The sequence below is a fragment of the Lycium ferocissimum genome, chromosome 11 (assembly GCF_029784015.1).
Source record: "Lycium ferocissimum isolate CSIRO_LF1 chromosome 11, AGI_CSIRO_Lferr_CH_V1, whole genome shotgun sequence".
Lineage (NCBI taxonomy): Eukaryota > Viridiplantae > Streptophyta > Magnoliopsida > Solanales > Solanaceae > Lycium > Lycium ferocissimum.
The window spans coordinates 54623202-54694251 of NC_081352.1; the positions used below are offsets into that span (position 1 = coordinate 54623202).

The following is a 71050-nucleotide window of genomic DNA, read 5'->3' on the forward strand; positions in this document are numbered from 1 at the left end:
CCAAGTGATCCTCGAAGAGATGTATGGCAAGGATGTGGATGTTTCACCTTTGAGGAAATTAATAAACTCCTTCTTTGACTTTGCAGCTTCATATGACCAGGCATGATCAACTCTACATGATAAGGATGTGGAAGGTGCAGGAAAAGAGTCATTTATAGCAGCTAGAGAGCATCTTTCGAATGCCATGCTCGAAGAATACGAAAAGGTTGCAGAAGTATCCTGTCTCCATCAATCCCTAGATAAGGTGAAGGAGAAGGTAGAAAAGCTGCCAAAAAAAAGACAAAGATTTAGAAGCCCTCTTAGAAGCTACCGAGAAAGAAGTTGAATTAGGAGCCTCGACTGCTAGCAACGATCTTGATGCATGCTTTGACATAGACTTGTCGAATGCTGACGACTTGATTGACTTGGAGCAGAAGACGGAGCGTCTAGAGGCTACGCGCCAAGACTTAAGCAATTATAAATTGTGTTTATATTAGTCTATAGGAACATTTTTTTTCACTTACTCTCCTTTGATTTTCTTGTCTTTGATTAGTTGATGTTCTTTATAGTAATAAAAGCTTCTTGCGTTTCGTTTTATACCCCAATTCTCGTTGATATTTCTTTTGCGCTTCAACATCAAGAATGATTTACTTGTTTCGTTACATATTGCTCGCGTTAGGCATCGATTTCTCTTAAACGTAGTTGCTCATGTCTCAAAGTTCTTGCAGGCAACTCTAAATGCTGACACGCTGATAGTTTCAGATTCGCAAAGTTTCGCCAAAAAATTCATATCTTGATGTAGGAACGTTGAAATCACGAGCCACTAAATTCTCAGGAAACTAGACTTCAAAATCTAACATGTACTTAAAAATCAAAGTCAACAAACATCTAAATCATCCCAGATAAATTCTGGAAGTCGGCTTTACATGCTGAAACACCGATAGTTTCAGATTCGTGCAGTTTCGCCAAAAAATTCATATCTCGATGTAGGAACTTTGAAATCATGAGCCGCCAAATTGTAAAGAAACTAAACTTATAAATATATCAAGTGTACAAAAATCAAAGTAAACAACCATATGAATCATCCCATATAAATTCGGGAAGTTGACTTTATATGCTGAAACGCCGATAGTTTTAGATTCGCGCAGTTTCACCAAAAAAATTCATATCTCGATGTAGGAACTTTGAAACCATGAGCCACCAAATTCTCAGAAAACTAGACTTCGAAATCTAACATGTTTCTAAAAATCAAAGTCAACAAATATTTGAATCATCCCAGATAAATTCGAGAAATCGACTTTACATGCTGAAACGTCGATAGTTTCAGATTAGTGCAGTTTCGCCAAAAAATTCATATCTCGATGTAGGAATGTTGTAATCACGAGCCGCTAAATTCTTAGGAAACTAGACTTAGAAATCTAACATGTTTCCAAAAATCAATGTCAACAACTATCTGAATAATCCCAAATAAATTTGGGAATTCGGCTTTACATGCTAAAATGTCAATAGTTTTAGATTCGCGCAGTTTCGCCGAAAAAAATTCATATCTCGATGTAGGAACATCAAAATCATGAGCCCTAACTTCTCAAGAAACTAGACTTAGAAATCTAGCATGTATCCAAAACTCAAAGTCGGCAACCCTCTAGATCGTCTCAGAAAAATTCGGGAAGTCCACCTTAGATTATTTTTTTTCACTTCAGCTTGAAGACTGGCAGATTTGAAGATTTCACCTTACAGGTGCGATGGCTTTGCACTTCAACTAGAATAGTTGCCGGATTTGAGGCCTTCAATTTGGAACCAATGGATTTGCAGACTTTAACTTCTTGATTTGACCACTTGCTAAGAGATTACAATCATTCCATTGGAGAAACCCATTTGCCATGGAGATTTGCCCTCATTGGACCATTGGTATTTAGCGAAGGTCCAAATTGCAACAAAAGGATGCTTGTATGTACGATCTGCAGGTGCCTTGTCAGGTAGATTTCATTCCATCATACTTTACTCAGACAACGCATAGAATGATGTATTTTTTTTTTTTTAACTCACGAGACTGATCTTAGATGAAACTCTAAGCAGCCTACGTACCTCGGTGAAGAGGATCAAGTCATTCCGTAGTTCGAAAAAATGAGTTTTTTTTTTTTGTGTCTAACTTTTGCGTAGGCTGCCTTTTGCAAGGGTTTCAACCTAGCAGACATTTTTTTTGTGTCCTAACTTTTTCCTAGGCCGCACCTTGCAAGGTTTTCAAACTAGCCGAGATTTTTTTTGTGTCCTAACTTTTGCTTAGGCCACCTCTTGTGAAATTTTCAACCTAGCGGATACTTTTTTGGGTCGTGCACAGTTTATACTCTGGCGGGCTAGGAGTTACATGTAGTTTATGCTCGTGCCTTAAGAAGCGTCATCTTGCCTCAAGGATAGTACTTCTTCAAGAGCTTTGCGTTAATAGGACCGATCCTCATGCCATCTGCATCAACAAGCTTGTAAGTGCCACTTGAATATGCTTCTTGTACGTCATATGGTCCATCCCATTTTGAAGTGAATTTGCCCCCAGATTTATGGAAAACAATGATGGGTCTTCTTACTACAAGGACTTGATCTCCAACTTAGGAAGACCTCAAGCGCACCTTTTTGTTGAAGGCACGAGATAGACGGGCTTGATAACATTCAAAATTTTGCTAAGCCTCCAGCCTTTTCTCATCAAATGCTTCTAACTCTGCAAAACGCAATCGAGTATTTTCCTCTTTGGTGAGCCCTTCTTGAATAGCAAGTCGTAAGGAAGGTATTTGGCACTCAAGTGGTAGGACTGCTTCAACTCCATAAGCAAGCGAGTATGGGGTTGCTTGCGTAGGTGTGCGGTAAGTCGTCCTATATGCCTACAAAGCTTCTTCCATTCGTTCATGCCAATCTATTTTGGACTTGGAGACTACATTCTTTGATAAGTTACACATAGTCCTATTGAACACTTTAGCTAGACCGTTTGGCGGCAGCATGATACATAGAAGATTTATGCTTCTTGAAACCGAAGAGATCACAAATCTTATTTATCAATTTATTATCAAATGGCTTGCCATTGTCTGGTATTATGTAACAAGGAATGCTAAAGCGGTAAATGATATTTACTTGGATAAAGTTTGTAACATTCTCCTTCTTCACTTCTTTAAGAGCGACAGCTTCGGCCCATTTTAAAAAGTAGTCAGTTGCAGCCAAGATGTACAAGTGTCCACCAGAAGATTTCGACAATGGACAAACGACATCCAACCCCCAAGCGTCAAATGGCCAAGATGCGATGGTCGAGTGTAATGCTTCGAGCGGCTAATGTATAAAATTCACATGAAACTGACAAAGCCTTGCATCGTTGAGCATAGTTCAAGCAATTTTTCACCATCGTTGGCCAATAATATCCCATCTTTTTATATGGAAGTGGAGCTTTGATCCAGATTAATGTGATCCATATACTCCTGACTGTGTTTCTTACAAAGCTTGGACTGCTTCATCCTCGCCCAAATATCGCAAGAGTACCCCCTCAAAAGATATTCTATATAAAGTATCCTTGTAGTAAAGGAATCGAGGTGCATGATGATGAATTTCAGTTCTTCTTCTTGAGTCTTCTAGCAGTATCCCATAACTTAAGTAGTCAATGATGAATTGTCACCAGTCTTCTTTTGCATCTTCAGAAATAACTACGAGATGCTCAAGCTCATTTTCCGCACCTTCATCCTTATTTGGTGGAGGTACTACCCATTTTTGGAAGATAGTCACTTGTGTTTAATCTGGCAGAGTTAGCGTTGAAGCTAGAGCAGCTAAAGCATAGGTTTTCTTATTTTCCTTCCTTGGAATGTCTTTGAAGAGTCACATCAACAAGCCATCCTATCAACTTCTGAGCATAACCATGATAGGGGAGTAGTTCGAGCTTCTTGACTTCATAGCTTCCCAGGAGTTAATTGATCACCAACTGAGAGTCACCAAAGACATGTAACTGCAGCTGCTTCATGTCGACAGCCATTTCAAGTCCAAGTATTAGTGCCTGATATTTAGCGACATTGTTGGAGCAACATTGTGTCAAAGTAAAGGAGTATGGTAGGACTTCTCCCTGCAGAGTAACAAACACCACACCAGCACCAGCTCTATCACATTGAGCAGCACCATAAAAGTATATTTCCATAGGGGTTGAATTTCAATAGCCATTGCATCTTCGTTAGGAAGTTCATTGGTTAGCTCCCAATCATCAGGTACCGGGTGATCCGCTAAGAAGTCCGCCAATGTCTGTCGTTTTATACCCTTTTGAGGGATACACGTAATCTCAAATTGTTGAAACTAGAGGTACCCCCTTGCTAGTCGATCACTGAGGATTGGTTTAGACATTACAAAGTTGATGGGATTTGCTCTGGAAATAAGGTGAACACTATGAGCTTGAAAGTAGTGCTTCAACTTTTGAATCAAGACGACTAGCGCCAAACACAACTTTTCAATTGACGTGTAATTCAGCTCATTTGGTGTCATCATTCTGCTCAAGTAGTAAAGATAATTTTCTTTCCCTTCACTATTCTCTTGGGCCAACAACACTCCAACCGACCTTTTTTGTACTGAAATGTATAGTATCAATGGTTTTCTAGGTACAAGGGCTCCTAGAACTGGAGGCTTCATTAAATATGACTTGATATTCTCGAAGGCATTAGTACATGCTTCGTCCCACTTGAAAGGGGTGCCCTTCTTCATGAAACGACTAAATGGTTGGGACTTTCCAGCTAAATTTGAAATGAATCTCCTAATGTATGCTAGCTTCCCTTGCAGAATTTTTAACTCATGAATATTTTGAGGCTCGGGCACTTTTAAAATTGCATCAACTTTAGCTTGATCAATTTCAATTCCTCGATGTCGAACTATGAAACCAAGGAATTTTTCAGAAGTAACTCCAAAGGATATTTCAATGGATTCATTCAAAGTTGATATCTCCGAAGTCACTCAAAAACCAATGGTTTTCCACGTACAGTGGCAAATAGAACTGGAGGCTTCATTAAATATGACTTCATATTCTCAAAGGCATTAGTACATGCTTCATCCCACTTAAAAGGGGCGCCCTTCTTCATGAGTTGACTGAAGATATTTAACTTCATGAATAAAGCCAGCTTCAATGAGTTTATTAACTTCATTCTCAATCGAAGGAACCAAGTTTAGCCTGAAGTGCCTCTGGGTCTGCTTAACAAGACGAGCACCATTCTTAACTGCCAGATGATAGACTGCTACTTTGGGATCCAATCCAGGCATCTCGTTATAACTCCAAGCAAAAACATCTCTATGTTCTTTGAGGATCACCATGTAAGTGTCTTCTTCATCAACTATCAGAAAAGCACTTAGGTAGGTTGGTCTTGGGTCTTCATCAGTACCAAGATTAACTTATTTTAAGGAGCCTACTATGTTCTCACCTCTTCTTCAATTCTGGAGGAGCATCTCTAGCATCTTCATCCTTTTAAGGATCGCCATCATTGAAAGATATGTGGTAACACGAGGAGATGTCCTCCAGTTTCTTGGCAACCTCCATTTGAAATGAGGTATCTTGATCACTTTGTGCAGTAATATGATATGAAGAGCCTACACTTTCCTCATCTTCGTCACGCTCCTTCGTATACACCACAGAGAGAGACTTTGCTTTTAGTACCTTCCCACATGAAACCACAAGGTTTGTTTATGGCCTCATTCTAGAAGGAATCAAACTTTTGTATATACTTCTAGGTACTATCTAGGCAAAGCAAGCATTTTCACGCTTTGAGATTTTATGTGGAACTTGTTGTTCTTCTTCTTCATCTTCAACGGCCCCAATCTCTCAAACACAGAAGCTTTTGCGGCTGACTTTCCAAGACGTTCAAACACTGAAAGCCTTTTGTTGGAAGCAACAGACTTATCTTCCACAGTGATGTAGTTGGTACTTTTCCTTCTTACGGATATGCGAACTGGCGGAGGTTGTTTGTAACCCAAACCTTCACGTGATTGTATCATGGTAGCTCCTGATGGAAGTTTTCTTAACTTTGAAGGCTTGTTGGGGTTATACCCAGCCTTGACAAATAACTTGTAAGCATTTGGATCATAGCCTTCAATGGTATCTTTTGTAGGGAGTGCCATATTTTGCGGCGGATCCTGAGCCACGAAGTCTCCAAGTAGCTTTGAGGACAAATTTATCGCGTCAATTCGTCTGATAGGAAGAGTTAGCCCCCCAGCACATTTTCTTGAGCTTCAGATGGTTGAACTTCCTCTTTCTTCAACTTTGGAACATAGCACAGCACGAGAGTTGTCTTCTTCTTCAAAGACATGATGTTCCCTTTATTCGGACTGGAGTGCGACACTCAGCACCAACTTCAGCTTTTCCAATAGTCTCATCAGCTCTTTTAGTTGTGATCTTATCACTCTTGGTCGTTGCGATGTCATCGACTTTTACTTCTCTCACAATGTAGTTCTTCAAGTATAACTTCGCATCGACGAATTCTGACTCAGCTTCAGTAAATGTCTTATCATCAACAACTATCTTCTTTTTTACTGTTATGTCCCGTATCTTTACATAGGGACATTATAAAGCTAAGTGCGACAAGTTAAAGACAAAGCGGTTTTAGGGTTCCCAGTAAGGGTTTTCATCTCCCGATTTCGTTCCGATGCGTCAAATAGCCTATGAATTTCGTTTGGTATAAGAACATTATTGGAAAATAAGGATTAATTGACCAAGATTGGATGACTAAGTGAGGTTAAGGACTTAATTACATCTTTAGTGAGCCTAAGTGGCCGTGTGGGTCCCACTTGGGATTTGGCCAACTCTTATTGGCTAAGAACTTGGGTGGGACACATGTCCACTTTGTGAACTACATATATAAAGGGAGTTGCTGATTCACAACCCAACTAGAAATTCATTTCATCAATTCAAAGTTTGAAAAAGTATAGAGATAGAGAGAGAGGCTGGCCACAAGTGGCCGAGAACACCCTCCTCCATTTTGATCCAAAAATCAATTGTTCCAAGTAGATAAATTCCTCATCAAGTGTATAAGGACGTGTGGTAGTTGTTGGGTAGAGACAAGGAGGTGTAGCATTCCATAGAGTTGAAGATCCGGCCAAGTTTGAAGGACAAGTTACAAGGTAAGAATGATCATTGTTCTTGTGTTGTATGAAGATTTGAATGTATAATTCATGCATGTTGTTGTTGGGTTGTTGTTGTGGTTGAAATTGAGGTTGAGCCGTGAGCTTGGTGAAGCCATGGTTGGTTCCATTTTGCATGCATTGTTGGTAAATAAATGTATGCCACCATATGTAATGGAACTAAGATTGTAGAATTGGTTTATGATGTGCATGTTAGAATTGGGCTGTTTTCTTAAAGTTTAAATGAGCCATGTGTTGTAGACTTGAATGGAACTATGTTTGGTCTTCTTGTGTATATATATTGGATGTGGATTGAAGGTGTTGTAATGTAGATAAATGAGTGAAAATCGAGAAGTTGTAAGAATGGCATTGAAGCCGTAAAGGGGACTGTTTTAGGGAAGATTATGGTACATTTTGTGCCAAATTTTGATTGTTGTTGTTGTGCACATTGTGATATATTGTATGTATGTTGAATATGTGAATTAAGGTGTTAGTGAAACAAATCAAGTTGAGATGTATAAGCAGTCCAAACCGTGGACGTTTTGAGGTTAGAGGTGAAGTAATGTTGTTGGATGATTGAATGTCATTATGAACATGTAGTAAAAGTGAAATGGTATTGTTGTATGGGCTGTTTGGCCGTGAGTTGGGACTGAATTGAATGAGATACAAGCTGTCCAAAGTTCCCTAAGTCATGTTAAACAAGTTTGGAATGATATAGGGAAGGAATGACTAGCAATGTTAGCTTGTAGCACTAGTTGGTTTGAATGCGAACGAAACGTCGTCTAACTGTTTGAAAGGGATTGTGAGCGTTAGAATGCGTATTAAAATCCTTTGTAGACTAACTGTAGCTCCTGATATCTTGGTATAGGTTAAGTGTTGTTGGGCAGCAAGTACAAGTTATTATACGACTAAACGCTAAAGGTACGCAAAGCCTATTCCTTCCTTCTTTTGGCATGTCCTAGACGTAAGTAAGATATAATCTGAGCCTCGGGGTGACTCCACTCTCTAATTGCTAGTATGACATGTGATTGTTATTCGTCCGTAATGTCGAAAATGTTAATATAATGGAACTATGATCTCGTTATTTATTACATGATGGACTAGTATGTGATGCATAGGAGTTCTTATTCTTAAAAGGAATTGCATAAGTATGCTTAATTTTCATAAAAATGTAATATGCTAATGTCCGAGAACTGATTTGGTTTACTATTCATTGAGTCTCAAAAATGTTTTATATATTTATGTGGTTGCTTATGACTCTGCTCGTGCTACCGCTATATCCTTCACTGAGTCCCGGGCCAGGGTATGTTCTCGTGCGCACAACTATTGTACTATTCACCGAGTCCCTCACTAGAGGGCCGGGACACGTTATATATATATATATATGATGATGATGATATGATATATGATGATTTGGAGATGGAGGCCAGGAGGGCATACATTCCTTATTACCGAGTCCCTTACTGAAGGGCCGGGACACGTATATGCTTATGTTTATGATGTTATGATTAAAATTACCGAGTCCCTCACTAGAGGGCCGGGACACGTTATATATGTGATATACAGAATGATTATGCAACTTTGATTATGAAATACTATAATGATATTGATATGAGAGCGATACAGATGAAATATGTTCAAAGGCAAGTTTTATGAAATTCTATTCGTTGTTGCATTGAATCTGTTCACCTTGTCTCGGATATGATTCCATTTACTATGTTTCATGCTTTACATACTCAAGACATACCCCGTCGACCCCCTTTCTTCGAAGTGCGTTTAAATGCCGCCAGTGCGACGCTCGTTTTGTCCGCCAGTCTAGGAGATCCATCCAGCTAGTTCAGAGTGCTCCTTTGTTCCGGAGCATAGTTTCGCGGTATAACCTTTTGATATGTACATATGTTGTCGTTCAGGGTACGACGGGGCCCTGTCCCGTCATATGATGTCACTGTCACTCTTAGAGGTCTGTGGTCACAAGTGTGGGTCTATGTGTGGTTGTTGTTTTGTTATATGGTTATGACTTGTGTTTGAGGCGTACCCATTTGTGGTGGCACCTTGTCGGCTTGCGTAGCCAAATATGTTATCATGGCAATTGTGTATGAAGGTAGCCTCCTCGGCGTGTGTTTTGGATTGGGACGTTCCCTACATATATATATGACGGCACTTGCCCTTTTGCGCGATATTAGCGTTTATAGTCGTAACTCTTCGGGAGATAGGTAGCTTCGACTTGCATATGTTTTGCCCTTATACTTATATCAGCTCGTTCATGCTAGTAGTGTATGACTATAGATAACAAGTGTATACGAGTGTCCAGCTCGGGCACTAGTCATGGCCTACGGGGTTGGGTCGTGACATTTACACTGCCTTCGAGATACTTCAAACATTGATAGTACGAGGATGGTACAACTTTGTTCTCATGTATCCATAGCCTGCCAAGCAACATATTGTACGAAGTCTTTGTGCAGATGACATGTATCCATGCACTTGATCGCAAATCTTCGATGGTGATATCTAATTTGATCGTACCTATGGCTCGTTGCCCCCCTAATTGAATCCTTGTATCATCAAGTGGCTTTCAGAAAGTTCTTCAGTTGTGATACTAAGTTCCTTCATTTTGCGAATAGGAAGAATGTTAACTCTAGATCCATCATCTATCAATATTCTGTTTATCCTCTTGTCGATGGCATAAGCCACCATGTACAAAAGACGATTGTGCAGTATTCCACCAAGTAGAAGATAGTCATCCGTAAATGTGATTTATGTATCACATGCGTATATCTCTTGGAAAGAAGATTCAACAGGCTTTTCAGATGACGATGGAGACAACGTTGATAGGCTTTCATCCCCTTTGCTTCTTCTTTATCAGTATTGAAGCATGATACCTCAATGTTGTCTCAAGTAGTCTTATTGTGGAACCAACTTGGTAGGAATTTCTTCAAAGTCATGGGACGTCATGGTTCTTGGTGGTAGTACACCTCCACTTTTTCTTTCTTCGGATGCTCAACCGATTTTTGCTTCATTGGTCTTCGAACCATCCTCGTCCTCGTTAGTTGTTTAGATGATTCTTTTTGTGGACTTATTTTACAGCGTCTCCGCCTAGTCACCAGAATCCAACCTTCATCTTCTGCTTCATCAACCTGGGTTCTATCTTCCTCCAATGGTCCTTCCTCATATTCTTCAAAGCTGCGTATCTGGACCGGATCGAAAGAAATGAAGGTGATAGAGACTTGATTCGAACTTGCTTTCTCATCATCAAGCAGAATCTTATTTTCATTAGCCAGCTGCATAACTCTTTCCTTAAAGACAAAGCACTTCTTAAGAGGGTGACCCATAAGTCGATGATACTTGCAATAGTTCGGGTCATTTGTTCTTCCAGATCCATTGGGCCGCTTCATCTCTGGTAACTCAATGAGTTTCAGCTCAAGTAGTTCATCAAAAATTTCAGGGACATCAGAATCGAGGAAGGGATATTCTGTTTCTTGAATCTCCTTCAAGGTCGACTTTCGGCTTGTGTTGTCTTGGAAGGAAGTTGCTTTCATACTCTGCTTCTCGCTCACCTTCATAGTAAAATTTACAGGTGAGACATTAACGCTCATGGACTCTTTATTGTCACTCTTGGGAATGAACTTGCTCTATTTCTTGGGTTCCTGCTTGTCCTTTCGTTTGCGAGAGTCGTAGATAAACATTACTTCATTTCCAGTGGAAGACATGCTCAACTCCATGTCATGAGCACGAGTAGTTAATTCTTCAAAAGACTTTGGCTTAATTCCTAGTAAGATGTAGTGAAGCTCCCAATGTATCCTTGGATACACATCTCTATCGCAGAAGCTTCGCTGAGCCTATCTTTGCAATTTAGACTTGCATTTCTCCATCGATTGATGAAATTGATAACTGATTTACCCTTCCTCTGGCGAGTGCTTGTAAGTTCGACCATGCTCATGGTATGCCTTGTGCTATAAAAGCGATTGAGGAGCTACTACTCTAGTTGCTCCCAACTATCGATAGAATTAGGCTCAAGATCAGTGTACCAGTCAAAGGCATTTCCCTTGAGGGAGCGGACGAACTGCTTGACAAGATAGTTTTCATAGGTCCCAGCGTTGTTACATGTTTCAACAAAATATGCAACATGTTGCTTTGGACTTCCCTTACCTTCAAATTGTTGAAATTTAGGAGGTTGATAACCGGGGGGCATGTTGAAGCCATCAATTTTTGTAGTGTACGGCTTTCCGTAAGTAAAAGAAGACTTGGCAGAAAGTTTGTACTTATCCTTGATAGTCTCTTCGATGAACTCCTTTAGTCGTTCAAGCGGAATTATCCCTTCAGAAGAAACTGGAATTTTCTTGGTAGGCGGTGCTTGTTTTGCACGAGGTTCAGTCTCTTGTGTTTCTGGACCCTTCCCAGGTGTGTGGCTGGATTCTCCTTTCATTAATCCATCCATCTTGTCCATCAACTTCTCAATCCGAGCATCTTGAGTTTGCACATGCTTAGCCAAGCCATCGATCACCTTTGTCAAGTTTGCTAGTGTCTCCTCCATAGATAAAGCGTTAGTTACCATCGCTTGCATAATCGTTGGGGATGTTGGAGAATAGCATGGATTGTCGCATAAGTTGATCTTTGATTGGCTTACTTCATGTGGTGTGAGTGGAGAGGATATGTCGTTTGAAGTATCGTCATCTTCCTTCATGACAGAGTTCTTGGATCCACAGAGATCAAGTAGAGCTAGAGTCTTCTTAATATTTTCAGTGTCGCTTCCTTCCTCCGATGCATTGGTAGAGGATCGTACTCCTTTTAGGGATGAAGATCTACAAACATGAGTTGATGAGGACAACACTTGGAGTGCTTGTTGTCCTAACATGCTTGCTTTGTTCCTCGTAACTGGTCCAGTGCTACCGAAGATAATGTCGAGGATGCTTTCCACATCAGCAGAGAACTTAGAGTCAGCAACCTTGGAGGAAATTGATTTGGAGTTGATCTTCTTTGAGGCCATTTCGATGTTGTAAAACTTTAATGATCGAAAAGTTGAGATGAGAGGTACGCGTGCCAGAATTTGTAGACAATAAAATTAGCATCGAGAAAATAATAATCAAGACAGGAAAATATCACAACAATCATTGTATTTGATTTTAGAATATAAGTGTTACAATCTCTATGATTCCTCTTATTCGTCTTTTCAATAATAAATTCAAGGTCTTTTGAACTTAATGGATTTGATCTTGACTTATATCTGAATTCAAGAGCTTTTGAGCTTCATCTTGAATCTGGTGGTCTTGATCTTGAATCTGGTGGTCTTGATCTTGAACTTGTACTTGGATTCGAGACTTGAAGCTTGATCTTGAATCTTCGTCTGGATCTCTAGAACTTCCAGAGGAATACCTGAATGCTTTTAGTTTGTAGAGAAATCTGCGGCGTTTGATCCACGAGCTCTGTCTAGCTTCTTGTTATAATTTCTGTCCTTTTGCTGAATTATGAGGCCCCTATTTATAGTTGTATGATGGAGGAGTTATGATAAGGACGAACTTCTTTTGGCCAATCAGATTCAGTTGACATGGCGATATTTGATTGGTCGGAACATGTCACTTGTACACGTGGCACACTTTCATTGGCCTTTGATTTGACTAGGTATGCTGCATCATTCTGACACGTGGCATGACCCTATTGGCTCTTTCATTTGACTTGTCACGCCACGTCATTTGACATGTGGCACCCATTTGGGCCTCTAGGAAGATGACATCTTGGGCTTAGCAAAGTGAGCTCATTCTTTATAGCCCTAATTAATGGACTAGCCCAATAAAATTGGATCATTAATCAAATTCATATTTTATTGGACTTAAATAATTAATTCAATTATGTTAGCCCATAATATTTATTTGAACTAATATATCTTGAATTTAATACAATCCAAATTTGTTGTGGATTTTAAATTTAATAAACTATAATTGTCCACAATCTTTTCTTACATACTATTTAATTTTTTTTTTCTTCTATATTATTAATAATAATGCATTAATTTTACTAACTCTAAGAATGAATCAAATTCAATTATTACTTGAGACGTTATATTACTTATGGGGACTTTAAGTCATCACATGTTTCAATTGTGGGCATAATAGTTCTGAAAGGAAGTAGTAGAATAGATGTTTAATTAAAAAAAATTAATGTTGGTAATTAAACTTTATCTTTGTATTACAAAGTTTTGGCATTATACAAAAATTATCATTTAAAATAAATAAATGTGTAATCTCATAATCTCCCATATAAAACTTTGCTCAATTTTTTTTTATTGAGGAAAAAATTGTCCTATTTCAAATTGTTCAAGGGCAGTATGGCCCATTTTTTCTTGTTTTGGAGCAACCATTAGTAAAAATGGTATTTTTGAGCTATTTGACTAGTTGGAGGACATTTTTGAGCTAATCTAAGTCTTTGATATTTTTGAAAAGAAAAAAAAGTAACGGAAAGTAAAATTAACCTATTTCAAATAATTTAGGATACTTCAGACCTTTTTCCCTTAAATTTTCAAAATTAGGATTAACAAGTTAAAATTAAAGTGTGAGAAATTAAATTCTATGAAAATCTGAATCTTTCTTCAATTTAAATTACAGTACGTTTGAAAGTGAACAAAACCGGTTAGAGAGAGGGTTCCACCCAGGTTTACTAAGAAGACTTGTTTGGAACATCACAAAAAAAATTGTTAACACCCAACCTGTTTTTGTAGACTTTGTCACTCTCGTTGTGAGGGTTTTGGGCACAGAAAAAATGCAAGGGGTTATGAAGGCTCATCAACTTGCTAGGGTTTTCAGACATTCTTCTCTCTACTCAGTTTCAAGACTTCAATCTCATTGTATTCTTGGAGCTAATGAATCATCTTGTACCTACAAGTCTTCTTTATACCGTGGTTACTTTACCTCTGGTAATAAATTCCCATCTTTGCTTTGGGTTTTTTCGTTTAATCCCATATCTAATAATATTGGAGAAACAAAGGGTGTTTTTCTTCTGCATTTTACTTGGTAAAAAATGGTGAAATATGAGCAATTTAACTGGTTCTTGATTATGTGTTCTTTTCATTTACCATTTTTCCTCTGGTAATATTCCGTATTCCATTTGGGTTTTCCTTTAATCCCATATATCTAATAATATTGGAGAAAAAAAAATGGTGAAAAATGAGCAATTTGATCTGTTGTGGAAGAGAAAACGGAAAAAGAAAACAAGAAGACATTTTTACTTGTTCTTGATTATGTTTTCTTTTCATTTTCCTTTCTTTCTGCGCCATTCTCTAGTTTTGGGAAATCTAGACATTGGTATAATAATTATGAATGCTATTTAAATATTTTTCCAATTAACCAGATTTTGAACTTAGACAAGTGTATACTTGAATGCTCCTCCAAGAAAATACTAACTCCTAAGCAAAAATAGGTAATTTGACTAAACTACCCTAATTAAATAGGTATTGGGATTTGATCACTTAACACTTAATAAGGGCAATTTTGGAAGAATAAGATTAATTGTTTCTTGATTTGTTAAGTGGACACTCTTTTTGATCCGGAGGGAGTAGTAACTTTGCTATGTTTTCCAGCTAACCGACATATTTGACATACTAGTAACCTAAGATCAGTATTCTGAATAAACAGGTACAGCAAATTATATGCAAACAGAACGCAAACTTCAGAGAAATTTATGTCAGTGTCAAAAATGCTCTATGATGCTCAAGGCATCATTTTCTACTGAAGCAGCGGCAGTTGAAAGTAGTGCGACAGGTGATACTTGTTTTCTGTTTGGTTTTGAGTGGTTTGAATTTTATATCTGAATCATAGTTTTAAAGCAGAGTCTGTGACGGAGTTGTATGACAAGATGCTGAAGTCCATCGTGGATCAAAGAAGTGCTCCGCCGAATGCCTGGTTGTGGTCCCTAATACAAAGTTGTGCAAACCGTGAAGATGTTAATCTTTTATTCAACATGTTGCAGAGTCTTCGGATGTTTGTAAGTCTTTTTTTCTTCTTGACTTATGAATACGAGGTCCTTGATAATTTGCTCATCTAACGGTAAGTAGCACATGGTGCATGTTTGACTGCAGAGACTTTCAAATCTCCGTATCCATGAAAACTTCAACTGTGCCCTCTGCCAGGAAATTACTAAGGCATGTATACGTGTTGGGGCCATTGACTTTGGTATGATATCTGATGTGTCTTTATTACTCGAATCTTTTGTTACTTACACAAGAATTACAAACCTTTTTGAGAGTTCTCTTTGCTATTTCTTCAGTATTTAAGCTTAGTTGCAAACTTGTTAATATCTATAAAGCAGGTAGACTTTTGGAGTGAAAGCAGAAGTGCATCTCATCTTGTTGCTTTGATTCTATGCTACATGTGCTCATCCAAGCTAATCTAAAGATTAATATTTGTCAACTTCTGGTTAAAATGCCTATCTTTTTCCTCTGAATTTTTTAAAGTAGGAGTACACTAAAAAGTTCAGTTTTTAAGTTCATTATACACTAAAAAATTCAGTTTTTAAGTTCATTTTGTGGTTGCAAACTTTAAAATAGAAAGACTAATCTTCTTAGGATTGTAATTCTTGCTAGGATGACATGTAAGATATCATTCTGGTAATCTATATGGATTTGCTGGTGCAAAAGTTAAAGCTTTCAAAAGATGAACAACTTAGTAGGGCCATAAATGGAATAAAAGAATATCAGAATTATTACATGTAATTGGTTTTTCTTTATTGGTATTTGAATGGACTGATGGATAGTTAAACTGAATTGTCAAGTATTTGTGCTTACAAAGAGGTTATTGAGAATGTTAAAGCTTCACATGCTAAAGCTTCACCTCGTATACAGGTAAGAAAGTGTTGTGGAAGCATAGTGTATACGGACTAACTCCTAATATTGGATCTGCACACCATTTACTGGTAATTTGGGTTCAATTTTGGCTTCAAGATGTATGATGTGTGCATAATGATTACGCCATATAAAACTTGGTGTTGTATGGCTGCAGTTATTTGCTAAAAAGCATAATGATGTTAAACTCTTGGTAGACATTATGAATCTGGTGAAGAAGAATGACTTGATCCTGCAGCCTGGAACTGCAGATATAGTCTTCAGGTACAAATCTAGTACAAACTATTTCCCTTTGCCTTTTACTTTTGTTCTCTCGTGTGTAATTCTCCTATTGTTCTTTACCAGGATCTTTTCTATATTTCTGTAACCTGAGAAATTGTCAATGCCCATTTTAACTGTCTATATACATAATTAATCTTGCTTTGAAGGCCAAGGGATTAGCTCAATTGGCAAAGATTGATGGACTTGTGTCTTAGGTCACAAGTTCGAACCCTGCGCAAACTAAGTTCAGTATTTAAGTGGAGAAGGGCAGAGGGGCGGCCCATCATCCCCAAGTTACAATAGCTGCATTGGCCGAAATGGTTGGCTTCAGACGGATTTCTTGGTCATTAAAAAAATTAATCATGCCTTGAGCACATTGGTGTGAAGTAGGAACCTTTAGGCCTATAGGGGTTTGTATACTACTTTGGAAAAGAAGATTGATTTCTATTTGAAGGGGGTGCGCTATTTAAGCTTGTTTTCTAAATTCTGATGGTCTATTTGTTAAAATTATCTGCGCTGTGAATTTCATAGTTCTGCATTTTTTTTTTTTTGGGTTAAAGCATAGTTTTGTACTTTTATATTGAGGTCAAGACCAAATTCTGGAATTGCATATTATATTGCATTTGGTTACAGTAGGATTGTACCCATTGTCACATTATGGAGTGATAGAGACAAAAGAACATGCTCTAGTTCAACAAAAAATATGAGAGCCCAATAAAATTGTGCTTCGATATCCAGTTGGATAGTACTTAATTTTTGGATACTTCAGAATAGGGCCCTAACTTCCTTCTTAGAGGTTTGTGCAATAGGATGATAGAAACTTGGTAAACCAATTCCAACCATATTGTTCGACCACATTGATGCCAAACCGAGGTGTCTCATCGAAGTATTCCTCGAGCTCTGCGTCATGCCTGACTGGTTCCTCTACAGGAGCAGCCCTTTTCCCTGCAGCCCAGCTGCTTGAGGCAGCTGTGGATTTGCCGGTGTTCATACGTCGCGATGTTTGAGACATTGTACTTGCACAAGACGAACACCATTAGAATAAGGTATGCAAACTGAAAATAAGTGCTATAAGTAGAGACGCCACCCCACACGTATGCTCTTGGAAAGTTCACAGGTAAACAAGTTAAGGGGATTCAGATTTCCCCACAAAACAACACAACAAACCATCGGTATGTAGATTCTACTAACCGGCATAACCATTCATTAATCAAAACAGCAAGGTGCTAACTTTGTGCGGATGGTATGGCTTGAAATTGCATTGCCTTATTCTTGGTTATATGGATTGAATTGGTTTACCAAGTTTCTAGCAACAGTAATCCCACTCCGGAAGATCCTATTGACTACCAGAAACTGAGGAGAAAATATTATGACATTCATCTTAGCATTGTTTCGATGGGGCTGTACTCATTGACTTATTAGGCCCGCGCAACCTCGACATAGTTCGCGAATTCTATGCAAACTGGATACCAGGATTGGACGTGGAGCGAGAGTATGTTGTCCCAGTATGGGGCAAGAGGGTCAAATTCTCCTACAAGGTGATCAACCAATTAATGCGTTTTCCTGAAGTGCCAGCTGTCGGATTTGAGGCTTTTATGCGAAGGCCATTCATCACGGACGTTATGGGGCAAATTCCACGTCACCTGGGTTCGTGATACTGATGATTGCCACAAGCACCTGAGGCGGGTGGATTTCAACCTTGAAGCGAAGATCATGCTATGTTTTGTGATTTTAAGGATTATGCCAACTAAACATGATTCAGAGGTGGCGAAAAACATGGTTTGTCTAATCTATGCCTTTTGACCTGTGTGTCATTAAATATGGGCAAAATTATGTTATCTGAGATGGCACGGTCTGGAATGAGGAAAAGGACGATTGCTGTACCCTAACTGATTTGGAACTTTCTTGTCCAATTAAGGAGTATGATGTCACAAATATGTTGGAGTCTAAAGGTGAGTCGAGTGGAGGGGCTTACCGGCGAGGAGCGGTACACCCGAATTGACCGGTCAATTAGATTCTTGATGGAGTATTTGCGGATTCGTGCCTCGTGAGAGGAGGAGGATCTTGAGGAGCTACAGCAGCATGTCCGACTTGATCCCATGAACGCCCATTTCCTTGGTCTTGGGGACATTCCTGCTCTGCTTGATGATAAGGATGTGAACGGAGACGACCCACTGCCCGATGCTACTGATGGTGCCGATTACAGGCACTTTGATTCTTTCCTCAGCTTGCTTTGATAATAGCAACATATATGTAGGGCAATTAAAGGGTAATTGCCTTTTTTGTGACGTCGTGGTATAACCTGTTATTCTACTGAAAATTTCTAGATATTTTTAAGTTCATTTATGAGTTTGTTTAATTTGAGGAAGATTACATGAGTTTTTTTTTTTTGAATTGAAAAGATTACATGAGTTTATTAGCTTACATATAGATAGAGTACTTATTTTGAGGGCATGCCGACAAAATGTCACTTAGCTATGCTATAATAGCACCCAAGGGTAAAAAGAAAGGAAAAAGTATACGAGTTTATAGAAAGTAAAGTTTGTAAAATGCTCCCAGGCACGACTTTCGAGGTCTCTGAGTCAGTAGTCTAATTTCAGTTTTAGTTTCCATTTCAGGGGTCCTTTCAGGGTACTATGGCCGGATCCTTTTCTCTAGAGGAAAATAGTATATTCTACAATGCCGGTTTTAAGTCCTATGATATTACTAAATGCAAATATGGTGCAGAATCTTGGTACGAATGGGTCGAACGCAGCAGGAATTTAATGAGACGAGTCAAAGTTAGCATTAAAGTTTTAAAGTGGATAGTAGCAGTATTTATTGAAGCATCCAAAGTACAGGGGAAGGTGGTTAGAAGATGGAATTTGAAGGATCACTTCTCAGAAAAATTCTGCACTCTAAGACATAATGAGAGTGGCCGATACATCAGTTTCATAGCATTACAAAGACCGAGCAAATCTGTTATTATTAAACCGGAGACTACATTCAATGGAGGATGGGGGAATATAGCTCACAAAATTGCAAAGTTTACATATGAACCAGAACAAACACAGAAGCCGCAGGAACCTACAACTAAACAGCTGGATAAAACCTTCAAAGAGGCCTGCAGCAGCAATAGATGGGTGACGGAGGCCACGAAAAAGGCACAAGTTCAGAGCACGAAAGACAATATAAAAATCTCAGGGGGGACTTCAATCTCTGAGATAGACTTGCTGAGCAGATGTGTAGTTGGGAAGTTTCAGAGTCCAACACAAGAGATAGCCACTCTAAATGATGTAAGAAGATGGGCATGCAACACTTGGAAGACTGCTTTTGGTATAAATGTCCATGCCATGAATGATGGCTATTTTCTCTTTGAGCTCCCATCAAGGAAAGAAGCAGAGCACATCATGACCGGAGAATGGACCTGGAAGAAGATGCAGTTGGCACTCGAATGGTGGAAACCAACTACGGGTTGCTGGCCTGCAGAAATTAAAAGGGATTGGGTGTGGATCAGACTTCTAGGGTTTCCATTATGCCTATGGTCACAAGAAATCTTCAAACAAATTGGAGATCAATGCGGAGGGTTTTTAGAAATAGAGGAGGAGACTTCACTCAAGAACCATCTACACTGGGCTCGAATCAAAGTGGCAGGAGATGGGAAGCGGATTCCGAGAGAGGTGGAGGTGTCCAATGAAGAATATACCTACACTATTCCGATATGGTGTGAAGTTCCGGTGGAAGTCAGAGCAAAGGAAAAGAGGAGAGAGGAAGAAACCTTTTGTCCGATGGTTAATAAAGGACTAGGGTCTTATCAGAAGTCAGCAGAAATAAGGGGAACCCATGTGGGGACCTCGGGAGAAGGGGAAAATTTGAATTGGACAAGTGGGCTGGAAACAAGAGGGAAAGGGCCAATGGAGGCAGTTGCGGGCTCAATTAAAAGAATAGAGCATTTGGGCCCAGTTAATAGAATAGAGCAATTGGGCCGAATTATTGACCCTTTTGCTGTAGTAATTCATAACTCAATTCCTGAAGCCCCATGTAGAGGACATGGTTAGTATAGAAATACAGGCTAACCTGTCAAGACTAATAACCCAGAATATGTTCGAAACACTGGGGAACAGTGATGGAGAAAAGGAGACTCAACATAATCAAATTGAACAGTTCATGGGAAATTCATCTGAAGAAGAGGAACCAGCAGTAACAAAAAAAGCAGACAAGGGCCTACTTCTACAAATACAGATGCAAGAACTAGATACAGAAGAGATAAATGAAGATGTTACCCCTCTGAAAATTCAATTACCAGAAGAAGCAACCATTCCAACATCAATAACTCCAAAATGGATTCAATAGCATATAATCAGACTTAGCACAGAGTTTGGTGCTAGCTTTAAAGGGTGTGAAGAGAAAGCCAAAGAGTTATTCATGAAGATAGATAGCAACAAGCAAGAGAATAAGGGGGAACAGTCAATCACCAAAAGGAAGGGGATGAATGAATTGAAGAGGCTAGAATTAGATACTAAATTCATGAGTAATGGTACTAGAAGTTGGGGGGGATATCTAGCAATAAAAGATCAATGAAGTTGAGTATAGTGTCCTGGAATGTTAGGGGTCTGAACTGTAGTAAAAAAAGGAGTATGATAAAAAATATTTTACTTACCTGGAAAGCAGATGTGGTGTGTTTCCAGGAAACAAAAGTGGAAGGGGATATTACTGATATAGTGAGAGAAGTTTGGGGGAGCAGGTGGGTCAATTATGTTCAATTAGAAGCTAGTGGGACAAGAGGGGGATAGTAATTATGTGGGACAAAAGGGATTGGGAAGGGGTGATCAGTAGTGAGGGCATGTACTCTGTTTCTTGTAGTTTCACTGGAAGGAGTCAAGATTTCAGTTGGAACATGACTGGAGTTTATGCTCCAAATGATAGAATGGAAAGGGAGGAAACTTGGGGGGAAATAGGTGCAGCAAGGAGTCTTATTCCAGGGCCCTGGGTCCTTTGTGGTGACTTTACCACAGTTAGATATCCATCTGAAAAGAAGAACTGCAGAAGAATCAACAAGGTAATGACTGATTTTTCTGATTTCATTGAAGACATGGAAATGGTGGACTTGTCCCTGACAGGAGGGAAGTTTACTTGGAAGAAAGGAGACAGACACAATATTGCAGCAAGAATTGATAGATTCCTGATATCAGAAGAATGGGATGCCTAGCTTTAGGAACATCAGGCAGTCCATATTACATAGGGTGACATCTGACCATTCACCTTTGTTACTTCAAAGTGGAGAATGGGAGAAAACCAATTCTTATTTTAAATTTGAGAACTGGTGGCTAAAGACAGAGGGTTTTAATGAGAGAGTGAAGACATGGTGGGAATCCTTCAATTACAGTGGAAAGCTAGATTTTATACTGGTAGCAAAGTTGAAAGCTTTAAAAGGAAAATTGAAAGAGTGGAGTAAAACAGCACAAGGGAATTTGGGAATGCAGAAACAAGTGGTATTGGCTCAGCTTGTTGAACTGGAAGAGATACAAGATCATAGAATCCTGAAAGAGGAGGAGATAACTTCTAGACTGGCCCTAACCATGGAATTTGAAGACATTGCTAGGCATGAAGAGACTGCTTGGAGACAGAGATCAAGGGCAACTTGGTTGAAAGAGGGAGACAGAAACACAAGTTTCTTTCACAGAACAGCAAATGCACACAGAAGGGCAAACACTATAGACAAGTTAAGAGTAAATGGAGCAATTCTGGAGGATCTTGGAGAAGTGAAGGAAGAAATTGTGTCATATTATGAGAAGCTGTATTCAGAGACAGAAAACTGGGGACCACAATTTAATATGAGGAATTGTCCTAGGTTGGATGCTGAAGATAATGCAACTCTTATGGCCCCTTTTGAACCTCAAGAGATACTGGACTCCATCAGGGCATGTGCAGGGGACAAAGCTCCAGGTCCTGATGGATACTCTATGGCTTTTTTCAATCAGTGTTGGGATATCATAGGGATAGATCTTGTAGCTGCTATACAAAACTTTTACTTTGAAGGTTATTTTGAAAAAAGTTTGAATGCCACTTTTGTGGCTTTGATTCCAAAGAAAGCTGGAGCTATAGAGCTCAATGATTTCAGGCCTATTAGCTTGATTGGGGGAGTCTATAAGATCATTGCTAAACTACTGGCAGAGAGGTTGAAAAAGGTAATACATAAACTGGTGGACAGGCAACAAATGGCTTTTATTAAAGGAAGACAGATCATGGATGCAGTTCTTATAGCTAATGAGTGTGTGGAGTCTAGACAGAGGAGTAAGAAACCTGGTATTCTATGCAAGCTAGACATTTAAAAAGCATATGATCATCTGAACTGGAGCTTTCTAATCAATATGTTGGAGAGAATGGGGTTTGGAACTAGATGGATCAAATGGATAAAACATTGCATTAGCTCTGTTAAGTTCTCAGTGTTGGTCAACAGAACTCCTTGTGGTTTTTTTCCTTCTCAAAGGGGATTGAGACAGGGTGATCCTTTGTCCCCTTTCTTATTTATCCTGGCAATGGAGGGCATGAGCAATATGTTTCAGACAGCTAAGGTGAATGGGTGAATGGCTGGATAAGGGGATTTCAGGTGGGTGCAGGAAACTTGGAGATTACTCATCTGCAATATGCAGATGATAATCTTGTCTTTTGTGAAGCGGTGGAAGAGAACATTTTAATCCTAAGAACTATCTTCATCATCTTTGAAGCAGTTTCAGGATCACACATTAATTGGGGTAAAAGCTTCATTTATCCAATTAATGAGGTTGCAGAGTCGGAAAGCTTGGCAGAGAAATTAGGAGGTAAAGTAGGGGAGCTTCCAACTACATACTTGGGCATGCCTTTGGGAGCCAAGAGCAAGTCAAAAGGAATATGGAATGGAGTACTAGAAAAATGTGAGAAGAAGCTGACAAACTGGAAAAGCCAATATCTTTCTCTTGGGGGAAGATTGACAATGGTCAATAGTGTGCTAGATGCCTTACCATCTTATATGATGTCCATATTCCCAATACCTGTCAATGTAATCAAGAGAATTGATACCCTTAGAAGGAACTTTCTGTGGCAGGGCAATGAAGATAAGAAGAAATTTCACTTAGTCAAGTGGGAGGAACTGACTGTGAGCAAGAAGACGGGGATTGGGTATCAAAGATTTGAAATTGCAAAACCAAAGTTTGATGATGAAATGGCTATGGAAATTTGCTACAGAGAAAAACATGCTATGGAAGGAAGTCATTACTGCTAAATATGGTTTGGAGGACAAGTGGATGACAAACATGGTGAATACTCCATATGGATGCACTGTGTGGAGGGCAATCAGGAATCACTGGCCAAAAATGCTTGCAAGAATTAGATGTAAAGTTGGTAATGGTTTAAAGGTATCTTTTGGAATGATATATGGTTGGGTGACACAGCTCTAAAGGTGAAATTCCCTGACTTGTTCATTCTTAGCCAAAAGCAACATGCTACTGTTGCTGAGATGTGGACTGGACAAGGGTGGGATCTGGATCTGAGAAGACACTTGAATGATTGGGAAATGGAGATGGTAGCAGAATTCCACAGTACAATGGCAGCATTCATCAACTTAACAGGGAAAGGGATACTCTGGAATGGAAGAAGGATAGCAAAGGAATTTTTACTGTAAACTCAGCATACAAAGACCTGAATGTATCAAGTTTTCAAGAAGAAGGATGGCCATGGAAGAAGTGAACTGTTTCAACTGGCTGTTGGCAAAAGAGGCAGTGTTGACTCATGAAAACCTGAACAAAAGAGGTTTTCACTTATGTTCGAGATGTTTTTTGTGTGGGGATCATAATGAGACAATCAGTCATCTTTTCTTGCACTGCAAATGGACAGACCAGCTGTGGAGGATGTTTATCAACCTGAGGAAGATCAGATGGGTGAAGCCTGGGAGCATAGAAGGAGTGTTAAAATGCTGGAACAGGGATGGGAATGTAACAAGAAAAGAGGAGAGATGGAAGATTGTCCCATCATGTATCTGGTGGACTGTTTGGAAAGAGAGGAACCAGAGATGTTTTGAGAACAAGCAGAACAATTTACAGAAGTTAAAGATGAACTGCCTAGCTCTTTTTTATTTTTGGTGTAAGCAGGAAATTTTAGATCAGACAGAAGATATTTTTGATGTGTTAGATCTCTTGTAAGAATAGAAAACTGTAGAGATCAATGCTGTAAATGTAACCTTTTGGAGGGGGACTACATATTTTGATGTAGTACACCTATGGATATATAGATTAACTGTTACAAGTCTCAAAAAAAAAAAAAAAAAATAGCACCCAAGGGTGTGGCCTAGTGGTCAATGAAGTTGGTTGAGAACCATGAGGTATCATGTGCAAATCCCAGCGGAGGCAATAACACTAGGTGATTTATTGCTATCTTTCCAAGGCTTGGTGGATAGAGTTTTGCGATATCTGTGCTGGTGGGAGGTAATAGGTACCCTGTGAAATTAGTCGAGGTATGTGCAAGTTGGCTAGGACACCATAGTTATTAAAAAATATCTTAATACAAGTAGCAACAGTTTTATTATTGCTATGTCATGTCTGAACCAATCTGCTGCGTAAGTGTTCCTTACACACTTCAGTCCTTTTAATAAGATCTTTTTACTTGTTGGATTGGTTTACTGCAGCATTTGCTTCCAAACTGATAACTGGGACTTGATATGTAAGTATGGTAAAAGGTTTGTCAAGGCAGGAGTGAAGCTACGAAAGACTTCCTTGGATACTTGGATGGAATTTGCCTCAAAAATAGGTACTTGTTCATCTTTTCTCCTATTTAAAGCTTTTCAAAAGATAAAAAAGGGCAGCCCAGTGCACTAAGCTCCCGCTATGCGCGGGGTCCAGGGAAGGGCCAGACTATAAGCTTTTCATATTAAAAAAATTAAAATAAAAAATAAATTCAAAAGATATAGAGCTTTATATTGCAAATTTCTTTTTATTGAATGAGTGCCATAGTGGTTGGTGGTAAGTTTTATAATAGAAGTATAGAACCAAGCAATAAGGCCAATATCTTAGTGGCTTCAGTAATAGTTTCCAAACGAGCTCTAAAACTTATTGGCCAATTTCTTAGTGGCTTCAGTAATAGTTTCCAAACGAGCTCTAAAACTTACTGCGGTGGCTTTGACATACTGCTGTTGACTGCATCTTTGCTTCTCCGAAGGAGATGTGGATGCTTTGTGGAAAATTGAGAAGATACGATCAGAAACAATGAAGGAACATACTCTCGCAACTGGACTTTCATGTGCTAAGGTAATTCCTTTTGTTTAGTTCTGATTTATTTTACATTCTTTACCTGCTTCCCGTTCTAACTTCAGCACAAAACTGAATTACCAAAGGGGATAAAAATTTGTAGCATATAACCTACTGGATAAGCGGTTAAAAAATATTTGAGGTCTCGGTAGTAGACCAATAGACACATCTTTTTGCGCTTTCTTGCATTTAACACCATTGTCACTTACCTGCCGAAAGAAACGTGTGTCTGGTTCGCTCTGGATAGTAACACCTTCTCTTTCCCATCTTTTTAAATACAACTGAAGTAGGCAGCCATAGTTATGTAACAAACCTCACTGATATAAGGGCTGACTATTGAGATTAATACACGGTTGATCTATAGTGCTAGACAAGTATTTCCGCACAGAGCCCTTGTAGTTTTTCATAGCCTCAGAGCAGGCTGGATAATGGTAAAATGCAGCATCAATGTAGAAGATGATTGGAGAACTCCTTTAACATTGATTACTTAATCAAAAAAGAACTCCTTTAACATTGATTAGAAAATTGACTAGTTGATTGGTTTCTATTTCTTGATGATGATTATGGAACTCCTGTCTGCTCATCTTTCTAAATTGCTTACAAGTTGCAACTGCAACATGATGAACCTGCACCTACTATTTAACATCTTTTGCTTTCGGGCAAATGTAATCCAAGCACTGGAGAGGGACAGATGTGCTCTCGAACTCGACATTAACAAATTTTGGTTTTGTTTGTAGGGTTTCCTAATTGACCAAAAACCTGAAGATGCTGCTGCCGTCATTCAATTACTCAATCAGGTTGCTGCTAGTTTTTGCTTGTTCTAACTTCTTGGAGTCTCTGATTTTATTGTTTTATAGAGAGGTGCTATCAAGCATGGGCATAACTTGTGTAATAGTAAAGAATTTATAATACGAATTGGAGCTTCGTAAATAGTCAGCTCTTAGACAACTAGAATGCACTAATGCTTAAGTGCTCAAAAGATTGTCCATTGTATTGACCAATGGATAACGTGCGCTACTGACTTCAGCAATTTGATAAATTACTGGAAATTCATGGTAACACCCCCTCCCCCCACCCCACCCCACATCATCATGTATATCTCTATTCTCTTTTTTTTTTTTTTTTGGTTCCTCTTTTGGATGATTGATCTTGTATCTCCCATTTGAATAGACTTTTTAATATGTCGACCTTCTCAATTATCGGCAGCATTCAAATGTTTATTTCATTTTTGTTTTCCAACTCAAGCATTGATTTCTTAAATGTTCATAAATTGACCGACTGATACTTTAATCATCTAGCATGCACGTGATGTCAGAGAGTGGGCAAATATATCAATTCTATGATTTGCCAGATATTAATTTTGTCAAAGTTCATCCAATCTTCCCTTACCATTGTGATTTTCCAAAGATTGGGGGGATTCTTATGATATGTGATTAAAGGCTATTGTTTTTACAATGTTTGGTTCAATGAAAGAGAGGGAAAGTGGCCACGAGGGGGTTGGTTCAATTGGCAAAGGGCGAGGGACTTGCCAGGGGGTTGGCTCAATTGGCAAAGGGCGAGGGACTTGTGTCTAAGGTCACAAGTTCGAGCCCTACGCCCAGCAAAATTAAGTCCATCATTTAGGTTGAGAAGGGTAGAAGGGCGGGTCCATCATTCCCAGTTTCGAAGGCTGTGGTTGGCCCAAGGGTTGGCTCTAGATGGTTTTCTCAAGAAAAAAAGGGTGGAGGGGAGGCAAAGGGAAGAAAAGAGAGTTTTCGATGCTTTAGTTCTCCTTGTTGAAGGTTTACACGTCCCTATTTTTGTGCCTTCCATCCAATTACATGGCCTTCCATCCAATTACATTTTGTTGAAAAACTAATGAAGACAGTTGGTAGACATGCATTGCATATTTGCTTATTCTCTTTTGCTTCATAACTGAAAAAGATAAATGAACTTACTCCATCCCTTCAGCTGGTCGTTGCAATTAGACTTGGATGTAAGAGTAATCAATGAATGACAAAGATTATTATTGAAGTTTACCTATTATTCTCATGTTCTCGTAGTTATCATCGTGTGCTGCAATATTTGGTCCTCATTGCATTTGATGTATATGTTTCCTTTGAGCTGTACACTTAAAGTGCTGATTTTCATTGCAGACGGTACCCAATTCGAGAAGGCAAAATTTCATGGTTGAACTTCAAAAGCTAGTTGCAGACTGGCCTTTGGAGGTGATAAAGCGACAAAAGGATGAGAGGAGGAAGGTAAGCTGTTTATGCTTTTTATTTTGAACATACTAGTATACTATTTTGAGGATTATTATCCCTTTTTTGAAGTTGGTCTGTAATTATTTAGTACTGACGTAGGACATTAGGAGTTTTTTTCATTTGTTTGTTCGTATTTATGGGTTATCCTTTGGATCATAGTTTCATCTATATAGTTTTCCTTTTTATTCTGATCCCAGTTGACTGATGCTGATTTCTGAAAAACATGACATGGGTGTAATTTTCTGCTGCTAAGTGCGGATTGAGTTGTTTCATGTTTGTATTTATTACGTCCTTTCCTCAAACCCGTGTTCTTTACACTACACCAGACATTAGATTATAAGAGAAGTGCTTGTATCTTTTTAGGTCTTTGTTAGTAGAGCAATGGGAAGTTACTGGTTGGAATATTATAAATTGCCTTTGCAAATTTCAGATGTAAAATAGGTAGAAGATAGCTAACCTACACTAGAAGAAGTTTATACAAATACAATCTCCCTATTCATAGATAGATTAGAGCCCACGACTACAACTTCGCCATCTTGACAACATAGATTGAGGCTAGGAGTTATCCTAACAATGACATTATTCAAGAAGCCGTGGATAACATGGGTAGTCAATAGTTTTTTTTTTGAAACTGGTAACATTGGTATTGATAGCACTAGGGCAGTGCAAAAGCCATATTTACAGAGGAGATCCCTACAACCAACAAAATCTGAAAATCACTTACAATTGCCCTATCAAACCTATTAAAGAAACCTCCTCTACAGAACACACTTTACACCAGAAATGAAACAAAAGAAACACTTCAGCTTCATGTGCTGCACATGGGTAGTCATATTATGTGTCATGCTATCCAATTTTTGGTCCGTATTAAATATGGGTGGTTAGACTTTTTATCCGTTAGTTGTAACCAGTTTTCAACACGCATACCCGATCCGACTCGCCAACTTGCCAGCACTACCTTTTATTTCTCCCTGATCAATCTTTAATTGCCTAGAGTGCTTCAACGCTTCAATTTTACAACTAACAGTCAGACTAATAGATTGATTTTCCAATCAGTTGAACATTCCTCTCCACCAAAAACCAACCCGACATCGAAGTAACAACAACATACCCAATGTAATCCCACAAGTGGGGTCTGGGGTTTAGGTCTTCTAACTTTTTAGTTTTGGGGTTCCCACTTTTATAATAATATTAAAATATAGATAGATGTGGGGCCACTGTATAATTGTTCTTATGCATATCGTCTTTGATGGTTACATTTGCAGGAGTTGGCTGCAACACTACAGCATGATATTCCTACCATGCTCGGTGCCTTGTCAAATATGGGCTTGAAGTTGGATGTAAATGTGGAAGATCTGACAGGAAAAGAAGCCGTCTTATCTTGAATTTTGGTGAATAAACATCAAGCATCATGTTATCCCTTTACTGCGTAATTTTTGCATTACGGAGAAGCAGCCATCTCGGTTTACTGCCTTCAGGAATATATACACATGTTTCAGTCTTCGCAGCTGTGATGCAACCTTTAGTGGCTTGAACGTAGCCTCAGAATACTCACCATTACTAGTTAGCTAGAGTGAGGATTCATATGAATCCGACACTTAGAATTACCATTCTCATTAATTGGCTTTTGTTCTGAATCATGTTGATGGGGCTTATAGGTTAGTTCAAAGTTCCTTTTTCCATTGTAGGTTCTCTTTGATATAGATGGTTCTGACACTGCAGAAAGAGATGGTAACCTCAACGCAATCAGAAGTTTTTGTTTGAAATATCAGATTTTGATCAATTTTGATCCGGAAAACATGAATATCCCTGCAATAAATAGAAGCTACTTTCCATGATATGTTTGTTTTTACTCGACAGGGAGTCGTCAAGTCAATTGTTTAGCTCTATTTAAAGGTGTAGATTGTATGTTAGGCATCTTCTCTATGCTTTCCTATTTCTTATTGTGGAAATTGGATTAGCAAACTAAACATCTAATAAGTATCGAACTGGTTTTGCAGGTATGTAGCATATTTGAAATTTATTATAGTACTTCTTAAGTTAACATCACGTTCGTGCTCTGTTGACCTCAATGTTTCCCCATGGTTCAAGTTTGATTCTTTCAAATTCTGAAAATGGTATTTGCCAAACTAGCTGCCATCTCTAGCTATTAAACATGTCACTTGACTGCTAACTCTAAGTCTTTCCTTACCTCCTTTCCTATTTTTCTTCTCATTTTTTGTATCATAAAATCATTTCAAATAAACTTCCTACTAATATGTGCTAAATGGTACTATTTTTCGTTTGGAGGTTAAAGTATTGTAAATCTATGTACTGTTTGCTCCAAAACAAATAAATGGATAAAAAGAAAGAAAAAGATTCAGGTTTGTGTCATATGTACCATGAGTTGATTTTTTATGAACTGCTGTTAACGTTAATATTTCATACTTTCTTTTACTTCCATCATATTTTCACTATTTATTGCACTTCTAAAATCCGTGCCAATTATCAACTTACTCCTGTAAAACTATAGTACTTCAAAGTGGCAAAAATAGTGGACTATCCTGAGAAGGTATTTCACGAAGATATCAGTAAAATTGACTTACCCCTCAAATTAGAATACTAGTTGCGATTTTTGGATAGCTAAATATTAGCCGTACTTGCATGCACACGAGAACCTGCTTCTGGTATATGCTCTATTTTTAGACGTATTTGAATTCACGTCACGCCTTTTGCATGTCAAAACAAAGTACTATAGTTGAATAATTATTTATTGTAAATGATGATAACAAGTCAGTGTCTCGTTTGATTTGTGCATAGAGTGAAAAGCTATTTCATGGGTTTCTATGGAATATACGTGCATTAATTATTTTACTATAAAATCCGGGTTTATTGCCTTAGTAGCTGCAAAAGAAGAGGCAAAATAGTTGAGAAATTTCTTGCTAAACATAGAGTTGTGCCCAACAAATGCCAGTTGTCGTCGGGCACTGTGATAGTGAAGAAATTATGTCTAAAACATTTAGCAAGATATACAACGATAAATCTAGACATATTACTTTTAGATATGAGTACATAAGAGACACCTGATTTCTGATAGTGTTATTACAGTTGTTTATGTCAGGTCTATTGATTTAATGACAATCTTGTTGACTCGTTAACTAAATATATAGTGACCACTAAATGTACTTTTGTTGGTCTAATGTGATTTTGATTTGTCTCTAGTAACAAAAATCTTATTTTAATTATTGGTTAGAAATACTGAAGGTGTAAAGTTAAAAATACATTTTAGCTAATTTGTGAATACCGAATATTATTATACTTAAGAAAAGGAGGGCAAGTACTGAGTACAAGTTACCCTTAATGAAAAACCAAAATTCAAACTAAGAATTAAAAATGTCGTATTAAAAGCTGGTTTAAATCTTCACCTATAAAAACGTAAGATGCGTCGTCAATCAAAGTTTGAGATAGTATAATGAATTCATGAGGTAGCACAAGAGCATAATATAGTGCTAAAGTTAGCACGTTGTAAAGTTGAAACGATTTGTGTGTAAAAAAAATTATTTTGTTAATAAAGGAATTATGGTTTAACAGAAAAATAACTAATCATTAATTTTGACAAGTTCTTAAAAAGTATATATATAAGTAATGCGTTGAAGTACTCGAAATACACCTACTATATGCAAGAAATCTTAATTACGTTAGTGTAATTAGTAATTAGAAAGAGAATAGAAAATATGTCTCTCATTAGTTGAAGACAAAAGAAAAGAAGTGATTTTTATACACTTCTTGTACTACTTGAAATAAAAGTATTACTTATTAGATTTTTTTTTTTTTTTTTGGGAGGAACGCCGGTTTGATTTCATGATGTAGGGATAATTTTAGAAACCTTCTCTCGGATTTTGTTTCGCGACAGGTAGCTCAAAATTTAATGATTGTTTTCAGCCATTTTATTGAATATATATTTAGCTATACATTTTTGCTGTGTTTTTTTTTTTCGTTTATAACAATTGTCAAATTTAAAATAAAATAGTTGCTGATAATCAATGTTCTTAAAGGGTGTGGATATTTTTAACAGACATGACTTAACAACCCTTTAAAATATTATAAATACTTGTTTATACCTTACAAGTATGTATAGATTATCGGATCTTCCTAAACTCCCGTCTTGTTTCTTCAATACTCTTAAAAAAAAATCCAAAATTGTGTTCTTGAGAAAATTCGGGCTTTATTGAACTTGAATTTCGTCTGATTTGGTAAATCTTAAAGAAATTTGCCACAAACAACAAAAAGTGGGGTTTATATGATTTAGGGACAGATTCTATTGAAGTCACTGGTATATATGACATTTTTGCAAGATCATCTAATTACCAACAAATAGTATCAAAGTTAGATCTGACTTTCAGAAGGATCAATAACTAAAGAATTGAGTATCAAAGTTAGATCTGACTTTCAGAAGGATCAATAACTAACACCTTGGAATCATTTCCAGTGCACCCAAAAAAAAAAAAAAAACACATTTAAACCTGATATTTACTGTCAGTTGAAAATTCCAACTTACAAGATAATCATCTAGACACCTCAACTTGTTCCACTATGTATGTTGCACACTCTTAACTTTACAAAATGATCATTTATATAGACACCTTCAAAATTATGTGCCACGTTAGCGTTGGGTGTCAGGAGACATAGTGACGGCTAGATAAAGTGTCTAGATGTGCATTTTCAAAGTTGTGTGTTTCGTTGATAGCTAGTTGAAGCCAAGTTAAGGTAGATATATCTATGTATTATACCAAAAAAGTTAAAAGTTAACCAACACCTTGTCTCATTCTTCTAGAAATTAAGTATGTAAAAGGGACCTTCATCATTTGTTACTTCACTCTCGATCGAGCTCGTATGATTGGTGCTAAGTGGGAAAATAATATCTTTCCAAAAGTGGCCCATGTTTTTCTACGTGTACTAGTGCACCACCAAGAGAAAATGCCATATTCTTTACGTATTGGAAAATGGCTCTTTGATAATGTTCTATATTGCGTGAAGAAACAAAGTACTGTTTTTTCAATCTGTCACTTTGATTAATTAAGTAATCAATATATCCCACTAAGTCTCTTTCATTGTTGTAGCTTAAAAGTTAATAATAAGAATCGTAAAGTCGGTTTCTTCGTAAGCAAACATGCAAGCAGCTTTCTTGATTATTTTTGATACTCCAAGGCCATGTAGCATGATTATATATATCAAATTATTAGTACTAATAAGTTGGTTCCTTTTTAGGTCTATATCAATGGGGTTGGTTACTCATAGTTACTTTATGGTCTTATAAGACCATACACAAATGGATGCTAAATCCTACCTGACCTAGGAATCGTCTAAAAGGGAACTTGAATAATTCCTCTGTTTCAATTTATGTCGCACATGCTAAGTTGGATTAAATCAATTTAATATTTTAAAATTTAAATTTAAATATTAAAAAGCTATAGAAAAATAGGCATGTTAGTAACCCGTTCAAATTTAGACAGGCTAGGCCAATCCTTTTTTTATGATGGATTAAATTTGCCATTCCTGTACAAAAAGTACTATAATTTCAGTTCCCCTCATGTTAATATGATAAAAATGCATTTTAAAGTATTAATCAAAGTTTACATAAGTCTGAATTTTTAAAAATTAAAAGTGTCACATAAATTGAAAAAGGAGGAGTGATTGATAATGTTGCTTAAACATTTGAATATTTTTTATTACCACCATAAAGGTGTGTGGTGGGAATTTGAGATGAATAAAATGTTTCACCTTTGAAAATGAATCTGGAGTTGTATGAATTCAGATTAGTCGGGAGAATAACAAAGTTGATCGTAAAAAAGAAAAGAAAAGAAAATGTTAGAGCACCATTAGTCGTCTTTGTGTTTTATTTTCTTTTTGGAGGCTTCCTTATTATTTTTCTAAAGTCATGGTCCCTTCCATTCTACAGGAAAATTCAATAAATGACAACTACTCCATATACTTGAACTAGCGGTCTATGCCCGTGCTGCGCACGGGCCCAACACTTTAGATTATAGTGCATCTATGTGTATATAGTTGTCTTTGAATGGTGATATATATATATATATATATATATATATATATATTATGTTCAAAGCACGATTAATATAACATTGTAGTTTGTGCTCCGTATCTAAAATTTTATTATATTAATGGTTGCTACGAATACAAAATCGGCAAATTTATTAATATTTTTTAAAAGAGAAGACTTGTTTAAAAAGAAACTATTTTCCTCTCTTTGAGATAAAACAATAGCAATATTTAAGCATCAGTTGATACTTTTGATTTTAATTCGATTAATTTAAAAGTGTAAAATACTTATTATTTTTTTATCAAATTTTGATTTGGATAATTCTAATTTAAATTATTAAATTAATTTTACATGTTTAAAACAAAACAAAGTAGAAATTGATTTTCTATTTAAACGAAGAAATACTATTTTTTAATTTTTGGTAAATATTCTCGGTTTAGCTCATTTTACTTGTCATGTTGTCTTTTGCATTTTTTTTTTTTAAGAAAACGTCGATTAGAATTATAATTTGACTAATTTACCTTATTCATTATTTTATTTCCATTTGATATATATTTTTCTACGACATTAATTTCTTTTCACATTTATTGGAGTAAGAATAAAAATAAAAAAGTAATTAAATTTTATCTTATTTTAAAATATAAATATTTTAAGTATATTTATTTTAGTAAACATAACAAATAAATGACATGGCGGAATAGCAAATACAACGGATTTAATAGGCTAGATTAGATCTCAAAGCCGATATAATAAAAGAAAGAAAATTGTATGATTTGACTACCTAACCTTTTGAAGAAAAGTAATTTCATTTGCTCCCACTAATGGATTGATACGCACGTGGCAATGAATCCATCATTATTGACTCAATGAGATACTTTGGAAATTACATGAATATTGTTTGATTTTTTAATATAGGGTGCATTTTTTTTTTGGGACATTATTAATTTGCACTATTTTTATGCACACATATATATATACTATGTTCAAAACACGATTAATATAACATTGTAGTTTGTACTCCGTATCTAAAACTTTATTATATTAGTGTTTACGACGAATACAAATCCGTACTTTTTTTTGACATTATTTTTTTTTTAATATGGGGTTCACCTTTTTTTTTTTTTTTTTATATTGCTTGATTTTGTTAATATGGGGTCCACTTTTTTTTATCGTGAGTTTGGAGATGGTGGGTTCCACATTTTTTTTTTTTATATATTGCTTGATGTTGTTTAGTATGGGGTCCACCCTTTATGGGGTGCACTTTTTTTTTTGGGACATTATTAGTTTGCACTATTTTTATGCATATAATATATATACATATTACTACCACAATTTTTTTTGGGCCCACAAACGGACGACGAAAAAGTGCCCAACCCCACCTTTCTATATAATAGTAATTTTGTCAATATGGGATACTATGTTCAAAACACGATTATTATAACATTCGATTTGTCTTTCCGTATTTAAAACTTTATTATATTAGTGTTTTATACGAATACGCATCGTGTTTAATATGGGGCCCACATTTTTTTTTAACGGTGTTTGTTTTTTAAATATGGGATTACACTTTTTTTTTCAATATTCTTGATTTTGTTAATATGGGGTCCACTTTTTTTTCCCATGATTTTGGATGTGGTGGGTTCCACTTTTTGTTAATACTCGATGTTGTTTAATATGGGGCCCACAATTTTTTTTTACAATTTTTTTTTTTAAGGCTTGATTAATATGGGGCCCAAAAAAATTTTTTTTTTTTTTTAAGGGCTTGATTAATATGGGGCCCAAATTTTTATTTTTTATTTTTTATGGGGGGTCCACAACGGACGACGAAAAAGTGCCCCAAACTCCCTCTTCTAAATGGTAGTAAAGTAATGTTCATTGGATAAACTTAGATAATGTGGCCTTATACATTATCCTCTAAAATGTGCCCCACATATTACTTCTTCAACTTTACTTATATGAATAAGGAAATTTTATATTTATTTCATTCCATACGTTTGCGCGTTTGAATTTGATTTTATTTTAGTTTTAGTAAACTAGGATTTGAAAAGTTTTTTGTGAAAAAATTAAGCAGAAAAAGGTTCTATGTTTCGATTTCTTTTTTAGAAATGTTTCTGAAGATATTTGTGTTACGTCATTTTTGAAATCATACCTTTAAATTCCTTTTCGTTTATGGAAAAGCTTTTGTTTGATTTTTGAAAAAGAAGATAAAACTATCCCTACCAAAAAACGTATACGTACCAATTATCTCTCGTATAAAAATGCAACCATCTTCTTTTAGTTAAACTATATTTATGATTAAAGCTTTATAAATTGTTAGTATATTATATTTTGATTTAAATAAAATTAAACAAACTTAAATATAGACTTTTAAATATATTTTTTCTATTTAAAGAATACTAATTGCAAAATGAACCTAATACTATTTATTTTTTGGTTGTTGTAATTTAACATTCAGCATACTTTTTGGAAAGATCATTAGCCAAACATAATTTATTCATCAAACAATGAAAATTCAAATAAATGGGCTAAAAAATTACTTTCCTCCAAAAGTACTTATCTGAAAAAGTTTTTGGACAGAAGTACTTACTAAAATAAGCAGTTTATAGAAGCTGCCCAATTAACAACTTTAAGATTGCCATGGGAAATTAGCTAAAATGACACCTATAATATGGTCAAATTTGCTGTAACACACTCATACTTTTTGGAGGTCCTATGACTCCTCACCTCCCTCGGATATTTTTTTTTAAAATATTTCTTTTGCATTTATCGGGTGACTTGGCAAAAAACTGAACACATGCACATGGAGCACGTAAGAAGTTAATTAAAGCTCGATGAATGCGTAAATATTGGCCACGTAGGAGAGAAATAATGTCAATCTTTTTATTTTTCCCTGTAAGTACACTATTCTTAATCTGCAACAGCCATAGCCAAACAAAAAGGATTGATGCTCAAAATGTCCATTTCCTTGAGAGCTAACCTCTTCAAGACATCCGCGAAATATGGAGAAGACAATGGAAGCTTTGAGCTTCAATCCCTTTTATTTGTTAATGGCTGCTACAAATTAAGAAGGGTGTAGCCAGTTTTAATTAACTTCCTATGTGCTCCGTGTGTGTTCAGTTTTTTGGCCAGCTCACCCAGCAAATATCAAAAAATTACTTTAAAAAAATATCAAGGGGATCATAGGACCCCTGAAAAATATGAGTGTGTTACTGCAAATTTAGTTATAATATGGGTCTCATTTGATCCATTTTCCTAAATCGTCATCAAACTATTCCAACAAGTACTAGTACAAAATAGGGAAAATACATAAATTATCCTTTAAATTTATCACTTAAACTTTAGGAGGGACCTCTTAGCTCCTATTCTTCTTCATTAAAGTGAAATTAATAGGCCGTCCGTAATTTAAGTATGTAATTGACTTTTTTTTACAAGTTTAAGAAGCAACTTACGTAATTTTCATATAAAATTGGGAAAAGGGTATAAAATGTCCCTCTACTTTGAGAAAAGGGCTAAACATATCCTCCGTTACAAATTTGGGTCAAAAATACTCCTCCCGTTATTAAAGTTTTCAAATATACCCCTATCTTAACGAAAGTTCCCAAATTCCCCAAAATAACCCGATTTCATTTTTAAACCCGCTCCATTCAAATCCTACCCAACTACATAAAAAACCCATATGTGATCAACTTGTTTCCGAGTCCTACATCTGGAGCCACTAGGCACAGGAGCGGGGAACCCATATCGATTTTTTATTTAGTTCGGTCGGGTTTAAAAATGGAATCGTATTATGTTGGGGATTTCCATTAAGACAGGGGTATATTTGAAAACTTTAATGACTGAAGGGATATTTTTGACCCAAACTTTTAATGGAGGATATGTTTAACCCTTTTCCCAAAATAGAGGGGTATTTTTGACCCTTTTCCCTATAAAATATCATGAAATACAAATCAATTACTAAGTAAAATAAAAATCAGTGAAGAAGTACAAAACATCATGAAATTAAATACAAAGCAAGTGCGTCGTAGTAGGGATCTAGTAGCTCAGTTGGTTGACTACCTCAATTTCACCTTGTTGGCGAGGGTTCAAATCCCCACATTGTAATCCCCTCCCAATTTCCCCTTCCCCTACCCCTTATGTAATAATAATAAAAAAAAAAAAGTTAAAAAAAAAAGCAAGTGCGTCGTAGTAGCATGCCAACATTGAAAGGAATAAAATGTCTTAATTTATAGGCTTAATGCATGTGCGGCCCCCTGAACTTGCCTCTTTTATCCATTTTAGCACCTCAACTAAATATTGTTTCTACTAAACCCTTGAACTCGCCCTCAAGTGTGTCTATCAAACACAATCCGACTTACATAGTATTCCATCTTCAATGTAGCAACAATGCTAATATATATTCTAATTTAATTATGCCATATTTTTAAGATTAGCAGCAATTGAGAGGGGAAAAAAGAGATCTTTCTTAATTAAGCTGACAATAGAAGAGTAGAACCACGTAAACCTACACATCCATGAACTAAATAATAACTTACCACATGTCTAAATTATTACTCCACCTTCATTTTCCCAATTTGATTTTTCCTTCTAATAAAAATCAGATTTAGGGGGTTTGATAGACACATTTAAGGACGAGTTCAGGGGTTCAATAGGAACAACACTTAGTTGAGGTGCCAAAATGAAAAAAAAAAAAGGCAAGTTTAGGGAGCCGCATATGCATTAAGGCTAATTTATACGTACACACACATACATATTGCTACTATTTTTACTAGCATATTAACATATATAGGGATATTTTTATCTTTCAAGAAAATTTCCCAAATCTTTTTGTCCGACAAATCCTGATCTGCTTCTCTCTATGATGGCCAGAAGACAGAGAAAAACCAAATGAACCCCATACAATTGTGTTAAGGACCCTCAAGACACTCTGTCCTCTCTCTCTACATATCTTTCCAATATCTTCGAAGAATTTTCTGCCCATCTCTCTCTCTTACCTATCTCTTAATCTTTAATTTTAAGATAATGAAAAAGGCAAAATTTTCTTTTACAGGTAGAGAAGTGGATTTAATTTCAAAAGTTTGGATGAAATGGATTTTAGTTGCTCTGATGGGATTGATCAAATTTGTAGTAATTCTGAAAGTGAGGATTACCGAATGTGGCACCGATATTTCATTATTCACCTAAAAGAATATTATTAATTTTTTATTAGGTGATTGGGCACATCCGAAAGTTTATTATAGAAATTAAAATCATCCTCGAAATCAGTGGCGGAGCCACACTATGCCGAGGGTATTCATCTGAACCCCCTTGGCGGAAAAAAACACTGTTTTTACAAGGTTAAAAGTATTTTTTATGTATATATAGTAGATGTTGAACCCCCTTAGGCTTTTTCGTATGTTTACTTTTTTATATTTTGAGCATAGCGAAAATCACCATTCCGCCATTCTTTCGAAAGGGCATCTGAAATCATCAGTCTCACTCTCACCTAATTTAATATGTACGAAAAATCTTATTTAGCAACCATGTCTTGTATCTTCTCCATCAACAAATTTTACTATTTTAGCTCACCTTCCTGTTCTTCGCTTTTTTAATTATGTGAAGAGTCCGATATGGGTTGATTATGGGATGAGCGGTCTTTTTAATATGTTTGGGCAATCCTCACTTCTTGAGTTAGCTTTTGAGTTAGGTCTAATATTCATTTCTTAAAGATGGTATCACAGCAGGATCCATCTCAATTCGTATTCTTGATGTTAAATTGTTTATGCTCCAGATGTATGTTTTTTTTTTTTTTTTTTAGAAAATATGGTGTGTTGGAGGATGAGAGAGGAATAATATGCTACTTATGAAGCTTGTTTTCGCTACTTCCGGCTTTTACTCATTTTTAGGAACTTGTTTTCTTAGAGAAAATATTTTTCAATTTTATTAACCAACCAAATATAAAAAAATTCAAAAACATTTTCTGATTTTTTTTTTCATTTGTATCAAACACACCCTAAGTCATCACAATTTGATGGCGCTCGACTGAGTAACATTTTTTATATTTCATGTTTATTCATTTTTTTTTTATTTTGCCTATTTTTAATTTTAGTTCAAAAAAGAAAAAAATAAGAAGAAAAAACAATTCATGATGGGATAAACTCCCATATTCCATAACTAATTTCAAACTTCCAAACAGATTCCAAAACAGAAATGCTTGGATTGGAAATTAACGTCAGCCAGTAATCCATCTTTTTCAAAATTGCCAGCGCGACAACACTTCACACCAAAAAGCCATAGCCCCACTTGAAGATTCTCCCGTAAGATTCTTTCAAGCACTCCCTCCGTTCAAATTTAAGTGTAGCATAAAGTTTAAGGAATAAAAGAGTTTTTTGAATCGTATGATCTTAAATTAAAGATATGTGTAATGTATTAAAATATTTTTTGAATTTTATGGTTATAAACTTATCATGTACTCTCTCGGTCCCAAAATACTTGTCGCATTTTTCATTTATATGCCTCTTAAGAAAATATATATAAGGTCAGAATTTTGACTATTTTACTCTCTTAACATATTTCATTATCTGATATTTCCTCAATAAATATTTACTCCATCTATAATGAGAACCTTTTAAATGTTGGTAATTAATACAAGCGCAAAATGACAAAATTCTACTTTATTTTATCTTGGTTAAATAAAACAATAAGTATTTTGAGATAAATATTTTTAATAAGAACGATAAGTATTTAGAGACGGAGGGAGTAAAATATTCGAATTGTCAACTTATATATAGAAAGAGATATTATTTTCGGGACAGATCGGAAAAAAAAAAAAAAGAGGTAAGACATTTAATTGGAATGGAGGGAGGCGTTTTTACTTTTTACTCAACTTAGGAAAAATATCAAAAGGAGAAAGGTCGTAAATATCTGCTGTGGTTCAATATTCCGTGCGCATACTTTTCAAATGGGTCCCACTTACTTACCGGACAAAAAAGAACCAGAATAAATTCTCCACTATTCTACCAGCCTTACAACATACATATTCATCCAATCCATATCATTCCCCTTCCCACATTCTCTGAAGACTAAAAAAATGTCACGCTTCTCACTCCTATTAGTTCTCTTAGCCGGCCTTTTCGCCGCCGCTCTCTCCGGACCGGCTACCTTGTCCGATGAGAATCCGATCAGACAAGTCGTTTCCGACAGTTTCAATGAACTGGAGAACGGAATTCTCCGAGTCGTCGGCCAGACTCGCCATGCTCTTTCCTTTGCCCGCTTTGCTACCAGGTTCTTATCATCATCTCTCTATCAAAATGAGTCTTTTCTTCATTTTGCATATTATGTACTATATTCACTACAAGGAAAAAACTGTAATTAGCTATGAGTGAATCTGTTGTTAAATTGTTCGTACCTAATAGAATTTTATGATAATTCGTCTGTTCTGATCTCTATATGAAAATGAGATTTTTCTTCGTTTTGTGTATTATATTCACTCCCAAAAAAAAAAAAAAAAAGTTAGCTATGAACTTCATTTTTAATCCGTCGAAATTATTCGTAGTAAACAAGATTTTATGATAATACGTCTCTTATGATCTCTATATGAATACGAGATTTTTCTTCGTTTTGCATATTATATTCACTATAAAAAAAGTTGAAATTAGTTACGAACTTCATCGTCAATCCGTTCATCATCAATCCGTTAAATTGTTCCTAGTTAACATAATTTTATGACAATCCCTAGATGGGATTAGCCATGGTTTTTGCTGTTTAGCTAACAGACTTTATCCGTCGCTAGATATGATTAGCAACAGTTTTTGGTATTTCACTACTGATTTTATCCGTCGCTAGATAAGACTAAAGGCGTTTTTTTGGCTGTTGAGCGGCACAATTTATCTGTCGTTAATTTTTATTTTTGGATGTTTATTAAAGGCATAGAAAGAGGTACGAGTCCGTTGAAGAGATCAAGCAAAGGTTCCAGATATTTTCGGACAATCTTAAGATGATTCGATCGCATAACAAGAAAGGACTATCATACAAACTCGGTGTCAATGGTATTCTATCGCATAAAGCTAAATGCTCCTCTTAATTTGTTTTTGCCTTTTTCTCTTTACTTTAAGTCGAATCCTTCTGCTATTTATGTTTCTTTATTGTATGGTGGTTGAGTTTATTTATTTTCATATGAGTTATTCTCTGGCTACTTGTTTTCTTTATTATCATCAAGTGCACAATATGTAGCGTAAAAATTGAGAAGTTTATTCTGCCGTAAACCATCAGTTCGCTTGATGCCTCTGTGTGTGTTTTCGTTTTTCATTTTTTGTTGAGAATATGGTTAAATATTAAAGGTGGGCTCTCTCTAACAACTTAAGCTTTTGAAATGAGATGGTCACACTTCAATATGGTATCCGTTAAGACAAAGATCGTGGAATCGATCACACCCATTATCAGAAAGAATTTGCACGTGTTTGGCACATGACAAATAATCAGAATCGCACGTGAGAGGGCGTGTTGAGAATATAGTTAAATATTTAAAGTGTCTTTCGTTTTAGATGAGATGGTCACACAATTCAATATTTTTCACTCTAAATTTTTTTTTTTTTTTTTTTTTTGGGGTCATATTTGGAGGTAACAAGTGATAGTTTGGTGATTCTTTATTGAAATACTCTGTTTGTTGATTTTTGCATCTCTCACTCTTCTTCTTTTTCTCCGTTGCTAAGATGTGGACAAAAATTATAATGCGATAATTCATGTTCCCCACCACGTAGCGGTTGCTGCAGAGAAATAGGATTTTAGTTACAGAAGCGTGTTAAAACGCATTACGGTATCGTATGTGTAGTTTGCATATTTTATTTTATTAATGGGCTAAGTGTCTTTATCATCATATTTTATAAATTTATGTGTAGATACGTCATTCATATTGTGTGGCTACTAGTCGTTACCCTTTTTCTTTCCATTCAAAAAGATTTTATTTATGGATTTAAATTATATATTTGATAATGTAAATAATTTTTCACCATCAATATATTTTTATTGAGTATAGCATGTTATTTGTTTTAGTTTCTAAATTACCAAATTAAATTCACTATGGATACTTATCTGTTATTATAGATTATCTTAATATGATTGTGTAATTTCTTTTATACAAATCATGTGTAATTTTTTTTTATACCAATCATTGTATAGAAGTTTTATTCTTTCTTTGTTAACCAATCTAGCTTAAAGAGACCTAAATAAACAATCCGTAATTGAAGTCTTATTTCTTATATATACATACATACATGGACATTTTTTTATTTTTTTTTGCTAAGAAGAATTATTTTTATTTTATTAACTAACCGTTTCAAGATGGACGTAAATAAATACTCCATTTTGTACCTAAAAACAAAGTCAGGAAAAATATAAGACCAGCACAAGTGAAAAAGTGTTTGCAACTTAATCTAGTTGTGTAGACCCAACAACAAAAAGTAAAGAAATAAGTAGGGAGTGCATTATATTTCATGCTTGTTAATTATAGTGATGTTCTATTTATGGCCCTCATTGTTTAACGATTATTATGTTTCATGGCAGAGTTTACCGACCTAACATGGGATGAGTTTCGAAGAGACAAGTTGGGGGCAGCTCAAAACTGTTCTGCTACCACAAAGGGCAATCTCAAGCTCACTAACGACGTTCTGCCAGAAACGGTATTTCCAATTAGAATGAACTCCCATATGTGTTTATATCAGGAGTTACTCATTAGAGTTAAACTAGCTAGTTTGTATTGCATATTATTTCCAAGATGGCAGAGTTCACTGAGTTGAATTATGCTATGAACATATAAGGCTTAATACATCGACAACCCCTCAAACTGTTGGAAATCTTACGGAAAATACTTGATCACGAATCTTGTTGGGAAATACTTGATCACGAACCTTGCAGGAAATTCTTGGAAGCTTGAGGCTTGTCAATTAAGACACCGACCTTAAGGATATTTCACCTGGTGTGAGTGTATCCCCCAGGATTCAACAAGCTCTTCTAGTATAAAACCAGGAGCCAGAATCTAACAAATATTTCTCAAAGATAAATGACCCAGCAAAAGAAAATAAGAAGAAGAAGAAATATGTTCTATGTTACACCCAACCAAGTAGAAAAGTTGGAGAATATGTATAGTCTTAAGACTTGCCAAAGGAACGTTTTAACTGTGAAGATTAATGCCACCAACGGCATTATATAAATCAATGATCTATTAAATGGGTCAATGATAACGTTAGGACTAGTAAGGGAAATAAATTGGAGGATAATAGTTAATGACAATAGAGTATCAATTCAATTGCCATAAGCAGCCATTCAATATCAAACATTTGTTACAAGATATAAACGTTAGGAATTATTATTTTTGAGATATTCTATTATTTTTCAACACAAACTGCCAGCAAATTTCATTTGGACACTCAAATTACTGCTTGTTCCAATTGAACACTTGAGCACATGATAGAATGTTCTTATTAGACACTTTCGATTTAAATTTTGGAAAAAGTTTTGTGCATGATCTCAATACCCATTATATAGATAAGCTAACCACTGAAATATGTCATCTCTTTTAATTATACACATCATCCTCAATGGGATTTACAACTTACTGAGACTAATTTATATAATTAAAGAAGGTGACATATTTTAAGTTGTTAACTTATGTACGTACGTAATTGGCATTTGAGAACACGCGCAAAAAATGAATTGAAATTTGAACCAAAAGTGTCCTATAGGAACACTTTATCATGAGTTTAGGTGCTTAATTGGAACAACTATAGTTTGATGTGTCGAAATAGAATTTGTGACAAGTTTGAGGGCTGTCAATATATTAAGCCAACACAGAAACACTAAATATCTAGTGACCATGTACCATGTTAATGTATAATTGGTTGCGAAAAGGAGTTAATTTTTTCATTCCTAATGCTAAATTACCAATTTTGTGATTACAGAAAGACTGGAGGGAAGCTGGTATTGTCAGCCCTGTCAAGAATCAGGGCAAGTGCGGATCTTGCTGGACATTCAGGTGAGAATTACTTAGAATCACATTTATCGCTCTTAAAATTGTAAGTATTGAAATCTAATGGAGTAGGCATGTGTCATTTTGGCAGCACTACTGGCGCACTAGAGGCAGCATATGCCCAAGCATTTGGGAAGGGAATCTCTCTATCAGAGCAGCAGCTTGTGGACTGTGCTGGTGCTTTTAATAACTTTGGATGCAATGGTGGGCTGCCATCACAAGCCTTTGAGTACATTAAATTCAATGGTGGTCTTGACACTGAAGAAGCATATCCATACACCGGCAAGAATGGCTTATGTAAATTCTCACAAGCAAATGTTGGTGTCAGAGTTATCGATTCTGTCAATATTACCCTGGTAAGATCTCTTTCCTCTGGTATAGAATCAATTTCTTGCCAGTGTTACTCAGTCGAGTGGAGTCCATTTGATCAATTGTTGAGTTTTTCAGTCATGAACTTCAGCTTAGGTCAAATAAGCATTGGTTGGACTCCTAACATATGTGTAATTACAGGGTGCTGAAGATGAATTGAAATACGCGGTTGCATTGGTTAGGCCTGTTAGTATTGCTTTTGAGGTGATAAAAGGTTTCAAACAGTACAAGAGCGGAGTTTACACCAGCACTGAATGCGGCAACACTCCCATGGTAAGTCATCTGTCCGAAGAACATGAGATGCAAGTATATAGTTTTGCCTGAATACACTTACATGGACAATATCACAAACATTGGCTGTTTCATTGGCAGGATGTAAACCATGCCGTTCTTGCAGTGGGATATGGTGTCGAAGATGGTGTACCTTATTGGCTCATCAAGAATTCATGGGGAGCAGATTGGGGTGACAATGGATACTTCAAAATGGAGATGGGAAAGAACATGTGTGGTATTGCAACTTGCGCATCCTATCCTGTCGTTGCCTGAGTTTTGGCGTTTGTAAACTTTTTCACCAAAAGGGAAGTAAGCAAGCCATAAATCCCATACGTTGTCCTAGTTGATGATGCGGCAACCATCCAGGCTCCATTCTCAGATTTATGTTCAGAACTCGTGTGGATAGCCATACATAATACATAGAGAAGAATAAGAAAAACTAAATTAACATAGATTATTATTATGCAGGAAAAAGCCGTATGTCAATTATACCTATATAAGTCATGGGAAGAAAGAAGAATGTCATATTGTCAAAATTATCAATGGATCAAAATTGTCAATGGATTGATGTCCTTATCTTTATTTTAAGTTTTCTTTTCGCGGTCAAGCCTACGGTTACAAAATGGGTGCCTTATTCTACCACAAATTAGTGGGAATAACACTTAGGGCCTGTTTGGAAAGCCACCCAGGTAATTGGAATTGGGTGTAATTGAGTGTAATTACACAGTTTGGCATGTTTGTTTGACTAAGTAATTACACAGTTAGGTGGGAATTAGGTGTAATTGACAGGGTGTAATTACACTCTCCAATTCTCAAGGGGGGGCTGAGAATTGGGTGTAATTACACCCTGTAATTACATGGTTACTTTTTAGTTTGTTTATTTTTTTTACTTTAATTTCTTTTTATTTTTAATTTCTATTATTTTAATTTTTTTATTTTTAATATTTTTTATTTCTATTATTTTAATTTCTTTTTTATTTTTACTTTTGAATTATTTTTATTTTTTAAAATGTATTTTTCTTTTTATATTATTTATTTTTCATTTTCTTTCTTCTCATTCCCAACCTTTACTTCTTGTGGTTCCATGTAATTGCTTGTATTTTTTTATTTTATTTTATTCATTTAGCATAACCTTGTTACTATTCTAATATTTGAAACTACACCTCTTAATATTGGAAAGAATGAGTCATTAACAAACTTGACATATAACGAATGACGTTATTAAAGTAGAATATCATTGTGAATGAGGTTATAAACTTATATTTTTCCTTTCTTTTGAATTATTTACTTAAGTTACGTTGGAATTTACTTATGTAATGTTCGAATTTGACATAAGAGTATTATGTTGAACTTTTTCTTTTGGATTTTGAATTTAGATTATATTTTCAAATTTTAAGTTATTTGCTTTCACATTGCATGCTGTTTATTTTTTACTTACATTTGATGAATTTTTTGTGTCAAACATTTGAATAATGTTATGGTATTATATTTATTAATATTATTTTTTTGTCTAACATCTAATCCATGACGTTCTCACAAAAAAAAAGTCTTCTTTTAAGTTTTATAATTAATTAAAATTAAATATTAATTTGAAAAATATATATCAATTATTTTTGTTACAATATTAGTTACAAATATATGATTATTAATTAATATATTTTCAAGAAACAATGTGTTATTAAACAACTAATTTAATATCATTTATAAAGGCAATATTTTTTAAATATTAATTTTAAATTTTTTATAATTTTTTTTTTTTAAATTAAACTGACTGTGTAATTACACTGGTGCAACCAAACGGCACGCTTGTAATTACACTGTAATTACGTTATGACAAACAAACAGGTCGTTGTAATTACACTACTGTGTAATTACTAAGCTGTGTAATTACTACCCTAGTAATTACACCAATTCCAATTACCAGGTGGCTTTCCAAACAGGCCCTTACATTATTCGCATCACTTCAATTGAATTACCAAAATATATGCTAATTTAGCATGATTTCTACAAGATTTGTATATTCCCTTTGTGTTTTACAAATAGTTTGTACATCATTTATAAGACACTCAGTAATAATCGTAAATATAATGTAATACTGATAAATTTACATTTTAAAATCAAATAGTGTTTTGTCCTTCGGGATTAAGCACACGGGCAAGACAAGCCTTGATTAGACCATCATTGATGAAAGAAGAAAAACTTCTCCTATTGCATCATCAACCGGTCACCGGTGTACTAAGATTTAAGATCGTTTATCGCTCTTCTATCTTGAACCACATTATATTATTTTTTCTTAAAATGCTTAATTTAATTGCTCACAATACATACCATATAGTTAGAAATGAGGATGGTTTACCTCAATTCACGAAATAATTATTTACGTTTAGAAGTACTGTGGTTCAAGGACATTGCATTTAGTAGAATTGCTTCTAGTCTAATGGACTCTTCACCAATTACAATTTCTAAATATGCATGTAAGATTGAGATTTTGGCATATCGTATAATATTAATTCGATATGTAAACTTTTATCAATCTGGCCAGTCAATTGCTATGTACCGTTTGGTAATTTCGTTAAGCATTCAACTAATATATGTACACATGCGATGCTGTGATTGTTTTAAAGAAAAAAATCCGAGAGAGATAATAAAAACATGTATATATATATATATATATATATATATAGTCAAGGCAACACGATATAAAAAATGAGAATATAAATTCGCAATGTGTTTCACATGATTCATATATATATATATATATATATATATATATATATATATATATATATATGAATCATGTGAAACACATTGCAGAATTTATATTCTCATTTTTTGGTATCAGTGTTGCCTTGGACTAACATTTTATATGTTATGAGAAGTTGCACGCTACTCCTTCATTATTGACCATTTCTTCAAACAGTACAAATATTTCATACTCCACATGTCAACATCAATCTCAAAGAAAAAGACTCAGTGCTTAATTAAAAACACCATTCAAATCCTAGATGCAAGCCCAACAACAAATCTCATAGATGCAAGCCCCGTCTATTTTATTGTTTTATGTTCTTAATTTTAGCTTTATCTATTATGATTTTAGTTATGTGATTTTATTCATATTGTATGGCTATTTTCATTATAACTCAAAAACTTTTTCATAAGCATACAAAACTTCTATGATTGACTCAATTATAGAACGATACGCCAAACAAATTGATATTTGATTAATATACTGACAATAAAAAAATAAATTATATTGATATAGTATGTTCAAATTCACGGCTATCTTTCTTGAAATTTTTCATTTTTCGATTATTAAAATGCGTATTAACTTTATCAAAATACTATGATGTGACTTTATATATCTATTTTTGGTTTTGATTTTGTGTATTAAACCGTCAATTATGTGGTCTTATTAAAATGTGTATCAACTTTATCAAAATACTATTATGTGACTTTTTCTTAAAGCGACTTGACTAAATATCCCAGCTTATTATCCTCGTAATATTCATAATATCGATTTTATTTTAATACTCAATACATTTGATTTTGGCTTTATATATTGAAATCTTGTTACATGGTCTTATCCACAGTAGAATTAATCATATCATAATTCAAGAAATTTTCTGATCTCAAATTTAGATATTTTTACATTCGATTCACAAATTAAAATTCAAATAATTTTGTCTTTCAGTACAAATCAAAGTTCAATTTTTTTTTTTTTTATCTCAAGTAAAAATTTCATGTTTCAATTCAAATCCAACTTACTTTTACCTCAACTACAAAAAAAAAAAAAAATCAATTTAAATATAGATAATTCATCTTTCAATTCAGACTTTAATTAAAAACTTCCAAATATTTGTATCTTTCGATTCGAATCCATTTTGAATTTAAGTGGTCAAAGTATTTATAAATTAATTTATCTTTTATTTTGTAACTTTGTCGTTTGTTTGGGCAAACCGATTTGTTTATACAGTAATGTAACTCAAAAATATTAGGGCTACATTTTTATAGTTAAATTTTAATTCGTACTTTATATTTCAAATTAGACAAATTATGTATAAAAATACTTGACTTTCAATTCAAATTAAATTTTTTAGCTTTCAATTAAACACTTTTCTTATATCAGGATCTTATCTCGTTATATCTTGATCTACACATACTAAGATATGTTTCAGTTCAAGTTTTTACTCACTTCAAAACATTTTTATGTTTCAATTTCAAATTCGACTTTTTTTAATATCAAATCAAATACATTTATCTTTTAATTCAAATAGTATAATTTGATTATCTCAAACCATTTGATACAATATTTCTCTAGGACTTATTCAGTAGTTCTTATTGATTATCACTGGTCAACCTAAACACAAGCACATAAAATAGGTATATGTATTAAGATAACCAATTTTAAGTGATATATTTTAGGATCCTCATGTGTAATAGAAAAATAAATTATAATAAGTGAAAATGTGAATTTAGATGAGATATATAGCCATACTCAATAACTTACAGAAACTCAACTATATATCTATAAAAAAAAAAAGTTAGTGAGATTAAAACAACTGACTAAACTTGTACATTTACACTAATCTAACTAATACTTAAAGCAAGTAGTCACCAACTGGTACATCATTGCTTGAGATATCGACTCATCACCTTCAATCCTTTTCCGGAGCACAAGTCTTTGAGTATAATCTATGAAAATAACTTTTAATTAAGTAATATCATTGAATTATTAACTTTCAATTTCTATATCCTGCAAAATATAAGATATGACAAACTCCATAATATGCTAATTATATGTTTACATTATCACATAAAGTAGACGTTCTCCATACTACTTTCTGTCATTAGTTAAATTACCACATCAGATAGTACATTATATTACAAAAAATGAAGATATTTCAAGTCGTATTTTCTTACCATTTGGATCTCTAGGCTTCTCTACTAAAGAGAATTTCTTACTCTTGATTAGCTACACGCAAATCAACATAAACAAATCGAATCTCAAAATTTAAGAATTCAAAATTTCAATTTATACTAAATTCAAGCGAAGAGATAAAACGACAAAACTATAAAAAGAACACACTGAATTAATTCTGAGATAAATATCATTAATTCATTAACATACCACCAAAAGCTACTAAATATCAATAACATGTACCATCAGAATATGTACTATTCATAATTGAGTAACTCAACTTATATGTTGCACGTTTTATTCTCTTTTAAAATTTATAATTAGTTAAGATAAAAGAATGAGTCGTAATTTCCTGTTTTGTTATTTGAGTGGAGAGACATGGACTAGTGTTGGCCTACGACTTGGGAGCAATTTTTCAAGAAGACTATAACATGGACGATAAACTACCTCGTAGCAGTTAGAGTGCTGATTTTTTTTTTTTTAATATATTTGAAGATATAGAGAAAATTGAGTTGAACTTATATTTCATTTATTTTAAATTTTTTATTTTTAACTCAAAATTCAAAATTTACCCACAGGTTGTAAGTGTGCGTTAGTGATAACTTGATACCATGTGTTTAGGTATATCTCAAGTGCTACTTTATTGAAGAGTGCTCCAACTAAATACCTTGCTTTTGCAGTCTTAAATGCAAATTGCAGTGTTAATGGCATGCTTTGAGCTTAGAGTTTAATTAACGCAACACACCTGTAACAAAAAACAAACACAAATACAAATAACACAAATAAGTGATAGATTTACCCTCATTCCATAATCATCTGCAACAAAATGAGAAATTAAAAAAATACATAAAACATAACATACTTTTTTAGAACCAATATCTACCATTCTTAACATATATAGTTTTTTTTCCCCGGAAACTTTGGGTAAAAAGAAAGAATAAAAAGATGACTTGATGATACTAAAGGCAAGATTATGCCTCGACAAACATACACCAATGTACTTACATAGAGAAGTCTTTAATTTCCTTGTTGCTGTCATTATATCATAAAATGAAGAGAACATTTTACTTCCTTCACGATACACGATATCCATGGCATATGTGACTTGTGCGAAATCGACGCTTGATTGATTTTTTTTTCTCTTTTAAATGTGAAATGGCTATATGGATTTGTCAAAGGAACGACATGAAATTTTCTAAACTACAAACAAATTAAAACTGGATCAATGGAAACAATTTTAATTTGAGTGTTGTGCATATATAAATATGGAGAACATGGTTAGAAGAAAAAGGAAAGACGGAGAACGTGGGTTGATTATGCAAGTATTGGAAGTTGTCTTAATTATCAAACGTGCATTCGATGAGCACGATTACCACGATTCAATTCAAAACTTTTACAGTGAAAATTTAAAATCTACGTATAAAGGTAGTTAGTTCCAAAAATATACGTAACATTTGGCTTCTCTTTGAGATGCCACTTAAAACACAACTGTTCAGTTTTTTTTTTTCCCCATTTTAATCAAGATTGATTCCTTTAATATATATATATATATATATATATATATATATATATATATATATATATATATATATATATATATATATTTAATTACCTTTAAATTCAAAAACAATAACTAATGGAGTAACTAATTAATAACTAATCTAACCACTTTTTGTCCTAAAACTATCCTCTTTTTAATAATATATAGATTAACAAACAGTTATTTGATAAATTAAGTCAGTTTAGTATATGTAATTAGTTAGTGTTCTCGACTTCTAAAACGCGACTAATGGATAGAGCTCTTGATGACTCAAAGAATAGTTAATGTTTATGATGATCTACATACAAAGCTAATTACACAAGATTGCAAGAACTTTGGGAGGAGCTCGTGCTTAATGCATTGGGAGCATACCAAACGAACGTTCGGGCACTTGTGATGCAAGTTTCGCAAGACAAGAGCCCACACGTAAGTCCACGGGCATTTTACGAGTGTCTTGCCCCGATATCAATCCCAATTTTGCCTAACCCCCGTTTCACAAGTGGAAATGAAATATTCAATATTTTTTTTACTTTTTGAATTCTTTCTTATTTTAACTATGTAGGAAGTTTTGATATTTAAGATCTTAAGTGCATCAAGAATTTACCTTATCTAAATACTTAAATATTATAACATGACCATAATTCTCTTTTCATAACATAATTATAATTCATTTGAAATTATTTTTGAACTTTATTAATTTCTACAGAAATAGCATTTTTCTTGTCATTGATTTTTGTGTGTAATATTTTAAAACGACATTCAACAATTAGAACAAATAAGATGAAAAATAATTAACAATATAGAATATAGAGAGAGATAAAGGAAGGGAGGGAGGGAGAAAGAGAGAAAGAAAGAAGAAAATGAGGTAACTTCCATAATTGCAGGAATTACCAAAAAAAAAGTCATATTCTATATTTATTCAACTACCTAAATAGATCAATATTCAAAATTTTAAGGGAGTTGCATTTTTTTAGATTTATTATATAATTTATAATGCAAACCCATTATTTAATAATATCAATAAGATTAATAAGATTTTTAAAACAATTGGATACTCATTGACCTGGGTGCACGCTCAGAGCGCGTGCCATAAGACCAGTGATATCAAAGATTGTCTTATGGTTTAACTAACTTTTACTTACTATTACGATTTAGTACTACTTTTATATGGTCAAATTTTAGACGTGTTTGATAATTTAAGGTGAAGATGATCATATTAGTTGCGCCACAAATTTTAGAGTAAATGAAGTAATGATTGAAGTCCGTAAACAATTCATGAATACATATATCAAAGCATGTAATTGGATAAATTCCTATGAAAATTATTTTTTGCTGAACTTTCACCGCTCAATATCATCATACTTGTATGCATTATTAACCAATCGTATTGCTTAATTGGTTGTATCCTTTGAAATATGGAATTGATGAAAATACTTCAAAATGCAAACATACTTGCAAATTGGTACCTACAAAGGACAAGTAGATTGTGGAAAAAAAACTTGGGCTGATGAATCCTGAAATGACCCAACCCACTGCCTAATATGGATTGGAGTTATGCCACCTTTTAAGTGGGCTTAGCAGTAAATCCACACTGATCTACTACGCTTTGACATGTAGATTTTATAAATTCTCTAATAAATAAAGCACTGCTAATTGCTATTGCATTACTTTTTCCAGCCTTGACAACTCCGAATAAAGTTTCTTCAACTGAGTTTGATAAATTATTGTTTTTTCTCAAATACTAATCCTACACGTTTTATTTTTGTTTTAATGAAAACATATTGCTGCCGCAAATATCAATCCCATAAATCATGATAGAGATTACAATAATATACATAAGGCAATAACATATTTAATGTCAAAACACATTTGTATATCAACGTAGAACTGTTGACAATTAAGTATTTAGAAAAGGTTCAAAAATTTCACCATCACAAAATTTATATAACATTTCATATCAAAATATGTTTATACACAAAATTATGCAAAATCGATTTAACGTAAAACTTTTAATATAAATATCAAATACTTATCACCCATAACATATCTCATATCAAAATATTTTGTAAGTAAATTTTATCAATCCGATCTAACGTGAGAATTTTACATAAGTATCCCAAAGGTATATGTTAAACTTTTTTTAGATACCCAAATATCTAAATGATTACTTTAGCCTTATTAAATCGCATCCCGGTAGGTATCTGCCTTGACAAGATGGTCTACGTACTATTGGTTGGAGCATAGGCTGTATCAAGAGCTCAACATATCATTGAGTCAATTCAAGATCTTGTAGACGAAATTGCTGCGGGATTTTCAGAAATAGTGGGTGGTTCGCAAATATTTTAGTACTTGTTTAAGAGTGTGTACCTCCACGAATTAGACTTACTCCTTCCTTCCATATCTTAGAGTTAATTCCCTAGATGACCACCTAAGTTTGGAGAATTGCCTTCAAATATCATTTTTGTTTCTTTTAGGACAACAAAGTCACTCAACTATCACTATTCTCCTCAAAATATACTCAATACCTCAAAAGCCTCCTTCTTTCCTAGTTGGCATGCCATTAAAGCCAATTTTTTTGACTAATTGATAAATCGTGGATTTTGGTGCTTTCTACATCCACTACTTATCCTTTTTAGGAGTCATTTCAAGTATTTTTCTCTATTTTTATTATATTTTCGTGTGTTTTCAGGTTTTGTGAGTTCGAGGGCATAAAGGGAACAAAATGACAGAAAAAGACCAAAAACGATCAGAATGCGATGAAAATGCAGCACCGCAACTGAGAGTTGCGGTCGCAAAGTGTTTGGACACAATGAACAGAGAGGTTGCCAAAGTACAGCAAAATGCGAAGCAATATGCGGCACCGCAAACTCCAACATGCGGTCGCATACGCAGGCTCCGAGCAACCAGTGAATCAGACAAAGTGCACCAAGTCGCAGAGGACATGCAACACCGTAAACTCCATATGCGGTCGTATCTCGGATTTTTAGCAAGATCAGTGGAGGACTGAAAAATAAAGAAGTTGCGGTGCTATGAAGAAGTTTCGCATCTCGAATATGCTACACCGCAAGTTGGACGCAAATTTCACTGGTCGATGAGTCCAAGGCTGAAGATGCGGCCAAGATGCGGTCGCATACTCCTGTTGCAACCGCATTCTCGGTCTTTGCATGTCGTCATTTAGGCCATTTTTGTACTTTTTGGTTCTCCCTCTAGAAATAGTAGTGCTTAGGTTTTCGTGCATATCATTGAATATTCTCTACAGACTTTATTGTTGTCTTTTAGCATAGAGAGCATTGAATATTGGTGGTTGAAGGCTTTTAAGGAAAATCTTTCACTTTTTGTCATCATCTTCCATCAAACTTTGTAGGCATTATGAAGACTTTATCTATTCTTGTCTTTTATTTAATGAATATGAATAGCAAATCCCATTAGCTAAGGTTGTGGGACCAAATGTGTTAGTTATGTGATTGGGTTTTGCAGTCAAACTTTATTTGTATGTTAAAGATGTTTTCTATTAACTCTTCAAACCTTAATGACTTTTAATGGTGGCCAACAGTATTTGTGCCTAAATACTTTTACTTTGCTTGGAAAAGAAAGTAAAAGTTAGGAAAAGAGTTAAATAGCAAGATTTTAGGGCTTTAAATCCCATCTAATAGCTTGAGCTAGGAATAGTAAAGCTAACCTGAAATTAAAGTGGGTGTTCACATTGTTTACATTCTAAGGCTCGGAAGAGCTTAGTAATGATATTTATCAATGTGGTTGGAAAACTTTTGGTAAACTCAAGAAACTCATTGTTTATTACATTTAGACATACTAATGAGTTGAATTGATACCCGATTGCATTACTTTCCTTTCGGACCACAACCTTAGTCTTTTTATCAATTGATTAATTTTACAATAACAAATCTCTAGAAATTAGTTAACAATCTTCAAAACAAACATTATTATACTCCCTTCCCTAGAAATTGTAACGACCCATTTGGTCGTTTAGCACTTTTGGTCTCGTTTTCGCTAAAATACACTTTCGTACTTTGAAATGGTATTCTTGACTTGGGGGAATTGGTGGCACGATGATTTAATTAACAGGTAAATTTTAGTATATATCTATTTAATGCGTGTGAATAGTTTATTCATAGGAATTTTATTTGCACTCATATAAGGTATGAGTTGGAGAATTAATTAAGTGGCTAGTGAGCCTAATTTATACTATTATGTGTTAGTTGGGTGACTAAGTAATTTAGATAATTTATAAGAGTGGTGGGCTAGGCCCATTTATTTCCAGACTACATATTAGAATAGTAGATGTATTAGGGTGAAAAAAATTATTGGCTTGCATATTAATCCATTGCACGAAAAGAAAAGAAAAGAAAAAAAGGCTGCTCACGTTAGAAGAATTAGCAAGTCTTCCCATGAAACAACAAGTTTTAGACTTAATTGTAAGATCTCGTTAGAGCACTAGTATTGGACCTTTGATTTATTGTTTTATATATCTCTTGTCATAGATTTTTATAATATTTGTTGGTGAGATGAAATAAGTTTCAATCGGTAATGTATGACTATTGTTCTTAATGGTATTTGATTTCTTTAGAAGCTAGAAGACAAATTTTGTGGACATCTTTTCATTGGTTAATAATCATAAACAACTAGAAAAGAATGTATTTCGATAAAGTTGGCGGCCATGACTTTTGACTTTAGGTAACATAGTGACATTCCAACATACGGGGAGCAATTATTGTCCATGTCCTTTAAATTTCATCTTGGGTTACGTAGTCTTTTATATAGTGATAATTACCAACGGAACACGATGATGGAAATACGAGATTATGTGATTTATTTGCTATGTTTTCTCTTTGGGAGGTATTGTCACCTTTAAATTCATGGTAATTGAGATGTGGGAAGCTAGATTTTAATTCTAAGTTAAGATTTTGGGGTAATTAAAGGTTTCGAGTCCTAGTCCTAAGAAAGGAGAATTAATGATTTGAGAGTCCATTTATGGATGAAATTGACCAATTTTAAAAATATATGATCCTTAGATAATGGGTGAAATAATTTTTCAATAAAATTCCAATCTTGCCCTTATGGGCCCAAGGCCACTTTTTGGGTTGCGTTTTTGGGTTTCGAATATAAATATAGCAATATGGGTGTCCTTAGATTCGTATTCTAACGTAGATCGCATATTTTATAGATTTTGATCGTTCGAGGCTCTACCTGAAAAGGAAGGCGTTAGTTTGATTGTTCGTGGTACCCGCTCGGCATTGAGGTGGGTTACGGTCTACTTTAGTTAGACTATGATTAGATAATCATATGTAGTTGTAGAAAGTGATGGGGATAGCATGTTAGGCCTTCGGGCATGAAGTGGAGGTGAATTCCAATTAGGTTGGTTTTGTCAGCTGTTATGTGGGCTTGTCGCCAAATGTGTTATTTCTGTGATTATCACTTGTTTGTATCTCCGTCATATACTTGGTTCACTCATCACATGAAAAGGAATGGTAATATTGATAATTGAACGATTAGGAAAGTAATATGACTTGTACTTGTTGATTTATACTTCGGTGATATTGTTGAGATCGATATCATGCATGGCATGCTTTCCATATTATTGTTGTGATGATTGGTGAGGTGAGTGATTGAGAGACTCAGAGGTCCTCTTGGAGATTCGAGAGACGGAGAGAGACTCGAGGTCTTTGCCGGAGATTGAGAGTGACAGAGAGACTCCGAGGTCCTTGCCGGAGATTGAGAGTAATTGATAGCCTCCGAGGTTTCTATCGGAGAGCACGAGTGGTACATGGACTTCGCGGGTCCCCCATGGGTCATGGCTTCGAGGCACTGCCCTTAGCATGTATGTACGAGAGTGGAGTGAGAAAGGTGACTGTTGCATTGCATTGCATTCATCCACTTATACATGTGACTGATCATTTGGTGAACTATATCTGTCTTGGTTGATTTCATGATTCCTTTACACTTTACTCGTATACGATACGTGACCATGCCTTTTTGCTCTATATGCTACTTGTTAGTTTCCACTTCTTCATGCGTTATCTAATCATTGTCGGCCTATGATGCTTACCGGTACTAGTGTTGTACTGATACTACTCTTGCTACACTTTTGTTGAGTGCAGAGTACGATCCAGGCTCCAGTCCTATGCCTCGTGGCTGATACGCGAGGGTGACACCTTTTGATCATTCAGGGTGAGCTACTCGGCCATCCGTGGCCCCTGAAGGACCTTCTTATTTTATTCTGTTTTTATATTCGACAGACAATATGTAGCCTTCGAGTATTTTCGGTACTTGTATTCGACTATGTTTAGCGTTCTTGTACCACTTTGACCAGATTTTTGGGGGATGTCGTGACATTTCTAGTGATGATAAGTATTTAAGACTTGATAGCTTCTCCTTCTTTAATTTTCCGCTTATTTAACTTGTTATTGAGAATGTGGTTTGCCTACTCGGAGGGATAGTGTAGGTGCCACCATGACAAGTTGGTATCAGAGCTTTTTGGTTAATTGGTCTAATGAGTACAAGAGCAATGTCTAGTAGAGTCTTGCAGATTGGTACGTAGACGTCCGTACCCATCCTCGAGAGGCTATAGGACATTTAGGAAACACTCCACTTTTCTTTCTCTTTTCGTGCTAGTTCAATCCGATTGGTATCTGGTTCATTCTTTCCGTGCGAGATTGTTCAGATTGGTATCTTAACCTCGTTTCTATGTTCTTTCACAGATGGTGAGGACGCGATCGACTGCTATTGGAGGCCAAGAGCCTGCACCGCACTCGCACCCACCGCGTCGCATCCATACCCGCCCGGCAACCGTCCGCGGGCGGGGACAGGTGGCGAGAGGACGTGGCGGGGGCGGGCCGTGCAACTAATCCGGTAGGATCCAAGCACCGGACCTGCTCGGGACACGACGAGAGTTGACTCCGAGCTTCGACGACATTCCGAGAGAGGAGGAGATTAGGCCGCCGAGGCACTGACACAGGGTATCGCTACTCCCCGATTTTCAAGGAGGTCGTGTTTCGAGTGTTGGGGTACTTTGATAGTTTAGCTCGCGAGCATGATTCCAGTTGCTCCGTGAGGCAGAGACAGAGTGGGAGGTCACTCCCGATGCTACGGGGTTGCTCAAAGAGTTTCGAGACATCGAGGGTATTGCGGCAACAACGGTGGCTCGTATTGATGCTACTCAAAGCGCGATTTTGCTCTTAGGCCTATGGATGGGCCGTGTTGACCGGTGCCGAGAGCGAAAAATTGTTCGAGGGATTTATCAAAATGTCTCCTTCTTGTTCTATGGTACTCCCGGGGGAGGATGCGTATGAGTTTATTGTTAGTCGCCACGTACGATGCTTCATAAGTTAGGTGTAGTGAGCCAGAGTCTATGGGATCGATTATGTTTCTTTCCGGGAACGGGTTGGGGATGCCAACGGCAAGTGGAGATCGTACATGGAGTGTCGACCGGTTGGGTCGCCACCTTTGACCTCGGGACCCGGCTCTACGGGTGTTCTTGGAGAAATATGTCCCTCGTACTCCGAGACAACGGGGAAGGATGAGTTTTTGACATTGGAGCAACGAAGGGGTAGGTCGGTTGCGGAGTATGAGACGCATTTCTCGCTTTGTCCCGTTACGCTAAGCATTACTTCCCACAAGAGCGAGAGAGAGTGAGGAGATTTGTGAAGGGTTTGGACCTTCTCGGCCGGTGACCTTGCGTTGGAGGCTTTTTGGGCCTCATTTCAATCGCTAGTGGTAGAGCATGCCGGAGGGTTGATTCGGGAGATGGGTCGGCACACATAGTGGGGGTGACACGAAAGCTGTCGTAGATTTGACTTCGCAGGTCCTATTAGAGGTGGGGGACACCATGTGGTTTGTCATCATCCCTACTGACCGCCCCATCCAAACCATCACTACGAGGGGCAAGCGGTGGTTCTTCGTGTTATAGCGGGCACGGTTCGAAGCGGACTTCCCGAGGTTCTTACTCTCGACCTTCGGACCGCGGAGGGTGTGCTCGGTTCTTACTATGACGGTTCGACGGCCTATGGGTACAGGGACCCGTGTTTTGGTGGTGAGGTCGGGGCATTACGCGAGAGAGTGTCTAGATCCGGAGCAAAGGGTTCCGGAGTTCAAACATCTAGGCCTCGACCGCCATCTGTAGAGGAGGAGGATATTACGAAGTGTGGCGGGCTCGCGATCCGGGCAGGGGCGGCCGTCGACCCTAGCGCAGAGGTGGTCATGAGTCGGCAGGGGCGGCGCTCGGTCGGCGAGAGAAGGATCTCGGACGGGCGCGGTGGTGGTCGTGGAGTCACGATCCGAGGGTAGACGTGCCCATTTTTATGCTTTTTCGAGTAGACGGAGGCGAGGCCTGCGATGCGTGGTTATCAAAGGTATTATTTCAGTTTGTCACTGATCAGCTTTTGTCTTATTTCATCCGGGCTCTACTATCTCTTATGTGTCTACTTATTTCTCTGTCACGGATATGCTTTGTGATATGCTTTTGATGTACCTATTCGTGTCTCTACTCCTGTCGGAGATTCTGTGATAGTAGATTAGGTCTATAGGTATTGTGTGGTCACGTTTATGGGGTATGATACTTGGGTAAACTTGGTTACTTTGGATATGGTGGACTTTGATATTATTTTGGGCATGGATCGGTTATCTCTATCATGCTATTTTACTCCGTCATGCCAAGACACTCACGTTGTCCATGCTAGTGTATTCCGCGGTTAGAGTGGAAGGTACATCCTAGTCCCCTAGCACCTAAGAAGATCATATCATTTCTTCGGGAAAAGAAGTTAGCGGATAAGGGCTGTTTAGCTTATTCGGCTCATATCTGGGATACTAGTGTAGATACTCCTTCCTAGAGTCGGTGCCTTGTTTGTGAGTTCTCGAGGTTTTCCCCGATTTGCCTCGGGTATGCCGCCCGATCGAGATATTGACTTTGCATTGACTTGGAGCCGTGCACCCGACCTATTTCTATTCCACCCTATCGGATGGCTCCGTGAGGCAGTTGAGAGAGAGTTAAAGGAGCATTCAAGACTTGTTGATCAAAGGATTTATTAGACCCAATATTTCTCCTCGGGGGTGCCTCCCTCACTCGTGGAAGAAGAAAGATGGTACCATGCGGATGTGTATCGATTATCGATAATTAAATAAGGTTATAATCAGAAATAAGTATCCAATACCCCGCATTGATGACTTAGTTGACCAGCTTTAGGGTGCGTCGCTCTTTTCTAAGATTGATTTAAGGTCAGGCTATCATCAGTTAAAGATTCGAGCGGAGGATGTTTCGAAGACCGCTTTCAGACCGAATTATGGTCATTATGAGTTCTTGGTGATGTCTTTCGGACTTACTAATGCCCCCGTTGCCTCATGGATTTGATGAATGGGATCTTCAAGCCTTACTTGGATTCATTTGTGATCGTGTTTATTGATGACATCACGGTATACTCTCGAAGTAAGGAAGATCATGAGAAAGATACGAGGATCGTGCTTGGCTTTGTCGAAGGAGAAGAAATTGTATGCCAAGTTTTCTAAGTGTGAGTTCGGCTCAGCTTCCGTAGCATTTTTTGGGACATATTGTGTCCAAGGATGGGATTATGGTTGATCCCAAGAAGATTGAGGCGGTTAGAGATTGGGCCGGGCCTACGCCCCGATCGAGATTCGAGCTTCGTAGGCCTTGCGAGTTATTATCGCCGATTTGTGAAGGGTTTTCATCTATTGCTTCCCATTTGACTAGGTTGACTCGAAGAATGTGCTTTCCGGTGGTCGGATGAATGTGTGAGGAGAGCTTTCAAAAGCTCGAAGGCTTTATTGACTTGACCCGATTTTGTCTTTACCTATAGAGGAAAGGACTTTCTTGTTATTGTGATCTTCTCGGATTGGCTTGGGTTGTGTGTCGATGTAAGAGGGTACGGTGATTGTGTATGCCGATACGATTGAAGGTTCACGAGAAAACTACCCCGCTCTGACTTAGAGTTGGCTGCAGTAGTCTTCGCTTTGAAGATTTGGAGACATTACTTGTATGGAGTTCATTGTGAGGTCTTCACAGATCATCGTAGCCTTCAGCATGTGTTTAGTCAAAGAGATCTAAACTCGAGGCAGCGTAGATGGATGGAGTTGCTCAAGGATTATGATATTACTATCCTTTATCATCTGGGAAAAACTAATGTGGTAACTGATACGTTGAGTCGAAAGATTAGTATGGGCGGCTTAGCGCGTTTGATTGTGGGAGAGGCGTCCTTAGCTATGGAGGTTCAATGTTTGCCTAATAGTATGGTGAGGCTCGATATTTGAACTTTTGGCAAGGTTCTAGCTTGTGGAGGGTGAGGTCGTCTCTTTTGGAGCGAGATTAGGGCCCGACGAGTTTGAGGATGTGAAATTGTGCGTGATTCGGGATAAAGGTGCTAAGTGGAGAAGCCAAAAGAGGCTATTCTTGATAACGAGGGTGTTTTGAGGATTAAGGGGCGCATTTGCGTTCCTAGAGTTGGTGATTTGATTCGGTTGATCTTGAAAGAAGGCTCGTAGTTCCCGGTATACTCCATTCATCCGGAGGCAACAAAGATGTATCGTGACTTGAGGCAACAACTACGGTGGGGTAGAATGAAGAGAGACATTGTGGAGTTTGTTGCTCGGTGTTCGAATTGCGGCGGAGGTTAGTATGAGCACCGAGACCAGGTGGTGTGCTTCAGAGGATGCCCATTCCCGAGTGGAAATGGGAAAGGATCGCTATGGATTTCGTGGTTGGTCTTCCGAAAACTCTGGGCAAGTTTGATTCGATTTGGGTTATCGTGGATAGGTTGACTAAGTCCGCGCACTTCATTCCGGTTCAGACTACTTATAACGCGGAGAAGATGGCCAGGATCTACATCCGAGAGATAGCGCGATTACATGGGGTGCCTATTTCCATCATTTCAGACAAAGGCACTCGCCTTTACTTCCCATTTCTGGAGGACCTTGCAAAGGGAATTGGGAACGCAGTTGGATCTTAGCACTGCCTTCCACCCGCAGACAGATGGTCAGTCCGAGAGGACTATTCAGGTGTTTGAGGATATGTTGAGAGCTTGTGTTATTGATTTTGGTGGTCATTGGGACCAGTTCTTACCTTTGGCAGAGTTCACGTACAACAATAGCTATCATTCCAAGATTGACACTCTGCGCCATTCGAGGCTTTATATGGTAGGAGGTGTCGTTCTCCTACGGGGTGGTTTGATCTTTTGAGGTTCGACCCGGGGTATAGACCGCTCGAGGAGCCTGGACAAGGTGGTGCTTATTCAGAAAAGCTTCTAGTGTACTCGGAGCAGACAGAAGGAGTATGCGGACCGAAAGGTTCGTGATATAGAGTTCATGGTTGGTGAGCAGGTCCTATTGAAGGTTTCACCCATGAAGGGTGTAATGCGATTCGGGAAGAAGGGCAAGTTGAGCCCCAGGTTTATTGGCCCTTTTGAGATTCTTCGTCGTGTTGGCGAGGTGGCATACGAATTAGCTTCGCCACCAGGTTTGGCAGGTGTTCATCCGGTATTCCATGTTTTCATGCTGAAGAAGTACCATTCGGACGGGTCTTATATCATTCAGTGGGATTCAGTATTATTTGATCGAATCGTCCTTGAGGAAGTTTGTAGAGCAATCTTGGATAGGCAAGTGAGAAAGTTGAGGCCCAAGGATGTTGCTTCAGTCAAGGTGCAGCGGAAGCACCATCTGGTGGAGGAGGCCACTTGAGAGACCGAGGCGGATATGCGAAGCAGATATCCTCACTTGTTCGACAGTTCAGGTACCTCATTTTCTCCACCATTTCCATTGTCGCTCGAGGACGAGCGATTGTTTGATTGGTATCTGATGTAACGACCCATTTGGTCATTTAGCACTTTTGGTCTCGTTTTCGCTAAAATACACTTTCATACTTTTAAATGGTATTCTTGACTTGAGGGAATTGGTGACACGATGATTTAATTAACGGGTAAATTTTAGAATATATCTATTTAATGCGTGTGAATAGTTTATTCATAGGAATTTTATTTGCACTCATATAAGGTATGAGTTGGAGAATTAATTAAGTGGCTAGTGAGCCTAATTTATACTATTATGTGTTAGTTGGGTGACTAAGTAATTTAGATAATTTATAAGAGTGGGGGGCTAGGCCCATTTATTTCCAGAATACATATTAGAATAGTAAATGTATTAGGGTGAAAAAAATTATTGGCTTGCATATTAATCCATTGCACGAAAAGATAAAAAAAAAAAAAAGGCTGCTCACGTTAGAAGAATTAGCAGTGCGTTGAAACAACAAGTTTTAGACTTCAGGTAAGATCTCAGTTAGAGCACTAGTATTGGACCTTTGATTTATTGTTTCAGACATATCTCTTGTCATAGATTTTTATAATATTTGTTGGTGAGATGAAATAAGTTTCAATCGGTAATGTATGACTACAAGTACGCTTGATTTCTTTAGAGCTAGAAGACAAATTTTGTGGACATCTTTCATTGGTTAATAATCATAAACAACTAGAAAAGAATGTATTTAGATAAAGTTGGCAGCCATGACTTTTGACTTTAGGTAACATAGTGACATTCCAACGTGGGGAGCAATTATTGTCCATGTCCGGTTCTAAATTTCATCTTGGTTCCCGTAGTCTTTTATATGGGTGATAATTACCAATCGGAACACGATGATGGAAATACGAGATTATGTGATTTATTTGCGTGTTTTCTCTTTGGGAGGTATTGTCACCTTTAAATTCATGGTAATTGAGATGTGGGAAGCTAGATTTTAATTCTAGGTTAAGATTTTAGGGTAATTAAAGGTTTCGAGTCCTAGTCCTAAGAAAGGAGAATCAATGATTGAGAGTCCATTTATGGATGAAATTGACCAATTTTAAAAATATATGATCCTTAGATAATAGGTGAAATAATTTTTCAATAAAATTCCAATCTTGCCCTTATGGGCCCAAGGCCACTTTTTGGGGTGCGTTTTTGGGTTTCGAATATAAATATAGCAATATGGGTGGCCTTAGATTCGTATTCTAACGTAGATCGCATATTTTATAGATTTTGATCGTTCAGAGGCTCTACGCAAAGGGAAGGCATTAGTTTGATTGTTCGTGGTACCCGCTCGACATTGAGGTGGGTTACGGTCTACTTTAGTTAGACTATGATTAGATAATCATATGTAGTTGTAGAAAGTGACGGGATAGCATGTTAGGCCTTCGGGCATGCTGGAGGGTGAATTCCAATTAGTTTGGTTTTGTTAGTTATGTGGGCTTGTCGCCATATGTGTTATTTTCTATGATTATCACTTGTTTGTATCTCCGTCACATACTAGTTCACTCATCACATGTGAAAAGGAATGGTAATATTGATAATATGACTTGTAAATATGACTTTACTTGTTGATTTATATTGGTGATATTGTTGAGACCGATATCATGCATGACATGTCTTTTATATTATTGTTGTGATGATTGGTGAGGTGAGTGATTGTAGAGACCGAGGTCTTTGCCGGAGATTGAGAGTGACGAGCAGAGACTCCGAGGTCTTTCTTGGGAGATTGAGAGTGACAGAGAGACTCCGAGGTCCTTGCCGGAGATTGAGAGTGATTGATAGCCTCCGAGGTTTCTACCGGAGAGCACGAGTGGTACATGGACTTCGCGGGTCCCCCATGGGTCATGACTATGCGGCATTGCCATAGCATGTGTGTACGAGAGTGGGTGAGAAAGGTGACTATTGTATTGCATTGCATTCATCCACTTATACATATATTCGATCATTTGGTGAACTATATCTGTCTTGGTTGATTTCATGATTCCTTTACACCTTACTCGTATATGATACGTGACCATTCGTTTGCTCTATGTGCTACTTGTTAGTTTCCACTTCTTCATGCGTTATCTAATCATTGTCGGCCTATGATGCTTACCGGTACAAGTGTTGTCACTGATACTACTCTTCTGCACTTTTGTTGAGTGCGAGTACGATCCGAACTCCGGTTCTATGCCTCGTGGTCGAGACGCGAGGGTGACATCTTTTAGTTATTCGGGGTGAGCTACCTTTCATCCGTGGCCCCCTGAAGGACCTTCTTATTTTATTCTCGTTTTTTGTATTCGACAGACAATATGTAGCCTTCGGGTATTTTCGTACTTGTATTCCGTAACTATGTTTAGCGCTCTTGTACCCTTTGACCAGATTTTTGGAGATGTCGTGACATTTCTTATGATGATAAGTATTTAAGACTTGATAACTTATTCTTAATTAATTTTTCGCTTATTTAACTTGTTATTGGGAATGTGGTTCGCCTACTCGGAGGGATAGTGTAGGTGCCACCACGACTCGTGAATTGGGTCGTGGAAGAGGAAATAGGAGAGACTAAGAGTCGAAGGTTACACTTAGTAAGTACATTTTTTTTTTTTTTTTTGTTCATTAACCTCATTGGGTTCTATATTTGACCAACGACCGCTTTATACCTGTTTCAAAGGTGTAATTTGGCGTATCACTAATATACCTATTTAACTCATCAAACTTATTTAACCAAACTTATATTTTATATCTGGGTAGTTTAGTTGAAAATCCTCTTTCATACTTTTTTTTGGACTTTTTAATAATTAGTACAATATGTGTTATGTAAATTCAAATATATTATTTAGAAAGTAAAATTAATTTAAGCGTTTTATCTTAAAATCAAATTCAATTATTTAATTAATTTGTGATATATTAAAAAAGTATTCTTTCCACAGTAAAAGAAATTTCACATATAACACAAAAATTAGCTCGAATAATAAATTTAAATCATCTAAATATATTATAGTAAAAACAAACTGGGTGTGACGATTCTCGTCGTCTCAACTTAAAACCAATAATTTATGAACTTGAATGAACTTAGGTGCCAAAAAGTTGTGGTGGAAAATGAACTTGAATGAGAAATTTAGATTAAACGACAAATAAAGTGGAGAATCAAGTGGAAAAGACGTTAGTTAATTGTAGAAAAGGTTGAAGTAATCTTTCTAATTCCTTCATCACTTAAATGATTAAGTTAGTGTTCTTTTTTTTTTGTCCTTCCGGTTTGGATTTTTTTTGGAAATATCAAAAATTTACACACTGATTATATTTAAAGATAAATGATAAAATATCAAGGTGGTGTTTACACAAGTTTTGTTTTTTAAAATTTTTGATTTTTTTTACACTTCTAAATATTTTAAAGTCTCTAGAAATTATCGAATATAATTTATGTGTTATCCTCTTGTGTCAAAATCAGATTTAATAGGAAAGAATATGTCATTTCATATTGAAAAAAATATGATATTAAAAATATTTGAATTTGAATAGAAAGATAAAACTACTTAATTTTAATTTATATTAAGATAATAAATTTAATCTAAAAATTGATTCTAGGATAATCCGCCTAATCCCCGAACCAAAGGTCCTTAAAGAGTTTAATTTTCTTTTTGTATCTAACTCTAATGAATTGCCATGAATTATATTTACAATATTCTAACCTGCAATCCATTGACATCTATGAGTTGGTGTGATTAAATGAAATTAAAAGACATCTATGAGCAGGTGTGATTAAATGAGTTTAAAAGATGAATCATTACTAGATGAATATGTTTCCACTTGAAGTGGTAACAAATTCTTACTGAGGGCTAGCCTTAGACCATGAAGTAGGATTAGGATTTCCATTTGGAGAGGGGAGATTACGAGGCTGAATTTTGCAAACCCCACAACCAAATCACCTTTGTGGTTTCTAATTACACCTCCATGTCCCTCCATTTTTTGTTTCTTCATTGTAGGCGTCATCAATGTTAAGTTTATAAAACCCCATTGGGTGAATAATATTAGATCGTTCAAGTGATGCATGGTTAACTTTTTAACCTTGCATCCATGTACTGTCTAATACAACTTATTTTTTTTTTTTTTTTTTTTTTTTTTTGTAACAGGCCCAAGAATCAAGCAAGAAGAGCATTGAGATGGAGGTGATCCCAAACAAGGATTTAGAAGCAGCCGTGATTAGAATTGACAACAAAGATGTTATCATCGTTGAGGACTCGGATGATGAGTCCAACAATATGTGATCATGATATGGCTAAAGCATATGATATAGTTTCTTGGTTTTTTTTAACTTACTAAAGAGTTTGAAAAGTTTTATTTTCATCATGAGATATTATCATAGTTAAATATAGGTTTGAAAGATTGTTATTAAATTATTAGTGAAGTGTTTTATTAAATGGACAATCTCGTGGCTATTAGACGATCATCCAGGAGAGCTCATGTTAAACAAGGCGCATCCTTATCCCCTATGTTATTTGTGATTGCTGCTGGGGCATTGTTTAGGAGGGCTTGATTCCAGTTTGTCATCTAATAGAAGATAATTTTGCATATAAGTTCCGACGTACAAGCGAATTGAAGGAAGCAGCAAAGAAGATTTTTTTTTAATTTATCAAATATTGTGTATCTAGCGGCTTTTCTTTAATTAATTGTTTGCCGAAGCCGTTTTTATGAGCTTCTTGGTAGACAAATTAGGAACTACTTTTATTAGAAAATTACCAATAGTTCTAGTAACACAGCTTAAGGGATGACTGTACAATGTTGAACTATTGGTCTTTGTTATGTTGCATATATATTAGTTACAACTAATATAATTATCATTTCTATATAATATAACAAAGACGTAGAAAAAAACAAACAAAAAAACAAAAAACAAAAAAGACGTAGAAGAAGATCTCAAATGCACGATATGTATTGCTAATGGGTAAATATTATTACACATTTAACATATGATGATGATGTAGTGATTTCTATATCTAGCATAACCAAATCAATGAATTTAATAAGATGAGCAGAAAGTTAAATCAATATAATCTCAAGTTAACTATCCTATTCCTAGCCGAGTTAACAGATTTTTTAAGCCCCAAATCCTTATTAGAGTTTATCTTTTCTCAACCCTCAATTTTCCATATATAATGAAGTACCCTGTTCTCCCAAGCTTGTTATCTTAAGAAACATTAATGAACAAGATTAATTGTCACGACCCAAATCTCATTAAGAAAATCTTGGTAAGACTCGCTAGGTCACATGGCGGGGGCTTTGACCATTGTACCTTGCTAGTACCTTCCCGAGAATGGAAATGAGCTAATAATAACTCAAAGATGTAGAATTCTAAAACTCGGGAACTTGAATTATTTGTTGTTAAGCCGTTTTTTGTTGAAAAACAGAGGCCACCGGGTCACATGGACCGTCCGCCGGGTGATAGTACCGCTGTAGCGAGTCCGCCGTAGTAGGACGAGGCTCACCGCCGCGGGGTGTTAGGACTTAATGAGGTCATTGACCCGCTATAGCGAAACCGCCGCAAGGAGACACGATCACTCAGCCGGTCGACGAAAAAGGTAATTAGTGTTTTATATTCTTTATTCCAAACTCATTCCCCCCCCCCCCACCCTAACTCCAAAACAAATATTTCCAAGAACACTTATGGCGATTTTCTAAGGCTAGGGCTAAAATACTTTTGAAAGGTAAGTCTCAACCCTTTACTTTGTTCATTCCATCATCATCTTAAGTTCTATGATTAGTTTAAGGTTCTCTAATGGTGAATAAAAGGACTAAAGCCATAGTACTTAAGAAACCCTTGAATAATGAATGGGTTAGTAATTTTATTGTTGTTTATTCATCTAAGGTTATAGATTATCAGTTCCTAGGGTGGGAATTCAAGTTCTAATAGATGAGAATGATGTAATGAGACTTAGGGCTTCATAAAGATGGTAACTTTAGCATAAAACTGCTTGTAAAAGGGTGGAATTGATTATAAACCCATGAAGTAGAATAGTATAATAATTGGGAGAGAGATAATGATGATTTCACCATAAGTAATAGTTCAACCAATTGAAAAGAGTAGAAATAAGTGGGTTTCCCTTTCCAAATTTTTGTATTGTTTGAGTAGATGATTCGAATACTCATGTCGCACTATATTTCTAGAATTTGAACGTTCCGAGGCGTTGCGGAAAGGAAAGGCTCACGTGGAATAGCTTGCATTGTTCTCAAAGCTTTGCGTCGAGGTAGGTTGCGCTTACTCGAGTTAAACTTTAATTAGTTGATTGTATATGTTATGAAATTGATAGGAGAAAGCATGATTAGGTCTTCAGACATAAAGTGTGGTTGGAAATTCCTAAGTTTGATATTGATTGATTGATTATGTGATGAACTATTATGATATGATAAAGAAGAAGTTAATGAATACTCTTCTTGTTGACTTGGAGTAATTCCTTATTCATGCTATTGATGAATTGATTCGTGAGTCTTGATATGACTTATGACATGGTGACTTATGTTCCTTGATATTGATTCATTGATTGTTCACATTCCTTATTGATTGTTGGAACGGAAATACATTGAGATGAGAAAGAACATATAAATATAAAAAGGCACATTTGTGTCACGACCCAACCCGCCATGACTGGCACCCACACTAAATCCTAGTGGGCGAACCGATACGTCTAACCATCTATTCATTCAAGTCCATTTTTAGTTAACCAATTCATAGCAGTTAAACACAAGATAAAGCAATAAATAGTCATTCCATAAAAGAATAATGTAAATGCGGAAGTCCTAACTATTACAACCCCAAAATTCAAAAGTCACCGTACAAGGACTCTAATCCAAAACATGTCTAAGGAATGTATACTGTCCAAAATAAATAACCAACAATGTCTGGAATGGAAATAGACATCAAAAAGGAAGATCTTCGAGCGGCCTGGCATGAATAGAAGCTCACCCTAAAATCTGTTAGCAAATGGCCTCAAAGCTAAATATGAGGTCGGGTAGCAGTCTTTGGATCACATCTGCACTCAAAAGAATGCAGCAACATAGTATCAGTACAAAAACTATGTACCGATAGATATCATAGGCCGACTAAGTTTAGTATCATGCATGAATTGTAAAATCAATAAAATAGATAGACCAGTCAACAACACATAATCAAATACAAGTCAACCAAGGATATTAACAATCAAGTCACCCAATGATATCAAGAAGCAAATCCACAGAAGCAAACAACGGAAATAAGTTTACCAACAACAACCAAAACACACGTTGTACATACATGCTAACTGATGTCATCGCCCCATATGACCCGGGACCCAGGTTCCAGTACAACTCGTTTTACAATTCTGCCAGTTCAGGGGCCAAACCTCACCCCCCCAAATATACCCTTTTTACTAGGGCTCATCCTTTCACCCTCAAAAAAAGCCTTTTCAAATATATAAAAATTTTC

General features: G+C 36.1%; 2 protein-coding genes across 6 annotated transcripts; both read left to right on the forward strand.

Moving 5' to 3' along the window:
- Positions 1–13799: 13799 nt before the first annotated feature.
- LOC132037361 (uncharacterized) lies at positions 13800–29520 on the forward strand. 5 transcript variants are annotated; one of them, XM_059427865.1, is made up of 11 exons: positions 13800–13996; positions 14715–14840; positions 14909–15063; positions 15158–15251; positions 15920–15990; positions 16077–16183; positions 24819–24940; positions 25349–25437; positions 26175–26234; positions 27573–27677; positions 28946–29520. In XM_059427865.1, exons 1-11 carry the CDS (start codon positions 13843–13845, stop codon positions 29063–29065), a joined length of 1203 nt encoding a protein of 400 aa, XP_059283848.1. In that variant the 5' UTR covers positions 13800–13842; the 3' UTR covers positions 29066–29520. The 5 variants fall into 5 exon arrangements, 4 of the variants coding, with proteins under 4 accessions (XP_059283848.1, XP_059283844.1, XP_059283845.1 ...); XR_009409856.1 differs by lacking the exon at positions 13800–13996 and having other exon boundaries at positions 14692–14840; positions 28946–29216; positions 29369–29520; XM_059427861.1 differs by lacking the exon at positions 13800–13996 and having other exon boundaries at positions 14692–14840; positions 25352–25437.
- Positions 29521–40721: 11201 nt separating this feature from the next.
- On the forward strand, positions 40722–45904 carry LOC132037366 (cysteine proteinase 3). The gene is made up of 7 exons (XM_059427867.1): positions 40722–40980; positions 41623–41744; positions 43258–43373; positions 44652–44725; positions 44811–45075; positions 45230–45361; positions 45461–45904. Exons 1-7 carry the CDS (start codon positions 40787–40789, stop codon positions 45632–45634), a joined length of 1077 nt encoding a protein of 358 aa, XP_059283850.1. The 5' UTR covers positions 40722–40786; the 3' UTR covers positions 45635–45904.
- The last annotated feature ends 25146 nt before the right edge of the window (positions 45905–71050 follow it).

What these genes read in the sequence shown, in the direction of transcription:
- LOC132037361 (XM_059427865.1), top strand. Translation starts at nt 13,843, where the DNA reads ATGCAAGGGGTTATGAAGGCTCATCAACTTGCTAGGGTTTTCAGACAT. An exon ending in CCGTGGTTACTTTACCTCTG is followed by an intron (nt 13,997 to 14,714) that starts GTAATAAATTCC and finishes CTGAATAAACAG; the next exon opens with GTACAGCAAATTATATGCAA. An exon ending in CTGGACTTTCATGTGCTAAG is followed by an intron (nt 25,438 to 26,174) that starts GTAATTCCTTTT and finishes TTTTGTTTGTAG; the next exon opens with GGTTTCCTAATTGACCAAAA.
- LOC132037366 (XM_059427867.1), top strand. Translation starts at nt 40,787, where the DNA reads ATGTCACGCTTCTCACTCCTATTAGTTCTCTTAGCCGGCCTTTTCGCC. An exon ending in ATTCTGTCAATATTACCCTG is followed by an intron (nt 45,076 to 45,229) that starts GTAAGATCTCTT and finishes GTGTAATTACAG; the next exon opens with GGTGCTGAAGATGAATTGAA. An exon ending in AATGCGGCAACACTCCCATG is followed by an intron (nt 45,362 to 45,460) that starts GTAAGTCATCTG and finishes TTTCATTGGCAG; the next exon opens with GATGTAAACCATGCCGTTCT.